Source organism: Vidua chalybeata, chromosome 3 (assembly GCF_026979565.1).
Source record: "Vidua chalybeata isolate OUT-0048 chromosome 3, bVidCha1 merged haplotype, whole genome shotgun sequence".
Taxonomy (NCBI): domain Eukaryota; kingdom Metazoa; phylum Chordata; class Aves; order Passeriformes; family Viduidae; genus Vidua; species Vidua chalybeata.
In genome coordinates, this window is record NC_071532.1 from 104,458,890 (window position 1) to 104,513,336 (window position 54,447).

Here is a 54,447-nt window from a genome sequence, read left to right on the forward strand (position 1 = left end):
AAATGGGGTGGATGAATGATGCAGTGGATAAAAATCTGGCCTAGGAACTAAACCCCAATACAGAAAGTGAGTTACTAAAACTTGAACCTGTCTCTTCAATGGGCATGACACTTTAAGGGAAGTCAGGAATGGGATATACATCAAGAAGATTTGTAAAAACAAAAAAGATAGTGATGTTCAGTGGAAACGTGAAGAGGAATGACACAGAGTGCAGATGACACACATATGCATGATCACAAAGAAGTCACCAAGCCATTACTGGGCTAGCAAAATATCAACAAAATTTTTCTTCAAAAAAGTGTGTTTCTAAAAGGATTGGAAAACTTAAGCTCAAATCTTTTGGAGGAGGAACTGGCCATTGTTGAATAAGATCAACTTGTATCACTTTACAAAATTGTGCAATGTTTTCATCAGCACATTTCAGCTGAAATGGAATGCAAAAAAAAGAAAGGAAAGCTGCCTCCCTGCTGGACCCCAAAACTGTAACTTTCTGAGTCTGTGTTTAAACAAAAATTGAAGTTTTGGAAGATGAACCTGGTGGAACACCACTGGTGAAACTGCTGGATTAATGGGTCCTGAGTGGGAAGAGTTACATCAGCTTACTGCTGACAGGCATGTAGGAAGGCTTGGATGACTCGATGTGCTGAAATGAAGGGGATGACCTAAGGATTAAGGATTAGCTTTAAGCTTTTAACTTGACAGTAATGTTCATAGTACGTGTGTGTGTTTGCATGGATGTTTGCACATATAGACAGAAGTGTCTGAGAGAGAGATGTTGTGGGGTTTGTACTGCTGGCATATGGGCTATGTGTGAGAGATGTGTGTTCCTTTAGATTTGGCTGGTTTTGTGCTCTTCAGCTTTAAAATAAAATGCTTTTGCATTACTGTCCATATTGTGTGCAAATAGTTATAAGCCAGTCATTTCCATAGAGAAAAACAAAGGCTTATTAAATAAACAAATACAGTAACAACAGAGAAAGAATATTATGAAGAGACAAACAGCCTGCTAAAAATGGGAAATATCTGTGCAAAGTGTCATGCAACACAGAGGTAAGAGCTTTTTTTTTATCCAGCTTCTCTTTGAGAACATTCAAAGTTAGTAATCTTGAAATAAATTAAATTAACACCTATGCTGAACTTTGGAGACAGTGATACCACCTTTCTATTTTTCTTCCTTTTTAGCAGAATAAAATTATGCAGTCTCAATGGGATTCTGAAGTGTAAAGGAGTTTGCATATACCTAGGAAATGGGGAGTTTCTGGCTAAATGAAGAAGTTTGATCTAGTGGCCTTAGTGTAGGGGCCTAATAGAGTCTTGTAACTGGCTTAGGATCTTCGCTTCCAGCCAGGAGAGCCGTTGATTTAAAACTTAAGAGTATTACAGGTATTAGGAGAAAAGAAACAAATAACTTTTCAGAGTGACTGGTTGGCACAGTGTGGGGCTGTTTATGAGACTAGTGAAAAATAACATGTTAGCAGCCAAAGAGATTTCTGAGGGTTCCAGTGCAAAAACCTTCACAGATGAAGCCAACCAAGAGAACTACAATTACCACTGCTTTCAGAACAGTGGTAGAGCTGAATACAAAGACATCCATAAAATACTTTCTACAGAAAACAGTTCTGAATAAAAGCAGTATCAAGTTTTTTAGAAATAAAGTTCTGTAGTCACTAAAAATACTACAGCAAAATAACAAGTTAACAAGTATGTTAACAATTTTCCTCTAATTGGCACCAACATCGGAATAGATCTTAACTGTAGAGGTAGTGGTAGCAGGGAAAACATGGGAAAAGAAAAGTATGGTATGGAGGCTGTTTCCTTTCCATCCTTAGTCAAAGCTGCACAGAAACCAGAGCAGAATATTACCCCTGTAAGAATAACCAGATTGCCCAGAAACCCAGGAGTCACCAGCCTCTTTCAGTAGCATAATAGCAGTGGCAGGCAGCACTTAAAAAGTTGTAGGTCTGATACTTTTCCCCATGCATAGCCTTAATTAAGACCACCTTTCCTCATCCCAGTGGCCTCCTCTAAGTATCTAACCATGCCATCTGTCTGGAAGATGCAATGAATATTTTCATTCTTCATGATCTCTCTGCTGGTTCACTCCATGCTTCAGACCAAGTCTCAGGTCCCCCAGGCACCTATGCTGCATATGGCTTTTGGCTCACTCTTAGAGGAAACTTGGACACTTGAACAGAGAGTTGTTCCAAGTCCTATTTCCTATATACTATATAATGTTTGAGCTAGTTTGTATCGCTTGTTCAGAGACTAAAACTTGCTCCTTGAGTCCCAAAGGCAGTGTAGATTAATACATTTATCCATAAATTCAAGATTGTTTTAAACATGTCCCCTTGAATTCATTTGCTGGGAAATCAATATGAGGCTATAACTTGTGGTAGGTCTCTGCTTACAGCAAATACCTGGCAAATGCTTCACAACCAATGCATGGTGTAGGCATTTGACCTTTGTTACTTCCCCAGGTTTTTGATGGATCTGCTGCTCATGTACTAGATCCTCTCACTCTGACAATGCTCAGCTTAGCAGAGGACCCTTCTTCAGCCACTCTGAGAAGATATGCATGGTACTCTTCTGACAGCTGCCACAATCATGCTGTCAGAATATGAATGGCAATAATCATAACATCAGTTCCTGCATGTTGGGAAAGCCTCTATGGTTTGGTACAGCACAGGTACTCACATGAAAAGCATAGAAGAGGAAAGATGCAGAACCAACTGAGAAGGCTTCAGTTGCTAGAATGCTTCAGGGAATTTTAGGATGCCTCATGGTTTCAATCAGAATGAGGATGTGTTTACATGCAGGGATACCATGAAACTTTTCTGTCTATGTATAATGATATATTACAATAATGCTGCAGCAAATTGCTCATAAACCATTTACCAAAAGGTAGGTACAGAGTTAGAGATGGCAACCTAAAGTCATATCAATTTAGTCATAAGAGAATCACAAAGTAACTCAAGTTGTATGGGACTTTGGGAGGTCTCTACCACCTACTTCTCTAAACAGAGGCAAGCTTTAAATCAGATTGTGCTGCTCAAGAATTTGCCTAGTTGGGTCTTGCAAACATCAACACAAATTTTTATTCTGTAAGGCCCCAGATTCCCTTAATGCCTTGAATGGATAATGAAACGAGGGAAAGAGTGATGAGATGTATGTGTATATTTCCATGTCTAAGGCCTGGGATCAGAACCTAGAATTCTTGGCCCTGACAGACTTTCTCTGTGATACTAAGTAATACTGGGTAAAAAATTGTAAAGAAGCTCTGGTTAATGTTGTACAGACAAGCTTCAGTCTGATCTGGCTCAAATTTTTTAGTGATTAATTTTCTTGTCTGCATGTTTTTTCAATGATATTTTTGTGTAGATTTTAATAGATAATAATATAGCTTTGTCCTACAGGATCCCAGAGTGCTTCTCAAGTTATACACCTAACTATAGTAGGCCAAAGCCTACTCCTGCTGAGGCCAACAGACATTTTGCTATTGATTTCATCTGGGCCAGGATTTGGCTGTGTAGAAATGGAATACGAGCAGTTCTGTATTGTCCGCATGGCCTTTAATAAATTCTGGTTTCCCACCTGGGCAATAAATCTGCCAGCAGAAGAGTAGTACAAATTTTGGTGTCACTTACCGAACAACTAAATATTTTAATATAAATTTTGAAAGGTATCAGTAGGCCATAATGGCAGTTGCTCTAAAAGTATCAATAGCACAATTTAGAGCCAGAGGTGGAAGATGGTGTGTGTGGATGTGGATAAGTGTGTAGAATCTCTGGATATGCAGCAAACTATGCATGTACTTTTAAATCACTTAATAAAAAATCAGCTCTAGTTGGTTGCATAATCTAAAATTCTGGAACATTTTTGCTGTCCTACGTCTGCAAAAGTTTTTCATTTAGGAACACACACGTTTCTTGTCAATGTTATTTCTACAATCACTTAGAGCAGGGCATATTGTTCTCTCAATTTCTTGTTAAAATGTTGCACGTAATTAAACTTTTACAACCAGTTCTGCTCTATGTCTGATACCTGCTGTAAATTATAAAGAAAAACCCCTCTGGCATTTATGAGAATTCAGCTGATGAAGACTATAGAGAAAAACAAAAGAAAGAAGCAGTGTCACTGAGCCCTAGATAGTTGCTGATTCTCTGTTATCTCCCACACAATTTGATTTAATGAAAGAATATTTCCCGTTATATAAACTAGACTGAAAAGAAAACAAAATAGAACTAATAATATTACAAATAATTATATTGCAAACATTTCATAAGTTGCAGCACAATTCGAATAATTGTGGTTTTGTCTATATTTCTGTGGCTTACTACATGGGAAATAAGACTAAAGTTTTCTAGATTCTGAAAGAAAACAGCAACAACAATGAAACAACAGGAAAAGGAATGGAAATTAAAGTGACACCTGGTTGTATGTGCTTGTGTGATGCACACACACAAACATAAACAACCTCTTCCTGTGGCAAAATATTGCCCGAATTTCAAAAGGGTGCTTGAGATGACCTTCTGGTGTGGAGATTTACAAAACAGATAAGTTCCAGTAAGATCAATTTTGAGAGCAGTGTTCTGCTTCCAGGTCCTCCCCAGACCAACTGTGGGATGACTGCAAGATGGCACATCGATTACAGGATTGAGAGCTGTAAACCAGTTGGCGGCAATGCTGCTATGAGACTTGGAAATCTCCTCTAACCTCTAACCACAGTTTAGTGTGCAAACTATTGTGCTTGCTCTTGGGAAGCTTCACTCTTGCCAATGAGAGCCAGTATTTATACTATTTGGCATATTTATTATTCAATTAACCCATTCCTTATAAGTAAATCCTTTTTTAGCATTTAAAATCCTTCCAAGAACAATGGATGATGGACAGAAATAAGTAGACATGAGGTGGAAAACAAAAGAAAACAAAACTTTAAATCACTCTTCTCCCATAACTATTATAATTTATTCTATTGTCCTTTGTTTCACAGGGTTGTTTGTCATGACGAAGGGAAGCAACAATCAGTCAGTGTCCTAGAAATCTGGTTGTGTTTAAACATTTGTGAAATTCAGGGAAATGAATTGTGCAATCTGACATCCAATAAAGATCAGGTGACCAATAGGCTTCAGTTTCCTTGTGAATGAAGGTGAAAGGGCTCTGCAGCCAACACTTTTTTTACTGGGATGCTCAGTAGAACGTGTAAACAGGGGTTTTTATACCTTTGGTTCCCATGGACAGGGCAACATATGCAGATTAGTTCTATTAAGAATCAAAACATATTTTATAGTTCACAGGAGACTATTCTATCTCTTATTCTGAGAATTTTTGCTGCAATTGTGATGGCTGAAAGCTCTGAAGAGAAAATGGATTTACTTTACTTTCTAAGAGATAACCACTTGCTGACAGCTAGATAGGTGTGTGTATAATACCATGCCTGTGAATTCTGATTCCTGGGTTAAAGATAAGAATCTGATAAGAATCATTATCTGATAAAAATCATTACTGGTGAAGTTTCTCAGGTAATAATATTATCTATCAATAGGGATATCAAAATCTGGGTGCTCCATTGCTTCATGTATGTACTCTATCACACCATGGAATGAAAACAGATTCTCTGTTTTCCCATTAATGAAAAAGCAAGAACCATACTACAGAGTGAACTGATTGTATCAAAACAGACATGTGCACAAACTTTCTAGTGTTGTTTGTGAAAAAGTTTATTCTCAAGGAGGCAACATTATTTCAGCCTGAGCATGCATTTCTCTAGGACTGTCTATATAGTACACCACTGCAGCTGAACATATTTTCTACTTAAAAACAGTCTTATTTTGTGAGGAACTTCTTCAACATCTTAAATTCATTTTTTAAACTGAGAATTCATTTAAATGGTCTAGGCTTCTGCCTAAGAGGAGAAAACTTTTTGGCTCCCATCATACACAGTAATATCCATGAAACTTTGACACTTGACTAAACTCATAATAAGTAAAACATAGACAATTTAAAGTGAAACCAGAAATATCATGGGGAAACAGGTGAGAAAACCCTATATTTCTGAAATATAAATTAGCCAGTAGAAAGAAAACTAATATAAAAATCTTGGTATAGTTGTCGGAAAACTGACACAGGCATAAATTAACTTTTATTAAAAAAACCCTTTGTATTATTATCTGCAATTTTCCAGGAGTCAGATTTCTATGTATTTTCATATTTCTATGTTAATTTTCAATTTTTGATGCCATTTTCAGAATTTGCAATTTTTTAAATTCATGTTTTTATACATGCTCTTTTCCTTACTTATCTATGAAGGTATCTCTGTTCTGGGAATTAGATGTGCTTCCAAGTCTTCCTTCAACTGGCTTATGAATGTGACCTTTATCTTAAAACCTGTTTATTCTATGTATTCCATAGCTTTTGTGACTATTTACAATATGCATTGCACATTATTAACTTGATCCAACATATTGTGAAATTACAGAAAAGACTTCCTTCCCATTGACCTTGAAAATTGTTGGATTAAGTCTTATGCTCCAAGTAAAAGTAGTTGTAATGAATGACACAAAAATGTAATAAAGAACTCATTTATTGGCTTATTAAGCTTATTAAAATAACCTAGTGTAGATTATCAAGTTTTCATTTACAAATTCAGATTCAAACATATATACCTGAAGCTCCAGAATACTGATTGCTGTTATATTTAAATACATTTTGGTAGAAACTTGTTACTTCTACATGCCCATTCAGGTGTTCATGAGCTGCTGAATATTTTCCATAATCTCCTGAGGACTCACTTGTTCAGTGTCAAGTTGTTCATTATGAAGTGTTGCATTTCTTTCCAGTTCTTGGAGCCTTTCTAAATATCTTGCTGAATCAGTATGTGTGTCATTTCCACTTTATTCCTGAGTGCCTGTCTGCTTTTTTGGGGCATTTGGTAAATGGATTGCCTGTCACATGGGCACCTGTATTCTAAGCTCTCCTTGATGAACAGCTACATAGGGCTTTATGCTCTCAGCTGTTATTTGTTCAAGCCAGTGAAGAAGCTCTGAGAGGTATTGCAGGAAAGCAGAGTAATTTTCTATAGTTAGATCAATTAACCTTTTGGCTTCACTGATTAGCTTTTCCTGGGACTGACTAAGCTGCCCATAGATCTCCCGGAGTTTTTCTTTGAGTTGCTTGTTATGTTCATCGATTTTCCTCTTAGCAGCTGCAGACCAATATCGGACTTTTTCCTGAGCAGCAGATGAGAGTTCCATGATTTTCTGTTTTCCTTTTCCTTCAATATCAGTTATAAGGTCATAATATTCCTGACTGTAGATTTCCACCAATTCTCTTACTTGGTCTGTCAGGCGTGTAGCAATGCCAGCAAGATCTCCAACACACTGGTTGTGCCAATCTATGAGAAGATCTATGATATTCTTCACCCATCCCAGTACTTTGTCTTCCACCTCATAGTATTTCACTGACAATCCAAGTGTAGTTGGATCAAAATATTCCTCCCGCAATGACTTTACGTAGAGGAGCAGCTGGTGCAGCTTTTTTGAAAGGTCCTGGAATGTCTTTTGGCTAAAGTCTTTGAACTGAGAAATGTATTTTTTAACAACTTTTGTCAAGGATCTCAGCTTCTGGGCAAAGTCTGAAGCCATTGCATCTCTGTACAGCTGCTGTGTTTCAACTTTGATGTCTTCAAAAGTCTTGGATTGCAAGCTTCTAACCATTTCTTCCACCTTCTGAAAAACTTGTTGCACTGCTTGTTTCAGTTGCTTCAGCCTTCCTGCAAAGTCAGCTTTCTGAAGAGTAGCAAATGTCTGCCTGATTTTGTTCTGCAAATCTTTCAGCATTTCTTTAATTTGATCAAGTACATTACGGCCTCTAAGAATTGTTTCAGAAGCAGGAAGTCTGACTTCCAGCTCATTGATAGCTGCAATCAAGGCATCAAAGTACTCCTGAAGTTTTGAAAGGCATACATCAGCAGCTTTTGCTACCTTCTCTGTAGTCAAGAGGTATATTTCTGTACCACTGTACTTTTCAGACAACCCAGGGACCTGAAATTTTGTGGTTTTCAGGAATTCAGTGGCTGAGTCAATTACGTGTTTTATTTTCTGGTGGTACACTTCTATTATGTCAATTAAAAGATTCAAAAGTTCGGCTTTTATTCTTTGATAGTCAAACTGTTCAGCCTGATCTGCTGCTCTTCTATAAAGCCGTTTAGCTTTGAACTTCAGCTCCTGATACTTGTCAGAGGCCTCATTGGCCGCTGTGCGAAGCTGAGCATCTATTTCATCTATTTGATTTGTAGCAAAAGTGTATGCTTTTTCAGCATTATTCTGCATTATATTCTTCATCTTTAAGGTGGCAGCACTAATTTCCAGTCCCATATGCTCCTTATGGTACCGATTAACATACCTATAGACTGCATTTGTCATTTTAGGCACTCTTTCTTTCAGACCCAACAACAAGTCTTTGGCAGCATCCTCGTTCCAGTTGAATTTCATTAGAATCTGGTCAGGTTCTTTGAGGGATATCTCACCTTTTAGTATGTCAATGTCATTCTGGGGAGCAGACTGAAAATACAAAACAGGGTAAGAAAATTCCAATATTATTTATGAGCATATTTTAACATTCTCATTATTGCATCTTTAATTTTATCATTTATTAAGACAAGCACTCTCCATTTTTTTGTCCACTGTCTATTTGCTGTCTGTTTGCTCTCATCTTGAAAGTTATTTTGGAAGAAATTATCTTGTACCAAGCTACTTCAAGCTTCTTCAAAGCGCAAGACTAGAACATTACTTAGTTTGGTCTTTAATATCTGACTGCAAATAAGATTTTTCCTTTCTTTGTATTAAATGCCTATCATATCTCATAAGGCAGGTGAATTACTTAGAAAAATGAGCCTTCTACTCACTCCTGAAATCAATTAAAGTGAATTCAAAAAGCATCTTTTTCATATGAAAATATTAGAGGATTTAATTTTGTAATCATTTAAATAAATGAGGTAATTTAGACAGTTACTCAGAGTACATAATAAATCCTCAAATGAGAATATATTTACATGTATAGTTTTTCCTTTTTTATAATATATAGTCAATTATGATTTGCTTCTGATCCCTAAATTAGTACATAGTTTTGGAAGGTAAGATTTTAATTCAGAAATTATTGTAGTATGCCAATAATAAGAGCATGTATTGTAACATATGAATGGATTAAAAAAGACACTTCACAGATGGTCTGAACTCTTCTAGTCACCTTATTCTTATAATGGTCACTTATGTAGTAATTCTAAGTAGCCTGACAGCTATCTAGTAAACCTGATGGGTAGCTTATCTAAAACTGACTTTGTACATTCTTCCCTTTCAGTGGGTGTGCCTTCTTGACCATAGGAGATGGAAAAAAATAACTGTGTGAAGGAGTTGAAAACACCTCTTTACACAGATATTATTTTTAGTACTGGAAAGGCAAGTGTAGGAAATAAAACCTTTAATTACTAATAATATAGTTTTTATTTGGTCGTTATAGCTCAACATAAAAACACACACAAAATTTAAAAGGGAACTTTTCCTCTGACCACATCAAACATTTTTGCTTTTTACTGCTCATATCAAGCTTACCTGAGTTTGGTAGTAAACTCTGGCAAGGAAAGTTTCATCGTCCCCTTCCATGACATAAGCAAGGGTCCCAGCTGAGGGTGAAGATATTGAGCCGGATGATTTCCTTTCATTCTCTTGGTAACGCACATGAACATCTGTGAAAGTTGGGCTGATGATGTCTAGTGATAAAGTGTCCTCCAGGGCTCTGCAACCACAGTAAATACACAGCTATGAAGTAATGCAGAAAGCACAAGCCCAATGCTGTATGTCTGAACATAGTACCACCTATCATTTCATATATATATATATATATAAGTAAACAATGCCTTTATGATGAAAAGAAAATGTCAGGTTTATTATCTACATTTCTTAGAATTTAGCCTGACACATTCAAAACTTCATGTCACTCCAATTTTCCTGTTTTAGATAAAACTATATTGAGCTCTGACATGAATTTTCATTAAATTAGGGCAGGTAAACAAAACCTGTAGCTGTACCATGGTCAGCTTTTTACAGATTTCTACAAACTGACTGTAATTTTTCCACCAACACAAGTATAGGCTATACTGTTTATCTGCATTTATATTTGCCTTCACTGATTCTGTCCCTTGGATATATCAACACAACACTTGTAGATCGAAACAGGCAGTAAGAGAGCCAAGTCTAATCCCTGGTGTGAGCACTTGTGAATAAAAATTACTCTGTACTGGCTTGTGGTGACAGAGGGATCCACTGGGAAGAAACCCAACTATGTTGATGGTTAGATCTAGAACTGCTTTGATTATAAAATACTGTGTTTATGTCTCAGTGGTTTTCTGACTTGGGGCTGGTGAGAAAAGGTTTTCTAGAAACCCTGAGGGAACAGCTTTCAAGTTACCTTGAGGGGGAAAAGGACACAGCCAATAATGGCAAGGTAGATATACATACAGGTTCTTACTAATTACTGCAAAGCACCCTGGGACATCAGACATCAAAGCAACAACACATCATTTGCAATTATGTATATTATAAATTATATTATTAGAGCAAATCTTTACCGAAATCCTGAAATAGTTAGATTCTCCTGATAGTTTGCACTCATGTCACGATGTGAAAAGCTGCCAGTTGTCTTCACAACAAGCACGTCTTCTTTATATTCGTAGTTTGAAACAACTGTGAAAAAAATTTCAAATGTGTGTATTACCAACAAAAAATACAAACTACATATCCAGTTGTATGTTAGATGGCCAGTTGTGGAGTATTTCACTAATATGTCAAATTATGCTTCAAGAAACTGAATGCCCATAATGTCCCAAATAAAAAGACATGAAAACATTTGTTTGACTGGGGAATTTTAAAATTCACCTTATATCTCAACATGGATATAACACACATATATATATATATACTCATTAGCATTCAGGGTGACTGACTGGGACTCTGATAGTAATTTGTGAAAAAATGCCACTGCTGATAAAAGAAGTGTCATCTTACATCAATGCTAAATAGCCAGAAACACTTTCATATGCAAAACCCTGGTGAAAAAAAATCTGGAAAAGCCTAGTCTACAATAATTTTTTCCCTCAAAATCATGGCATATAGAATTTTAATGTCTTACCATTCAGGTCATATTCCAGGAATTGCAATGTTGAGCTGCAGGTAGAGTCAATGGAATGTTCAAAAGAGTCCTTCTTATTTGTCAAGTCTGTTCTCCAGGTGACATTGTACAAAGGGGAAACAACTTTGAAAGATCCAGTCAAGGCACCAAATGATGGGATGTAAATTCCAGCAGGCAAGGATATTTTCAGAGGGGGGATCTCAACTTTCTGTTCAGGAATGGTAATTGTAGGCATTTCAAAATCTGCAATTTTATTAGCTACTTCATCTAGATCTACAGAGAAACTGCCAAATGAAACACTCTTTGGTAAAGTGAATTGAGACATAGTTATTTGGTATTCAGGTATTGTCACCTCAAAAAATGGCATTTTATATTCTTCTAATGTAATATAATTTGCTCCTACATCCACTTTGGGGAATCTTAGTTTTGGCAGTGTGGGTAAATGGACATCAAATGGCATTGTGCTTAGTGTCTGAGGAATTTTCATGTTGCGCAAGTCAACGGTGTATGCTGGGACTTGGAGAGTGGTGAAAGGAAGGCTGAACTCTGGAGTGCTGAGGACAGGGCTTGGAGCCTTTAGGTGTAACCCAGGAATAGTGACAGTGAAGCCATCAGTCAGCTTATTCACAGGTATGGGGAAAAAGTAACCATCCTCACTCTTGGTGTACACGAGGGATACCGAGCCATTCATGTACTGTTTCCTGTCAGCACTGGTAGTGACGTCCATCTTCAAAATATCCCATAAGCTCTTCTCAGAAATGGGACACTTGATGACTTTGAGGAAGTCCATGTATCCTTCCAAAGATGCAGAAATAACAAATTTTGCCTCAGAGTTTTCATTTGATAACTGCATATCATGACTGAGAGATAGTGAGTGAATTTGGCCTTCACCCTTCCAGCCAGCTTTCTGGTTTGCAGGACTGATTTTCACTACAACAGCCTCATTAACTGACGCCATGCCCAGGTAGGGATTTGGCTGAATGGCTTGAATCTGAAGCTCTGCTGCTACATCCCAAGGAGCCATCTCTAAGGTTGCTTTGCATCTCTGAGTCCCTGTTGTTGTGAAACGAGATGTATATCGTGCATAATTCTTCCCATTGTGCTCCCAGACTGCATAAATACGACGGGCAGATGCTTCAACTGCAAGTAATTCTTTGATTTCAATGATCCAGAGTCCATCTGCTTTAGAGTGGGCCTCGAATCTGAGGGATGATCGAGCTCCATTAGCATTTAAATAGGCATTTGCCTCATGGTCTAAACTCCCAGAAAATGCATTTCCAGTGTAAAATACTCCATCAATATCCCCAGTTGTAGAAGACTCTACTGATATGTAATATGTAAGGGTCTCTAAAGCAAATTTGTGAGCAATTTCTCCCTTAGCACTGGTACCATATTTGGGAGTATTAAAATCATACATTAATTTTATCCCTGAGGAAAGAGTGGGTTTAGATTTTGTATTTCCAGAAAGTTCTTGGCTGAAATTCATTTTTAAAACTGGTGTGTCAACTTCTATATTTGTTGCCACGGAAGCTTCCATGATCCTCTTTAAGAGAGTGATAGTGCTATCATGGTTTCCACCTAGATATTTGTTATTACTCAGTGACAATGCTGTGGCCAGCTTCAACCCCCTTTTTCTTGTCAAACTTGTTGAACCATCCAGCTTAAATTGCAGAGCCTCAATGACAGAAGAGGATGAGACACTGAGATGTCCAACAATATCTGATTGATTGAACAGCCCAGCATTTGCAGTTAAAGTGATTACACTGGATTTGAATGAGAAGTCATAAGTAATGTTGCCCATGGCAGGAACTAAGATGTTGTTTGCTGAGCTGTTGATTCTGAATCTAGGAAGCTTTAGAGTGCGTAGATCCTGGGGGATATGAAGGACTGGAAGCTCAAAAGAAGGTACGACTAGTGTGTAAGATGGAACTGAAAAGCCAATTATTGGGACTGTGAATCCTCTTGTGCTTATTTCTTTTGGAAGCGTGAAACCAAAGGCTGGCATCTCAGCAGTGAAAGGAGAAACTTCAATATTCACAACTGGAATGGTGTATCCTGGAATTGTGAGGGTCCGTGGTATTTTGTTCAGTGATGTTTGTATTTTGTATTTGTCCAGTTTTGTTTTGGCTTCATTATATGACTTTGTAAGAAAATCTAAAGCTGCATTTCTCCCTTTCTCAAAATGCTTGTTGAATAAAAGGATGTTCTTATTAAGTACTTCATGCACTTTTGCTAAAGGAAGTGGGATTGCATGCATGTCTTTGTTTTTCTCATACTGAGCATTAAAATTTAAATCAAAGGATTGCCTTGTTGTCTTCAATAATTCCTTCAGGCCTACTTGTTCCCACAGAGAATAATCCTTCAGCTGAGGAGTTCTGATTCCAGTGTAGGGAATCTGAATCTGAGGAATGCTTAGAGGAATGTTTAGGAAGTCCAGGTTGGCATCTCCATTCATTTCGATATGAGCTTCAATTCTGTCATCATTGCTGCCAGCAGACATATTATGGGAATATCTGTACTGATTGAATCTGCCAGTAGCTTGCCAGTTGACCTGCTGTACAGAAGAACTGACGGCAAACCCATAGTTATTCAGGAAGTCAATTTTGCCAGTTAGTTTCATTGGGAAGCTGATTTTCACATTTCCATCATTGTTTGTTGCAAGACGAATTTCAGAAGGGTTTGCAAAGAAGGAAAGCTCATTATTTACAGTTCCAGTAATCCGTCCATGGAGCCGAGCATTGTGAGACCCTGTTAATTCTACTTTCATTCCTAGAAGCTCTCCTGTGCCTTGCACATTCAGAAGGCTACGTCCCACACGCTGTGACTCAACTTCAGACTGAATCTGAAGCACTGCAGACACTAAGGAATGACATTCATATTTCATAGCTTGGTTGACTTTCAGGTACTTATCATTTATTCTGTTGTTGGCAGAAAATGTAATACTGGGGCCCTCAATCTTGAAAGTGGCATGTGAATCATGAGTGCCTTCATCGGAGAAATGAGGTGAAGCCCATTTCCAGTTTCCTTTACCAGCAGAGGTAAATGATATGTATCCTGCTTCTACTTCTGTTGTCATGTTATTGATCAGATCAGCCTGGCTGGAGAAATCAGCTTGTGGAATATTCAGTCTGTGAGAATATGCAATTCCACTCTGCATCCAAATTTTTCTTTGCAGCTTGACTATGAAGTTATTCTGTAGTTCTACTGAATTTTTCTTTGTATTTAAGTTTGCTCTAGTTTCAGCTTCACCTTCTACTGAGGTCCCTAAAAATACCACTTCATTGGTGTGATCAACTTTAAGGAACCTATGGTTGACTTTCATGGCATTTTTAAGGTTCAGCTGCTTCATGTCAGGGGCCAGGAGACGTGAATCTGCAATAACACTAAAAACTAGGAAGTCTAATTTGGATGTTGTTTGAGCTGAAATGGAAGTAACAAATTCTGGACTGTTTGCAGATGTTGTGGTATTACGAAGCTCAGCTTGTGTAGACAGTGTGAAGAATGGAGAGGTGACTCTGAAAGCACCAGACAACTTGCCAAATGTAGGGACAGTCACAGTATGTGGGATACGTGGGAGCTGGAACTCTGGTATCTTCATGTTAGGAATCCGGAGCTCATTTAGATTTAGCTTTGGAATCAATAATTCTGGTATTTGAAACTGAGGCATGTGTATTTCTGGGAAAGAAATGTCAGAAAAAGGCATATCTCTCATCTTCAGATCTTTCAAATAGACATCGATAGATGGGAACTGAAATTCTGCAGACATGAATTTGTCTATTGTTCTCACAATCAGAAGCTTAACTTCAATCAAGTCAATTGTGAAGGAAGGAATTTGAAAGGTATTTAGAATTTTAAATTCTGGGGTAGTAAATTTCATTGGGATTTTCATGTCCTTTAGTCTCTTAATATTGATCTCATAGGAGGGGATACGGAGATCAGTCAGTGGGACAATGAATTCTGGTGTTCGGAATGTTGCTTCCCGAAGACTTCGGAGGCTAACCTCAAAGGCAGGTATAGTGACTATAACTGCCCTGATTTCAGGGACTTTAAATCCAGTTTCAACAAACTGTTTTACATTTTCAGCCCAATTTTTTAGATCATACTCTTCAGCCAATGCAGTGATTTTTTTGGAAGCTGTGTTCCATTGGTCAGAGACGTATAGGACAACAGAATTGTAGAATTGGCTTATCTTCTGAAGACACCACTGGAGTTCCTGAGAAATATCCATTTCAGAAATCCTCTCTCGCAGGTCTTCCAGATGTTCATTTACCTTGGCTTTGAGATTAGCAAATGTTGTTGAATCTATGAGCTCCCCGAGCCAGTTAATTACTGCAGCAAACTTCGTGTCCTTTAGTTGTTCCATGTATTTTGAAATCACAGATCTAAAATCTTTTATATACTGTTTCAGTGCTTCTGCTTTCTGTGGAAGTTCTAGATTTCTGAGTTCCTCATTTATTTTTTGAGTCACTTCTCGAATTTTGTTATTTGTGTCATCTACAAATTGGTCATAATCAAAAGCCTTGAGCTTTTTAATAACCATATCAAGGAGCTTGTTGACTTGCTTTATCATCTTTTCATAATCAAAGGTTTGCACTTTCTTGACAGCATCATCAACAAAAGTAACAACTTTATCAAACCATGACTTCACATCAGCATTTTGCAGGTAGATGGTCAGTTTCTGGACAGTTTCTTTTATTCTGTAGGTTTTAAGCAGTTCTATCATTCTGTCAATTAAAAAATATATCTGCTTATCAATTTCATATTTTAAAATCAATTTGTGCATATGACCACGGAAAGCGCTGATCTTCTCAGATAATTCATATTCCTCTATCCAATTTAGAATAAAGTCTTTGATTTGTTCAATAATTCCATTAATTTTTTTGATTGGCAAAGATCGCTTAAATTTTTCTAAACATTCTTTAGCATCAAACGCTTTAATTTGTCGTTTCAAATTTTCCGCAATGCTTCTGACATCAATATTCTGAATCTGAATCTTGAGTAATTCTAGGTTTTCCTGTATTTTAGCTGTAATCCCGTACTCATCATCAATACTTTTAATCCAAGACAAAGTGCTGCTTCCGATTTTGTTAAGATCATATTGTTGGAAAAAAAACCGCAATTTTTCAATGATGTTGATTACAGTTGTTCTTACCTGATATTTGTTATCTAGAGCTGCCATTGTTTCAACTATTTGATCAAGAAGCTGTGCAATAAGTGCTTTAATGTCGTACTGCTCATAACTGTCTTTGATGTATTGCTCAACTTCTATCAGATAGATCTGTAGCTGAGACAGTATTTGTTGAAGATTGTCCAGGGCTTTTTCCAGCATCATTTGGAGATCATCAGATGTTATTCTGTAGTCCTTTGTGAAGGCAACAAAATTATTTTTCATGCTGCTAACTTTGCCTTTGATATCTAATTTGTCCATGTATTCGTTAATGTCCTCTGGCAGTTTGTTCAAAGTTGCCTTGTATTTTTTCATGTGTTTTTCTATGTCTATGTTCTTCAGATAACTTTGTATGGCCTGCAGAGTGGATAGAATGGTGCCTCTGAGTTTTTCAAAGTAAACTGGCAAATTTTCCAAGAAGGGTAGGCTAATAACATGCATATCTTTATTTTTGTCATACTTCACAAAGCCAGAAATGCTGAATTCTTGAGGCTCCGATATGCTGTTCCTGAGACCCAATACATCAATTAAATTAACTTCTTCAGATGTTAGTGGTAGTATGACTGATGTGTCCATTACAGAGAGATCTGCTAAAGCTCTTCCATTAAGTTCCACAGCGATCTTTTCTGCATTATTGTAAGCGCTGAAATCTTGTGAATATACATTATTGTTTAGCTGACTTTTCAATTTCCAAGTGCTTAACTGCTCTGATGGAGTAAAAAGCATATGAACTTTGTTGTCAAGTAGGGTAGTGTACCTTCCTCTAGACTTCAAGCTATGGCTGGTAGAGCCTCTGTAATCATGGGAGAAAGTGAAAGCAAGAGGCTCTGCTTTAAACAGCAATTTGCTGTACAAGTCTCCTGTGTGTTCACCCACAGCAACCAGCTTTCCATTAGCATTGGTGTGTACATCAGCTGTGATAACAAATGGGGCCATAGTGGAACGCACAGCATTGCTGAAACGGAGAGGTTTGGAATCACAGTTTGTGTTCATGGTAACTGAGGAAGAAAGTCCTGCCACATCCAGATGAACTCTGTGACTCACTGCTGCGCCTTGAACGTTTGCCACGGTGTCTGTTTTCAAGTCTGCAGTTAGACCAGCACATGTAAGGGTGTAGGTGTGCCTTATTTCATCTGCTTCATGGGCTCCTCTGACATTGCCACCCAAGTTCATTTTCAGAGGCTCGAGAAAGAGCTCTGCTTTGTTGGAAACTTCCGTTTTAGTGTATTTAAGATTATTGCTCAGTTTAGCTGTTAGTGAGCTAGGCTCCAGTTGAAGGTCAAAAACATGTTTATGGAACTTGTCAAAGCTGAAGCTGTTGTCTAATTTTGAAACAAACATTAAGGATAAGCCTGGAATATTCAAATCATTTGTGTACTCCAACTTAATCTCTTTGAATGATCCCTGCAAATTATTTGAAAACTTGAGTCCTTCTCTATTAACTCTGAAGTTTAAAACATGTTTGTTGTCCATACCCAGAACTGTACTCTGATATTCACTGCCCAGCGTTATTTCTGTCAGGCTCACTCTTCCACCTACATTGAATTTTGCATTGTTCTTCCCATAGCGCCCAGAAGAGGACAGTGACATGGAGCCTCCAGCAGTGTCGAGCTTGGCATTCATTTCACTCTGCATTGCCAAGGGACTGAACTGCATGTTGGTGGTTGCACTGCTGGCTAGACCATATCGATTGACATTGAGTGATGACTTATGTGCAGCTCGATTCTTCTGATCAGTCAGGGAGATATCAGTGTTCAAAACAAGGTCCTGGGAATTGAGTGAACTTGCAAACACGGCAGAATACTGGATTTGCTTGTAAGTGGCTTGGTATTCGGATCGAAGTGCTGCCATCTTCTTTGACAAAATGATTTCAAGCTTATTGACACCTGCAGTATGTTGATACCTCCCATTGGTTTCAGATGACAATTTCAGTTGGCTGTTTTCACATTTCAGTGAAGCTGTGTTCTTTAATAGCCCATTTTGTACATCAGAAACTGAAGTAATGGAAAATGAACCATCACTGTATCTGCCAGATATCTGATTGGTAGCCTGAAGGTAAGAAGAATCCAACTTCAGATTTGATTTTCCTTCTAAAACCCGTCGCTTTTCATTGTATGTGGTAGACAAAGTGTAAATGCTTCTTGCAAACACCGAAGCCACTTCCAGCTGCCCTTCTATTTTGACATTATTGGTATTCATGTTATTTATCTTTTCAGAAACAATATCACTGGAAAATGAAAGCTGAGTACCCAGAGTACTTGATGCTGTAAGTGATAAGGTGTAGTTTGTAAGTGGAATAGGTTCATAACTCTTTCTGCCAGATAGCTTAAAAACTGATGTCAAGACTCTGTGCTTCAGGTGATTTTCATATGCACAGATGAATCCATTTCTGTTATATGATGCTTCTCCAGAACCTTAAATAGGAAAAAAGAGACAAAAGGTAAGTGTGTCCATAACTTTTCATCTTTGAGAACTTGTCTGATGCCACTGAACTTCTATGCCACTGCTTGAATTGTAATTACTGTTATGACATTTTGTTTTAAAGGCCTAAGTGCTTTGGTAAATATTGAATATTTCAGTAAAAATGGCTACTATTTTGATATTTGAAGCTAAAGTTTTGAACTACAAATAAATTAAATTTTTACACTAGACTACTAAATATAATAATGTGAAACGACATAAAATTATGTCATTATTTAAACTTAAATTAAGAAGATGGACTCAAGAATAGCCCATATCTAACATTCCTAGATTTTAGTGTTTTTTTATCATGCCTCAGTTATGGTAAGGAGTTTAGAAGAAAATGAAATCAGGTTGTCCTTTTGCTGTTTGAGAACCCAAATTGCAATTTTAGGGGAACTAACTTAAAGATACTGTATTATAGCAATATATGGACATAAAAAAAGATACGACAATTTTATATGCATATATACACATATTAATAGACTGAGAAATAAATTGTGGGCATACCTACACATACATTTGCACACCTGATTTTCAAAACAGTTGATTTACCAGCTGCACAAGTGTTTGTAGAATCATGCTTTCAGTTTTGAAGGACATTTTCTTCAGTGAGGAACGCCCAGGAAAACATGGACTGTAAAAGTCTTTACTGAATTAAACTGACTTCACCTTCAGTGTCTGAATAAACAGACACACCTAATATCTTTAAAATCAAAGGGAAAGTGATTTGAGATCGCATAATACCTGTCTTTAAATAAGTGCAGGCAAACGAATGTACTGTATCTGATATAATAAGGGACACAAAATAATTAAAGCAAGTTTGCAAACATTGCAGTATTAGCAAACATTCTTGCCTTTCACACTGTAGGAAAGCAGCTCAAAAACTGAATCAGCATTTGTGTTATAGGTAGCTTTTACGCTGGTTGATCTTTCTGTGGTGCTGTTAGTCACGGTGTAGGCGGCTGTCCAGTTGTAATAGTTGCTGAACACATTAGCAGAGACCTCTAACTTGCCCAGCAAAGGCACACGGAAAGGATAGGATTTTGGAACAGTAAATGATGGGATTCTGTATTCTTGAGATGGCACACTTATTCCCATGGACTCCACTACCAGAGGAGGTGTTTTAACAGTCTTCGGCATCCATATCTCATCAGATGATTTTCCCGCAAATGGCAGCGGAATGTCAATTACAAAACTGTTTTTATTTAGGTTGTATCTGACCCGGCCTTCACTGGAAAATAAAGATAACTCTGTTAGAAACTAAGTTCATAATGCATATACAGGAGTTTTCATGATTTCCTCCTCTGCCCAAGATACTGAGCTTACTTAAATGCTTATATCAATGTCCTGACTTTAGTTTTAGAGAGAAATTTAATGATCAAACATTAATGTCAACATTTTCAAGCACTCATTCATCAGAATTTATTGAAAGTATTTTTGGTATCATGGAACTGTTTCAATGTTTCTACCTCTTATTTCCTCTTATTATATAAACAAAGGGACTTGTAGGTAAAGTAAAAAAAAAATCCTCCAAAATCACTGGCACACTTGTGGGATGCTGAGTGCCAGAAAAAGGCAATTAAGTTTTTTCAAAAAGTTTTCTATTCTTATAGAAATGCATGAAATCATATTAGCATCAAGAATTTATCTATCTTTCCCATTATAAGCATTTCAAAAGTTTCATCTAAATATTCAGCTTTTTTTTATTCTGAATAAAAGGAAATAAAAATCTAAGCATGCGACCAGGACCTAGGACTGGAAAATAGATCATTGGCTGAAAAAGTATAATTGGAAAAAGGCAAAACAGAAGGAAACTTGGCCTTAATTTCTGAATGAACAATAAGCTGGCAAAGATACTTTTCTTGTTTCCCTAACTGGTCTTTCATATTGCACAATCTTGAATTTTTACACTTAGAGCTACATCCTAAGATGAAAATTAAGCAAACGCTTTTGAAATTTGTTCCTTTACATCAGAAGATTTAAAAAGCTATATAAAAGAACAGTAGAAAACCCTGTTATTATTATTAGCACAGATGATAACATCCTAGGAGAAAAAAACCAGTTTCTTCCTTGCTTATACTTAGCTCTGGAGCACAATGGCAGCAATGGAGACATGCATCATTAACACATCATATCTTATTAGCACAATGAAAGATAATACATGGAAAAACAGATCTAAGAGATACAAAATTGAAGACTCTTCTCCATTTGTTTTTGGAATCCAATCTTACACGAGCCTCTGCTGTCCTTTGCATTCATTTCAGCATTTCATTTCTACAAAATTTAACAGAAGGGTAATGACATTCATACAAGTCCTGTCAAACTCTATTAGGTAGAAGAGATGGGACCAAACTAGTGCCAGCATCCAGTCCATATGTGTACAACTTCCCTCTGAGCATGTCAGGCATGGGAGGACATCTCGTTGCTCTACCACTATGCGTAGGGGAATGGGAAGAACTGTCCAACAGGACTGCACAGGAAAATGTAGAGCTATGAGGGTTATGCTGAAGTGTCAGCAGGGATGCAGGATACAAATCTATGAGAAACATGGCTTCAGTAGTTCTGTGGCTTAAAGACTGCTGAATGCTGTATTTTTATTCAGTATGCCTTGTAAGATAATACAACACTTTGGGATCTATTCACATATTACATGAAGTCAAATCTCTATTAAATATGTGCATCAGTTTCTCCATATAATTTAATTTCTCTGACCTTGAAGTTCTTTGTTATGATTCCAATTTTATACTAATGATTACAGCAATTCCATGCTGTTTTATAAAATCAAAGTAAAATAAAGTAACACTAAAATGTGAACAAATACCTATTTTCAATTTCCTGTTTCACTATCCTAATTTCATTCCCTACCTTTTCAGGAAAAGTTCTTCAGGAATGGTGATAACAGGCAGGTTAAATTTCTGAATGTTCAGTTCCTGCAGTGCACTTAGTTTGTCTTGCAGAGTCTGGGCATAAGGGACATCTTTTGATGTCTTTTGCAGCCAGGTGTTGGTTGCCTGCAATGACGAGAAAAGTTTTTCAAAGTTGATATAAAGTTTTAGGACTTCTCAGTGAATGTATCTGAAAGTTATTTGAACTACCCAAATACTGGGGTCTAGGTATCTGCTAAGGTGACTCATTCTATCAAAGCTGGAAATACACAGCTTATTCAATCTGATGAGTGATTTTACAAGTAGCTCTTATTTTGCCTTTCATGGGGGAGGCAAGAATTCCTCAGGGCTATGTACTGGAGCTGTAATATCTGCTGCAGGTTGAAAACCATACCACAATAAATTGTGACACGATATGTCGCAGTGTCATGTCTGTATGAGCCACTTTCCGATCCAGAAGTTCGTTGGTACGCTTCTCTAGAGTTTTTGGGTAGTCTGAAAAGTCAACTGGGAAGGCAGAATAGAGTTTTTTCACAGCAGCACTGGCACCTGAATTCCACTCTAGCTCAACTTTCTCAGCATCTAAAAATCATGAATTTAAAAGAAAAGGGTAAAATCAGTAATATTCTTATTTTGAGAGATACTATGAACTAATGTAAAAAGATGCTTAAATTTACAAGTTGTGCATGTGGATCATGTTTTTGCCCCTACCATATCTGAGAAGAATTCTTTTTGAGATCGAGTTTCCATGAATTGTTGCAGCTGAGCTGATCTGAAGATATGCTTTGCTTGGTGAATAATTAACCAATGCTTCACTTCTAAGTTCGGTTTCCAGGCGAGGAAAAGAAATGGTGCCTCTTAACATTGCCTCTTCCACTCCTGCATATCTGTGAAAGAAAAAATATATGTGAATAAAAATATTTAATTGTAATTTTTCAGGAGCAATCTCAGCATTTAAATCTATAGCAAAGGCATAATAGCTGTTACAAAAAAAATTAGATTGAATCAAACTTGTAAACATGCTTTAATTCAATGAATATTTTTAGCTTCTGCTAGTTACTTTGGAAAATCTGTAGTAGACTATTATAATGCTACTGTGCAGATACACACAGTAATGAGTCTGTGTTAATTTCATAGGAGCGAAAAAGACGGAAATATGTACCTGTCTCGGTAAAGTTGTAACTGAACCAAATTCTAAATGCCTTACTCAAGCTGAATTCTCTACTCAGGATACAGACTGTGGCCATGAATCACATAGAAACAAAACACTTGGCAAAATATATTATGCCAGTGGGCTTCATTTGCCTTTATTCACATCTATTTTATATCTCTGTAACTTTGTTGACTCAAGCAAACTTCTAATGTTATGTCAGTGCAAATGAAAGGGAATCGAGGTCTCTGACATCTGTCCAAAGCTCCCACTGATATCAGAGGCAATTCTACATGAACAGCAAAGACAAAGACTCCCTGGGGCACCATCAAGATCATAGAATTCCATGGAAGATTGAGGTTTATTAAAGAATGTGATCAGCCCATTTCACTATGGGCTTGTGAGGCAGATAATTTTAGAAACCCTGGCAGGCTGAACATTTTTGTTAGCTCCCCTGTAGATGTTCCCGGAAATATTCTCACCAAGAAGCGTGGGAATTTTTACAGGAAGCTCTCAGTTATTTTTGGTTTTGTTTCTTACTGAGTGCCATTAGATTTCTTCATGGGGAGATGTAATAACTTTTTTTAGAGCCAAGCATATCCAGTAAAAGATAATACCTCTCTGAACAAACCTTGCCTTGTTTATATCCTTGGATTATCACACCTGCAATAACAGTAGTACAATGCATTCTTGTAGTCATGTGTGTGCAAACATGGAAGAACTACCTCAAGGAACTTGTAATACATATTATATCTATATATACATATAGTAGGAAAGATCAATCAATGTGTTACGTGTATACATTTGATGCATTCAAAATAAAATACTTTAAAGCTTTTTAAATGAGGTTTCAATGGCATGTTTATCTGTCTCTGTATTTAAGAAATTTCTCAAAAACGAGATAAAATTTTTACATCCAGTGAAACCTTTTCAAAGGTAGCTGTTAAATTCTAAATGTTTTCCTGAGCTACCTTATCTGGCCAGTAAGAGTAACTTCTGTAATCTTCTTGTTGTTGACATCTAAGACAAAGGTGTATGCTTTCTTCCCAGAAATGGATTCATCAGTAATTCTGAAGTTTGTACCAAAGTCAACACCAACATCTGGAATCTGGACATCACTGGTCAGAATCTTTTTGCCTCTGTTGTACCTGAAGGTCAGTGTGGCCTCGTGCTGGTTTACACCTAGAAATATATATAACATACTTTAGTTATTCACAACTATGGAATCTGTTTGGACTTTTCTGAAAAGGTGAACAAAAAAGAATCAGCTGACAATTATATCCCACTAAAGATCTAATACAACTTTTAATGAGTCTGATTAGCAACTGAGTCATCTTTTTTCTTCTCATCTTCTAAACACACCATGGGCTAACCCACCAACCCATCAATATTTTTGTTATTTAAATGACCCCACAGATGTTTTGTATGCTTTCATCCTGTATTTCATAAGAAAAATAGTTTTCTCTTGCTTTTAGCCCCCCTAAACATTTTCTCTTCCTTTCTTCCATTCACCAATATCACACTTTTGTTAGAATCATGCAAAATCAGCCTCTCATGATGAAAATCTTGCACTGGGATTGCATGAAAGGAAATGTAGTTAAATTGTGGGCCTCTTTGGGTGTGAAAATGGTATTTAGCTTACACTGTTAAGAATACTATTAAGATTTATTAATAAAAATGTCTTTTCTATAAAATGACAGTTCAAAAACAAGAAAAACCACACAGGGTTTTTTGTTTTTTTTTTGACTCTTACCTTCTGCCTGGACAGCAAACTTTAAGGTGTCTATCTGGTCATTTCCCTCTCTCTGCAATTCGTAGTTTGCACTTGCTGAGTATTCCTTTACCTTGCCTGTGGACACTAATTCAACCTCAAATCTACAGAAGGAGTAAACAAATGCCTTGTGAGTGACTTTTTTATTCATTACCACAAACAGAAAAATTCATACAGTTCTCAACAGCTCTCTTTCTGAGCTGCTGCTGCCAGTAAGTTTTGAAAGATTTTTAAAGGTAAGCTTGATATGAGAGACTACTGGAGACTAAGAGGGAAGGAGGTTAGCACAAAATAAACATAGTTGAAGTTGACATGACTTACCTAGATTCTCCAGTCAAGGGAAAATATGGAACTGCCTCTGCATCAGCGGAATTAGGGTACAATACTTTGGTGCAGAAATTTAGACCAGGAATGAAAGGTTTACAAGAAGTTGAGGTTTCTTGGTTCTCTATCAGAGTTGGAATCTCTTCAGTTTTGGCTGGAGACACCAAATGCAGTGTATTGCTAGAACAGAAAAGTCAGTAATTTATTCCCAGGACAGGTGCTCAGACATCCTGTTAACACAGCTACTTCTGGATAAAACTCGCTTATTAATGTAAGGGCTAACTGAAATAACATCTGGCTCTAAATGATGTAAGTATTATTATTGATAATTATAATTTAGTATATTGAGCCATTTGCTCTCTCTACAATTAATATTAGTTCATTTAAATTCAATTAAAAATATGTATTGCTATTATAATAATTCTATGTGAAAGAAAACAAAATAATGGAAATTTTAAGTCTTGTATAAAATTTCAAAAATAGTGACAAATAATCTGTAAGCCATGACTACAAGTCATCCCTTATCTGGCATATTTGCTTGTCTTACAAAAGAAGGTATCCCAGTTTTACAATGTCTGGGATTTTTCTGAATTGAAAATTTCTCCATGCCTCTCCTAGCTGTTCAATTCCACCACAATAAAAATGAGGAAGCGAAGGAAGAACATAGCCTTGAAAGTTCTCATTCAGTTCTCATTACCTGATACTGAGGAGTTTTACTGGACTCTTTGGAGCAGGAATGCTGAATTTCAATTGTCCAGCTTTTACACTAACATGTGCTTCTATTCCAGATTCATGGAACATATTAGAATTCATCTCCACACCACTTCCAGCAAATTCAGGTATGTTTATTCCCAGGTGTGTCACAAACTCAATGGCTACTGAAGGTCTAGCAATGAGATCTGCTTGCATCTATTGAATAAAAACAAGATGGGGTATTTATTTGCCCAACACATTTCTTGCTGGTTATGTAAAAAAATCCATACCACTCCTGTTAATACAGAGGTAAGTTTTATAGAATTGACTTTGCTATTCAAAAAATCTGATTCCCAAATCACATAATCAAATGGCCCATATAAGTGGTAACTGTAATATAAAAAACCAGCAAGATGATAACATCAAGGATCCCTACCTACTTTAATATAAAAATACTCATGCTTCAGAAAGATTTTATATGTGGAGCTACTTGCATGTATTTTTAAATCTGAAGACAAGAGCCAGTTCTCCATTGTAAGAAAAAAGTTAGCAGATTTCAAAGACAATGAGCAAACTGTTTGACAAAAAAGAAATGGATCCAAGATTTGAATTTCTCTAAACACACACCAGCTTATTGTCAAGCTTTTGCTTTGGCCATTAAGAAAGAAGGGACAGAATGCAAAATTCTGGAAAAGATTCCAAGCAAACTAAAGGGCAACAAGTACTACATTTGAGGATTTATTTTTTATTTTTATTTAGATCTTGTATACGATAGAAAATTAAAAGTTTAGATTAAGTGAAACTACTAATAAATTCTTATGTATTCTTATGTATTATATAATATTGACTAGGTTAGAGCAAGGTAGTTATTAGAACTGTAAAAAGGAATAGAAAAATTTATTTTCTTTTAATTTTAAGTGGAAAATTAATTTTGTGTCACATGCTTTCTCCTTGCTACAGTTTTAAGATGTTTCCTCTCAGGTGAAAAAATATTTTACTTTTCTCAATTTTTAATATTTCTTCTAATCGCTAATCAAATTTTTTCTCTTTGCATTGGCCACAACAAAATGTTTTGCTAATTTTTTGGCTTAAACAGCAAATTCACATACTGTATCTTTTCTACTGTTGTCTTTTGAGTGCAGGGGGAGAGAAAGAAACAGATCCAAAACTTTTATTTTTGAAAGAGTGGTTGAAATACTTTTAATTCATAAATTTTATTATGTCTCATTTGTAATTTATTATATGCATTACTTCTTAACCTAATTTAAATGTCGTCTGCAAATTAACCAAAGACCACTAATGAGTTAAGGCTTTTTAATATAGAGAACATTTTGCAATCTTTAAAATATGTCTAGTGTTACAGTTTTATCTATAAATGAAAATGTAGATTATTAGGAGGAGAAAAAATATAGACAACTACTTGGACTTACACTCTTTTGATGAAGCTTTGCAGCTACTCTTGCCCCAGGTGTTGCTATTCCAGACAAGGCAAACTTCAGTTGCAAACCTGCTCCAGTTGGAAGGTCAAACTCATTGTCCATGAATATGTAGTGGACAAATAGATCCCTGTCAACACCTTTTGAGATGGCTTGTGCAATCTGGAAATCAAACAAGGAAATGAACACTAACAAACCCACACTTTGGAATACGCATATTTTTGTACTTTTCAAACTGATCAGGGAATGATTGCAACTCTATAATCCAAAAGTTATTTTCATATGGAGTAAGAATCTAATTTCCACAGATTCACTGCTTCAAAAAATATACTAAAGACTGTCAGCAAAATCTGAACTTTAAATGAATACCAGATTTTTTACCAGCCTTGATACACCCAGGTTATCAACCTTAACATACACATACAAAGGTGAATTGGTTTAGATGCCATGCAATATTCTGGTTTCCCCAAACTCAATGGCAAAGCATTATTTTACTTCAATGAAAGAAGGATATTACCTAACATTCCTAAAATATACTACATCTTTTCATTTTAACATGACAAGGATGACATTTTTAATATTAACACATATTTACATAATTAAAAATTTAGTCATGTAATTTAATAGCCAGTACCAGAGTTTTGGAAATTGTTCCAGTAGATATCTCAATAATACAAAATGATCTGAACTCTCCCTTTTTCCTTCCCCTCACCAATCCTCCAGGAGGATGCCACTTGTTTATTGAGGAGTCTTCATAGAGTTCTCAGAGTCCTTCAACATAAGCCTGGATATTTTATTTTAAGTAATTTTATTTTCATTCTGGTATCAAATATTTTTACAATCTAAATCTTAAAAAAATCTGTTTGGAAAACAGAAAAGTTGGTAATGCACACTGCTGCATCAGAAACGTACCATTTCGGGAACAGTCTGAAGAGTTTTAACACTCTTTAAAATCAAGCTTCCCAGCAGTTTAAAATCATTGAGTTTCATGTACCCAAGCTCTTCTCCCAGGATCCTTAGATATGCTCTTCCTTCTGGAGCTTCTTTGCTGCCCAATTCTTTTATCAGTTTTTCAAGGTTAAGTATTATTCCTTTCATGATATCCTGAAAATTCCGTCAGAAAGCAAGAAAACAGATTTATAAGAAGTGTGTAAGGTCATATATCTAGAACAGGTACTTCGTGAATGTCAGCTATTCTGCACATGCACTTACAGATTTCTCTCCACACAAAGACCCCTCCAAATACAATTAAGAAAACATGTTGCTAAATAACATTAAGGATTTCTGTTTATCTCACCATAGAGGAGAAGGAACACATTGAGTAAAGCACTAAGTGCTGCAATTACTGTGTTAAAATAGGAATGATGTGCTGAACAAAGAATGTTTATAAATTGTACCTGATCCTGCTTGCCATCCTGTGAATAACCAAAATAGTCAAAAAGTGCCTTGGAAACCTTCTCTGGCACTTTGCCATCAACCCAGTACAAGGCCTTGGTTGCAGTGTCTGGGAAAAATCCATTCTCTCCAAACAACGCTTCCAGTGTTGGTTCAAATCCCTTTCCATCCAAGCCAAGCTGAAAAGAACAGAAAGGACAAAGCATAACTGAGACAGTTGCTTCCTTTTCTTTGGAACTTTACAACAAACAGACTTTCTGTGGAGGAAAAAATGCATTTATAGTATATCCTAGAAGCCCATGACTCTTAATGGAAGATATGGAACACTATATCTTATAATTCATTTTATCTCTGTAAAAAAGCCTATGCATAGATTATATCTCACTTAAAATCTACTATGAGTACTTCAGTATGCCAGTGATGATTCATTAGCACAAAGTCAATTTGTTACAGATGTTCATTTTACCCTGAGCCTTTTAATAACTTCATCAGGGTCGTCCATCCAGTTAGTGGCAAGTGACATCACATAATGAATGGCTTGCTCTAAAGCCCATTGAGACCAAATCAAAGTCCCCTTGTAGTGATCACTAGATTTCTCCCAAGGCTTGTAAAAAAAATGTATTATTCACAGAAAGTTGTTATAAGAAAACAGAAATGAGAAAGAAAGCAGCTGAATACTAGCAAATGTTTTTGATAATTGTTGTACCTCAAAGACATCACTTGGGTCAAATCCATAGGCATGCAGGGTGGTTTTCAGCATGGTCTCTTTAGGAATATAACTATTTGGATTAAATATCACGTTTCCTTCTACTTTGGCAGAGATGGGGTCAATTCCAGGTACAGAAACTCTTTTTGAAATCTGATAATTTTGTGAGAATTTTCTGAAATCTTTGGCTGTCGGGAGCTGATTTCCTTTCAGAGCTTCTTCAACTTGGCTTTTTAGACTAGGGAAGAGGATAGCAATTAAAAATGATTAGTATATATTCCAAACACTCATTTAGTCCTAGGATTTTTTATGCCTTTTACAGACATTCATATATCTGTGCTGATTGCTAATGGATAGGTCTCTGCACATATTTAACAGTAAATATAAGACTTAAGGGAAAGACCATAATCTGGCACTGTCCCGACAAAGCCAGTTTACTCAGCTGATGTGCTTGTTCAAATAAATAGAAAAACCAGTCAACAACTCCACTGCTAGGTAACTACTACTGCAACTATGGTCAAAATGTTTTTTTTTCCAATGAGACCAATATACACCTAAATTTCACTTACTCTTCGATGCCCAGTTCTTCAGAGTCCAGGATGTTGGCAATGTGTGAGGCAACAAAGTTTTTCACCTGCTCACTCTTCTCCTTTGTGAGGACTCTCAAAATCTTTGCAAGATCACCTGGGGAAGGATTTTTCATCACTAGGAGATAGGACGCTAGACGTTTGTCTGTCGGTGCATCCAGTTCCTGGAATGCTTTGAGAAGTGCTGAACGGTCCTATACAAATAGAGAAAGGTTTGCATTGATGAACTGGCTCATGGATGATATTGCTAAACCTTTTCAGGAATATATAGGGTGAAATAATCACAGAATATTCTTAATTGGAAGGGACCCATAAGGATCACTGAATCCAAGTCTTTAGTGACTGCATACCTATTTTTGTACCTTATTTCTACAGTCTATCACAGCAGTTTCTTTGAAGATATTTTGCTAAACTTAAAACATCATAGAAGTTACGGCTTTATTAAAACTGATTCTCATAGAATCAGAGGATCACAGAATCATTTGAATTGGAAGGGACTTTTAAAAACCATCTAGTTCCAGTTCCTCTGCCATGGGTAGGGACACATTTCACTAGACCAGGCTGCTCAAAGCCCCCTCTAACCTGGCCTTGGACACTTCCAGAGATGGGGCACCCACAGCTTCTCTGAGCCAGAGCCTCACCACCCCCACAGTAAAGAATTTGTTTCTAATGTCTAATCTAAAATTACTCTCTTTTAATTTGAACCCATTCCCCCTTTTTCTCTCACTAAATGATCTTGTAAATAGTCTTTCTAATCCTTTATTTTCTTATATTTTTAATTTATTTTCCTCTTTTTTTGTTTGCCTCTTTTTAAAAATCTTTTATTTTTTTTCTTGTAGATCCAGGTTACACTTTTACTTAAGAATTCTGATTTTTGATTGTTGGGAATCATATGTGCAGAAAATTTGTCAAAATTTGGAAAAAAGATCATTTAATTTAGGAAAAGAAGATGCTCAAAATCTAGTGCTGCAGGAAATTTAAAAACAGTTTAAAACTAAGTAATAATTAAAAAATTTAAATGTATTAAACTAAATCTGAGGATATGAGTTTCAGGTGTTTCCAGTCTCCCAGACTTTTTAAGCCTTGTCTGGAAGTGAGAGCATATATTTTAGAGAAGAAAATTTTCAGTATTGAAACTATCTCACCATACTGAGCAGAAATGCTCTGTACAATGATACCTATTCTGCAAGGGATGCTGTCATGTCACTGCATTGTAAACACACATCTACCCAGTGCTGTTAACAATGACAACAAAATGCCAGTATAAAATAGGGACATTACTTTTTCTTAGTTAAATACATTTAAGTCTGAGGTAATTCATTAGTTAACACCACCTTTAAATAAGCAGAGCTCCATTTAAAACACTAAAAGGAACAGATCTGAACTTCCCATTTAAACTGAGACTAACTATACAAAGAAACTGCATCTCAGAAGAGCAACACCCACTAAGTCAGGAGGTTTCCCAGCTGTGTGTATGGAAACTTACTAAAGGGATTCTGAAAAGCTGAAGCCAGATAAAAGGGAGATAGCAGAATTAAAACAATGGGAATAGCTTTGCATATTCAGTAACTCCTGTGAACTGCCAAGGTCAACTGAGAACAGTTTATCCTGGTTCTTGGGACCAATTTACCTCTTCAGTAATTGTCATTTTCCTGAATGCCTGGATGGCTGCTTTCTGAACTGAAAGTGATGCAGCTTCATTTCTGATACACGTCTTCAGAGAAGATTTCACACCGGGTTTAGCTTTCTCCATTACTGCACCCATGTTTCCAATAGCCTGGCAGTGATGAAAACACAGAAAGATGATAAAAACTTCCTCTCCGCCAAGAGAAATAGAGTAATATATGTGATAATATAATATAATATAATATAATATAATATAATATAATATAAGTATTATATTAATAGCCTGCATAAGGAAAGAAGGAAATAAAAATACCCGAAGTGTGAGGTATGTGAGTTCATCTTCCCCAGAACAATCAGTGCCAAGCAGTGATAGCATGAAGTCTGCAACATCTGCTATTTCCTCTGTCACAATCTTCTTCTCGTTGTAGAACCTAAAGAAAGCGATAAACACATCAGAAACAGAAGAGGAAATGGGGAAATGTCTATATTTTATTCCTAAAGAGCAAATACATGAAAATAAAAATATCCTCCAATAGTGAACACTCTTAGGGTTTACTCTAAGCACTGCAATTTTATAGACTTGCATGCTATCATTACTTACTTAGTAACAGAATGACTCAGTCCATAAAATGAAGCTCTACTTGGCTGATACTGGGCCATGTTAAGAATTTCCCGTATTCTTTGTGGGGTTGGAGAAGGCAACAGTCCCAGGGTGTATGTGACCATGTCTGCCATGAGTGGATTCACATTTCCAGTTCTCAGGATTTGAAGGATTGCACTGTAGCACTCTGGAGTCCCACACTGGGCCAGGGCCTGGACAGTGATTGAACTGAAAGGAGAAGAGATGACTTTTATTAATTAATTCCCTGTTTGCAGTTATAGCTGCATGTTGACTGTTTGAAACAAACATATGGCAGGTTCATTAAGACGTTTTAATATAAATGATGTAAGCTTATGTGTGTCTGGAAGCAAATTATGCAAATTCTTACCAAAAAGAAGTTTCTTGGTTTTAGAAGTTATACTAATAACCCAATTAAATTAGAACGGTATGATCATTACATGGATGTATCTTTTTTTTTCCCTTCACAACAGACTTTGCCACAACTTTAAGTATTATCATCTAATATATTGACTCAGACAGAGGCTCTAGTTCCTTTACAGATGGAGAACATAAAGTATATGTAACCTGGCTTAAGTCCAGCTCAGACAAAGAATAAGGGTGTGGAGTGGAGGGCAGGGTCAGACCAAACAATAGCACTCTTCCATGTCTGCTGAAGTCTCACACTCAAAACTGTGTTCTTTGCTGTAAGTCACACTTGGGGGTTTGGAATTATAGCCATTGTCCTTGAACAAAGCTGCATGAAAGATATTTGGCTATAAAAACGCATCCAAAGGATTGTGTCAGGTGCACACAGTTAGCTTGACTCTCCCTTCCTTATTTCCCTCTCTATATAGTTCTCAGAACACTTATCTTTCTGAAAAACACTCATTACATCCAATACACCTCTAATTTAAAACTGTTTGCAGCAAATAATCAACTATAGCACACATTGATGTGTGGTGTTCTTGCACTGTGAAGTGCTGAAACATACCTTGAGGTTTCCATCATCTTTGGAACAAGAGGGCCAAGAGTGCTGTTATGTAAACTCCTCAGCCCAGAAACAAATCTGTAAAAGAGTCTTGCTCTCTGCTGGTTTTCCTGGGAGGCTGTAAGTTTCTGCATTTCCTGCAGGGTTTTCAGAACAGCATCGCCCTGCCTGGGCAGTTTGGCATCTGTACTTTCCAGTGCAAGTCCCTTCTCTTCCAGTGCATCTAGAAATTGGAAAAAAATTTCATTCTTTATGTCTTTATGAGGGAGCTGTGTTAATTTTTATCTTCTGTCATACATTCAGTATAAATACAAAGACTGTACATTATTTAATATGATAACTGTTGAAGTTTAACAGCTGAACAGTTTATGAAAATAACGGTGTGGAATTTAATATAATTGTCCCAAAAGTTGAATGTTTGTATACATTCTTTTGTATTTTCATGAAGATTATTTCTTAACACCTCTCATATTAACATCATTTGCTTTTTCAACTTTTAATAAATATATGTTATATTATTGGGATTATATGTTATTGGGACTGGGATTAATAGCTGCAGGTCAGAAAAGTATGTTTCAGAACAAAATATATAGTAATAATAGATTATTTACATTTGGCACTGAAGCTAAAAGATGCATAAGAAATTATGGGTAGCTGAAAAGGGTTCATTAAACTAATTTCCAATAAGAATAAAATTACTTTTTAAGCAAATTATATGCTTTTAATTTTTAAAGAATAATTTTAAAATTAAAATGAAAATACAAAGATTAGGGATGTTTTTAAACTTCTCAGGTTTTCCCATTTTATACTCAAACTTTTCCTTACTAAGTTGCTAAAATTTCATTTAAAATGACGAATTTGTTTGGTCCCCTCATCTTTAATTAATTCACTATAAAAAGAATTTGCGAAAAAATTGTCCCTGTATTTATATTTTGTCTCTGTATTTATAATATTGAGAACTGCAACTATACCTCCATCAAAATTTTTGTTAGTGATCTTTGGAGTATCTTCAAGCTTCAGAGTCTGGTTAACCTCTGTCATGACACCATAGCGATTTCTAGGAAAGAAAGAAATAATCAGTGCTTTAGTTAAGTCCAAGTGCCTTTACAAGGTCTTGACAGGCCTCCTGCCTTCTTAAAAACAAAATATCCATTTAGGGATGAAGTCAGGGCAGAATGTGATTCACCACCATTTAGAATGGATATTTATAAATATAGGGTAATGATAAATAGTGAACCACCTACTTGTATGAGGAAGGCAGAAACAGGTGTTTTTCACTGCAGACAGCATCTCTTATGTGCCTTTTCTTTGCATCAATATTGTAATGACAGAACTGAGTGCTCTTCAGAAGGGCAGATAAAGGGGTGTTCTGTAAAATAAATAGTTTGGCGGTCAGCTTACTGAGTAGAACAGGAAACAATCACAGTTTTAAAGGCTGACACAGTTTTACTGTAGGATTTACAGTTACATATTGGAAATGAAGGTGCATAACTGGAATCATTCATACACAAAGACAAAATTGTGCCAGTAACAATCTTTGGACTTAAGTCTGTTCTCAGGCAAAAATCCCACTGAAATGGTCCCTCAGGCCTTATTGAGGTGCTTGGGTTAGTAGTTACTTCATGATTGATCCCCTGCTGCCTACAACGAAGGCTCCCTCATTAAACCAATTTGTAATTTTTGGAATAGTTCAGTCCCCTTGTAACAACTGTGACGTTTTCTTTAATTTCAGTCTCATGACACAAATTTTAAAGATTTCTACAAAAAGCTGTAGAAGTGGCAGAAATTATAAAATGTGTTTTCAGCATTAAATGAAACCATTTTTTTTAGTTAAAACACACAAAAGCACAGATGCCATCATATCAGAAAGAAATCTGACAATATTCATGCAAGCAGCTTCATCTGATCATTGTGGATTAACAGGCAGACTGAACATTTTGTCAAATCACTTATTTCAGGGCATCTAGAGCTCTATCCTCTTGGACCTCACATATACTTTAGATTTTTGGAGGTCTACGTATTTTAGATAAAATTGGAATTTTGAAAATTTTGACCCACAAAATAAAAAATTTGGCTATGCTTTGATAGGTTATTGAATAATCAATAACACCAACTCAATATATGAAAAGCTCTCCTTTAAAATAGAGAAGAACATGAAAGGAATTACACTCTTGCTCTGTATCTATTTTTCTCTATTGACAGCCAATAATACTGCCGTCTGATCTAAGGGAAGGGTGCAGGAAGGTGCTATGTTTTCAAAAAATAAATATAAAAGTAGTCATGATAGTGGTTGTTTATCATTTTAGTGCTGGTGTGAAAAATGTTACATTATATAACTTTTAATGGCATACTTACTAGTCCTTTTACAATGGCAATGGGGCTGACATGATCTCTGATGGGACTGAAGTTGTCACAGCCTTTCAGGTACCTGGTAATTGAAATATCTTCTGCGACATTCCCTTTTCTGGATTTGAATTCAACTTCACTGTCACACTTTCCGTACACAGTATCCTGGAAAGAAGAAAGAAGTCAGTGCCTTTGCTGGTGCTGTCAGACATTTTCTGATCTACCTGAAAGGCATCCTTTCTGATCTGAATGTCCAGGCCTTTTGAAAATGATGTTCAGGAATAACTCTGTCTAGGTGAGCTTTTTTCCATTGGTTAACACAATTAAGTTAACTTTCAAAAGACCTACCATTGGAATTGTTTTTATGTTTTCCACTGTTTCTGTTGGCACAAGGAGAGCTGAGATGATACCTCTCTTGAGATTCAGTACATTGAGAGCCTCATCCTTCTCTGGATACAGCTTGACTTTTGTTCCATCCTGAATGATGAATTTTAGTTCATTCCTGCCCCCCAGAAAAACAACATTAGTATGAAATCATATTAAAGCCACACAGTAAAGAACATGTTATCAATAGCCTACTGGGCTAAAGATAAAGCATCATGTTTATCTTGGTCTATCATTATTTACTATTCACTGCTGTTACTAACAGAAAGTACTACTATTAAACCAGAAAAATTCTAACCAAGGACATTTTGGTTTCACCAGATTACATTATCTAAGGGCAAGCAAATACCAAGAGCAATGTCTGAAAGTTGGAATTGCATAAATTTGGAGAGGAGATAAATTTTTACAATGAGATAATTATTAACCACTGTAAAAAACTATAAAATGATGGGAAGGATTCACTACTAGTCTGAGTCTTTAAAGAAAACCATAACTGTTTTCTGTAAAACATATTTTAACACTGTCTCTAGTTGGTTTTAGATCTATAGACAAGATGATTTTAGATCTAGTAAGACAAGAGGACTACTGAGGCACTGAAAGAAGCATGAAGGTGCATGACTAAAAATATGCACTGACAAGCAATAGAGACTAGATGGGTGTAGGGAGTAGAAGAAATTAGTTACAAAAGCAAATACGTAGGGAAAAGATTAGCTACACAGGCTGTTAGAGATTGAGGTTGGAAATCTGGACATCAGTCTCAAATGCCTTTCTATTGTACAGTCTGTTAGCAAAGGAAAATTATCTTAAACCAGCTAAGTGCAGCCATTTAAGAATGTGCTTACAAGAAGGAATAATAATTACATTTGCAATAATCTTTTGAGGGACTACCCAATAACTTCCTGATGTAGATTACAGAAATGAAGAAACCATTCCAGGTGAAAATGTTGCATGTAAAATTCCCTTCCCTACTGGCAATTGAGAACTATGGTAACCCTAAATTTTATCAGGGATAGTTTTGCTGTGGAACCGGCTTACAAATCTGCCATGTTATCAGTAAATATGTCCCATGTCTAAAAAAACATATTCAGGGTTGACTGTTTACACTGTCCCAAGTATTGAAGATAATTGACATTGCTTACTTTGACATGGCACTTGCAAAGTCCTCAGAGTTCTTGGACTTTTTCAGAATAGCCCTTCCCTCGGTGTCAGCACCAAATGTCTCCCTCAGGGAGCAATGCATTGTCCTCAGGATGAAGCGGCATAGCTGGGGTACCTCCAGTTCAACCTGAAAACACAAATATTATATGTTATTCTTTTTAGCATTATCACATTTCCAGGATCACCCTGCTACTGCTTTGAAATTTCCTTGGGTTTTGTAAAGTGTCAGGATCACCTTGCTACCAGCTGTTGGGAAAGACTCCAAAGTGCTCTAAATAGCTTAAGGTAATTCCATGGAGGAGATAATGGGCAAGTATTTGCTTGGCTAATAGCATGGATCATACTAAATGAGCAAGTTAGTTTCTGAGAATTTGGAGTATTAGAACTGTATGAAAACTTAAGTCATTACACCGATCAATACATTTAGACTCTACTAGAACAGTATGTGCTAAATAAAACTATTTTTCACAGTTACTCCATTTCAGGAAAAAAACCCTCAGAACCAACATCATGTTGAGAAAGTTTTGGGCAAGATAAGGTGACGTTGGTTAGATAAATGGCCTATGGGACCTTTTACACCTACAGGCCTGGTATTGCCTTGAGTTACCATCAGCAGGCTCTCATGTAATCTTCATGGCATCAATTAGTTATTTTAATTCAACTTATAGAATATTTAATGGACATTGGTAGACTGAGCCTGGGAGCTAGGGAAAATGGAAGTACCAGGTCTTGCCCCTTTCTCATGTAAAAGTACAGCCAGACTGGGATTGAAATGCATGGGCACAGAGGTATGAAGGACTTCTGCCATCCTCAGTGCCTCTGCCTAGAACAGGGGAGGTTTAGTCTACATGATTCTCAATATGTGCCTTTCAAAAGGATGATCTTGTCTGGAAAATCACTGAAGGATACTCCACAGCTGCCAGCTCCCATGTTGTTAAGTACACAATCCCCAGCTGGGTGCATTTACTCCTCTTTGCCTACCTTGCAAGTGATCTTTGAACCGCTTCGGGAATCTGCTGTTCCTGTGATCCCACTTGATGTCTCTGCTTCATATGAGTAAACATATTTTCTGAGGGGTTTAAATCTGGTTGCATCCTCTGCAAATGGGAAAGTGAGAGTGGTTTTATGACCTAGGTAGGATATACATATGCAATCCTTACAGTGTGTGCTTAATGTTGTATAACTAAAATGAATGCAAGAAAAAGGAAGCCTGAAGACCCATGCTCCCACTATTTCCTTTTACAGAATATCTTTCAGACAGAGAAGTGATGCCTTCATGTCAGTTGGATACTTTCTGAAGCATAAGACAAAATTTCAAGGAGCAGCATAAGTTTTGGGGTCCACTGCTCAGATGGGATCTGACACTGTGACCCCACCTGTCCTTCAAATCACCCCCAAAAAGCAAATGAGAAAGACAGAAGAAAACTTGAACTGTGAAACTGTTAAGAACCCTATGGCTTCTTAACTGAGCCAATCAAATTGTAATTTTCAAATTGGTAATAAAAAAATTCCTTTCAGCTTAGATTTTTTCATCATAATGCAAATGTAAGGAGCTGCTTTACCAGTCACATGACTGAGACTGAAAGCAAAAAAAACATAGAAATAGACAACACACCAAAACTACCATTCCTCAATACAATTTCACCTGAATTTATGGATGATCTTTCTGTCCCAAACTCTCTGAAATATGATGTATTTTAATTCACTCATTAGATCAGAAAATTTTACTAGGGTAGATTATTTTTAATGGACATAATCTTTAGTTATATAAAGAACATCCAGAAGAAGGGAAAAACATTAAATAATGACTAGGACTATCGCAGGAAGGAGTATTTCCAGACATGTTTCTCTTTCTATCAAAGGAAACCCCAAAACCTAATAGGCTTTCTCAAAAGAATGAATTCCACCTCTATTTAACCTCTCCCTGTTGCCCTCAGACTCAACCATCTGTAATTTTAAAGCCTGTAAGCAGCAATGAACATGGTAATAGAAATATAAAGAAAGAAACAGTCTCTATGTCAAATACAGGAGTATATGATGTTTCTTTGATGTCTGGAACGAGTAACATAAGCCAAACAATATCTTCAATCACAATTCACTCCTACTAAAACTGCAGGTATTGTTTCAAACTAAAGATGATGATCAGGCACTTTAAGTCTCTGGAGCAATCCAGGTCAATCTGAAGCCAAAATTACTGTTCCCTTGGTTTAGACTGAGCAACTCACTGGAACTGATTCTGTTGTGATCCTGAATGAAAGGCAATTTCCTAAATTGCCTCTCTGTGGTTAGTTGTTACTGCCTGACCATATACAGTCCTGATCTACTTTTATAGAAAAACCAAAGATAGGTAATGCTGGTGTAAACCCAAATACCCATCATCAAATCTGTATGATTTTGCCTGCCTGTGTCTGCAGGAATGTGGCTCAATCTTCTTTTATCAAATGTTTGTCGCATCAGAAGCCAATGGAAATGTTAACATTGCCCTTTATGTCACACCATTTCATACACAGGGAGGACAAAAAATTAATTCTTCTATAAATCTTGTTTCCTCACTGAACTATCACTTTTATTAGCTTTACATATTTTAGTTGAGATTATTTTCATGTAATTGCTAAACAGAGTTATTGCAATAATAACTAACTGTCATACAGTAATCAGCATCTTAAAAACATTTGAGAACTTAATTAAATGATCTATTTAACTCTAGAATTAGCTGCTATTAAGGGATTCATCACTAATCCTGTCACTTTTGACTATCCTAGTCTCTAACTGTACTCAGAAAAATTTGCAACACTGGTAGCTACATTGCTAGAGTGAAAATTATTGCTTTATATACTGCTTTTAAACAGAAATCAATGAAAAAGGAATAGAGAAATTATAAGCTTAGAAATACACATGACAAATAAGTATCAAAAAATAAACAAGAAACTGGCAATGAAGCCCAGCAGTCATTGAGGTGGTTCAGCCATCTGAAGTAAACCAAATTGCCTGGAGATGGTGCTAAAGCACCCAACAAAGGAAAAAAGACCTGAAGACTAAGAAAAACTCATTCAGTAACTCATTCAGTACTTTGACCCTGTGGTGGAACATTATGTATCTAACCGAGCAGTCAGCACCAGTCAGAGTTCATGACAAAGACAGAGCATAAAGTCAGCATTTCCTGACTCTTGGCTTGTTTAAAGAAATTGCTGTCCTTGCTGACAGAGTTGATGATTTATTCTACAGGTATTTAGTTAGAAATCTAAGTGCAATTATGTGGGCTTAGCAGCAGCTGTGAAGGGCAAATAAAATGTGAGATCCAGTCCACACTGAAGTGTAGTGTACTTAACCTCACTGTTAAAGCTTCACATTTGGTAACCAGGGATTTCTAGATTAAGGAATTTGCATCTGACAATTAAGAAATAAATAAAAAACCCCCAACCAAACACCAAACTCACAAACCCAACAGAAAATAGTTTCTTAATGGGAACTTTAGGAAAGTTCAGAAACTTAACCTCAGCTTGTCCAGTCTTAGAAAAGTCCATATTAGAAAAGTTTTAAAATTATTTGAACCAAGCCTAATGGATAATTGAATACTTAAAATAAATGGCAAGGAGGACTTAAGAATATTACCATCACTTTCATTTAAGTTATTTCAGAAGAAAATATTAGGAAAACTCAGGCTTTGAAAGATGTTTTCAGTTAAAATAGTGACATAAGTAAACAAAAGGAAATGCAAAAAAAACACTTACTTGAACATCCTGGATTTGCACTTTCAGGTGATTCTTCTTCTGTAGAAAACCCAAACAAACAACATTAAAAATTGGAAAAGCTGTTTACAAAAATGTTTGTAAAACAAGATGGATGAAATGTACCATATAACACATTTTACTTTAAAATTTTAGTCAATTTGACCACACAAAAATGCTGCAAAATGGATGAATGGCTATACTCTGTTTTTTGTATGTTTAAAATAGGACAACTTTGAAGGTTAATACAAAAATTATCTGCCAATAAATCTTTTCTGAATATTGAGAGTTTCTTCCTTGGAGGAAAAGAACGCTGGTTGGAAGCCTATTCAAGTTTCAAATTAAGAAAAATTATTTGCTCCAATCAGTTTTAGATATATTCTTATTCCTTAGACATTACTCTGTTTAAATTAAATTAAATTAAAATAAACATAATCTACTAATTTTTTTGCATTTATTGGATGCTCTGTCATTCTTTGGGATATCACACATGAAGGCCAGCACTTTCCATGATGTTCTCTGCACACTTTCCAAGTTTTCACTCTGGAAATTCTAAGTAGACCACTCTATAGAAATAGAGTGTAACATTAATCACAGTAACAATAGTGTCAGAAATACTACTATTGCTATTAAAATAAAATTAATAATATCATTAATAACAATTAGAAACAAGGTTTATTGTATAGCAATACATTTATTAACATCAGTCAGAAAGAGAATATTAGTTCAATAAAGATGTACATATGATGAATTAGATCTTCGTATAAAACCAGACCTGCATAGTTACCTCCAGACTCATTTTTCTCCTTAAGCTCCTTGAAGCCTTAGATAACACTATAGACCTGTATTCTAAAAAGCCACTTCTTGGGAAGCAAGGATAGCTCACGATCCATAGCATCATATTGATCTCAGCTGTCTTTTCTGATCTTAGGAAAAAATCCCTCTACTGGCCCACTTCTTTTACTAATGACTGTGTCCCTTCAATACAAAATTGCATTTAAATTGCCTGCCAAATACAATTTGCTTTACTGCTCTCTCTCTTCACATTTGATGCAAAATAGGTTAGCAACAGCTGGGCCAAGTCTGCATGGTATCTTCAAGCTATAGTAGCTCCATGAGGATTTAAAAAGACAATGCTACAGAAAAACAGTGAATGCCTTACAAGTTGCAAAATACATTAAATCTGTTCAAAACCCATCAGGGAACATTAATGACTTTTCTATGCTGGGATCCTCCTATGACTGCCCATTCCTATGAAGGGAAGAAATTATATCTTTGCCACACGCAACCTTTCTAATTCTATAAGCCATGGTCTTTTTGATTTTTTTTCAATATTGTTGTTTTAATGGGCTCATAAATAAAGCAGTAAAGAGCACTGACATAAAAGAGAATACTTACGTGTGAGAACACCACTGCTGAGCAGCAGGGAGAGCAGCAAGAGCTGCACAGGGCCCATGGTGAGCCCCGGTCCCTCTTGCTGCTCTTTCTTTATCTCTTTTGTCTTCCCTCTTCAAGTCTTCCCTGCTGCCTCAGGGAGAGTGAGCCTTCTGACTTGGACTTCCATTTATATAGTCTGTAGCAAGCAGCTGAGTCAAACAGTTTAGAAAGCTCAGAGCAAATTGCCAAAGGTCCAAAGGTGAGAGTCCCAGATCCTCACTGCGCTCCACACCATCCCTGCTTTGATTACTGATAGTCACAGAGACATTTAGGTTGGAAAAAACCTCTAAGATCATTGAACTAACCTCCAGTAAACTCGGGATTCTCCAGTTAGTCAGGACTGTTCATAAATGATTGACAGTGGCTCAGTGAGCACTCCTGCTAGCTCCTCATCCTTCCTCCTCTGAGAATAAAAAACTATCATTTTGTGAACCCTGTGATTTCATGATGAATCCAAACACTCCTAAAATACAGGGCTATCTAAGTGCCTCTTCGTCCTTGCCTGCCCCTTTTGAAGAGTTTAAAGCCCTCCACTATGGCTGTCTAGTAATCCAAGTCATCCCACCATGCTCCCATGATGGCCAATACATCATAGAATCCTGCTGCACAACGGCTTCCAGCTCCTCCTGTTTGATACCCATGCCGTGTGCATTGGTGTAGATGCATGCGAGTTGTGCTTCTGGTCCTGCTACCTTTTGAGGGGAGAAGCTCTAATTCCTATGTGATGATTCTCAGGTGCACCCACTCTTTATAACATATCAATAACTCCTGTGTTTTTGCTGCCACAAAAGCGGGTCCCCATGCCCTACCTCCCCTGTGGTGGCAGATTAAGGGACTGTGGTACGACACGGTCCCTCAAACACTGGCATGTTGCCCCCAGGTTTATCTGAAGGCACAAGACTGAGCTGGAGATAAGTCACTTCCATTTCACTGTTTTTTTCCTTAAGCAGAATTTTTAGAGCCAAATCCCCCAGCTAGAGTCTCTAACAACGCATTAGAATAAATGTACCACATCTACGTAAGTGATTACAATGAATAAATTAGAGATGGAAGAAGTTATCATTGCATCGTGTTTTAGTACAGATGTTGAGAAGCTCAAGAATATGAGTACTTGACAAAATGAGAATATTGTGCAACTACTGGCAGGAGATTGAAAGTTTTTTTTTTTCTTTGAAACAAAATCTGTCATATGCCTTTTAAAAAATATTTTACTTTGACTTAAAATATTCAGGTAAAACCAGTCGTGCCTATTTTGAAAGTAAGTTCTGCATAATTCTTTTGTTTCCTTATTTTTAGGTTCAATATTTGTTTGGTAATAACAGCAAAAATATGAAAACTAGATGATAAATTTTATCTGAATGAAGAAGATAAACCTATGAAGAACATAAACTTGATTAAATGCAAACAAATCCCTCTTTTTAGCATTATGTGTGCTGGCAAAAAATACAGGGTTTATGTAATGAAAAATTCTATTAGTTTGAATTCTTTCTCTATTCATATTTATCAAAGCTAACTGCAGTAAAAAAATTGATTTTGGAAATATTTAAGAACATTTTGTCCAGTAAATTTAATTTATCATATATCTGATCAAATGGAAATGTTTTGACATTCACATATTTAAATATTTTTCCTTAGTTTGTTGAATCAAAAATCAAATTTTGGCTTAGCTAAGCAGTAATTTCTATAACCCTGCAATGTTACTATTTTACCATACATCATGGTAGTTATCTTTAAAGTCTCATATTTCTACATACCCTTTCTCTCTTGGACTTAATAGCTGGATTACATTTCCCAGGGTGCACTGAGATCATGTAACCCTTAACATTAGCTCAGCCAAATGGTAACCACTGATGTAGGATGGCCTGTATTTTCCAATAAGGGAGGCATCTTTCCTGTAATCAGGATTTTGTCTGATGACATTAACAAAAGCATGTCATTTCATAGACATTTCCTGCAAAAATTCCTTTCATGGATTCATTGGTGACACCAGAAAGAAAGCATTTCTTTGATTTTACTGGTTTCTGTCCTTGGCTTATATCAATCACAGATACAATAAATACAGATTTTAATTTTTTTACTTCCAAAAAGCAACATTTTTTGTTTACTTTTGTGTCCACAGCTTCCCCAATATATGCTGTGATGTGTAAAGAAGACTTTTTCTTATAGTATGATTGTACCAAAAAGAGTGCACAAAGATAGCATTTTGCTCATAGCATTTGATTCATTTCTGCATGCCAACATGACAGCTTTGACTATTTCCTAAAATCTATTTACTTGCTCACTGTAGCATTGCAGATAAACAGAGCTCTGGAGTGCCCAGCATTCAGAGTTAGCTATTTCCTTATTTTGCCTGTGTCTCCTCACTGCCTTCACGTGGTTATTCAGGCTGAAGTTGAGCCTGACTGTATTAATATCATGTTGAATGGCTATAAAAAGGTAACAAAAGTTATGACTCAGCCCATAAGCATGCAGGTAATGAGTGTACCAATCTGCTGTAACAGTTTTATACTGCTGTATTACCTAGTATCCTGGTTTTGGCTGGGATAGAGTTAATTTTCTTCTTTAGTAGCTGGTGCAGTGCCATGGTTTGGATTTAGCATGAGAATAATGTTAAAAACTCACTGCAGTTTTGCTTGCTGCTAAGTAGTGCTTACCCAAAGTCAAGATCTTTTCAGTTTTCATGCTCTGCCAGTGAGGAGGTTCACAAGAACCTGTGAGGGAGCGTGGCCAGGACAGCTGTCCCAAAGTGGCCAAAGGGATATTCCATACCAAGGAACGTCATGCCTGGTGCATAAGCTGGGGGGAGTTGGCTGGGATCTGCCAATTGTTGCTCAGGGATGGGCTGGGCATTGGTCAGTGTGTGGGGAGAAATTGTACTGGGCATTACTTGTTTCCCTTGGGTTTTATTTCTCTCCTATTCCTTGCAATACTTCTGGGCCACAAAGCCCATTGTTTGTGTATTCCTCAGAGATACTGTCCATGCATTGAATCAATGGTCTTAGGAAATGTAGGAAAAAGGACAATACTTCTGATATGCTGAATTAATTTTATACAGAGAGATAATTTGTGGGTGCATATTATGGATGTGCAAAATCTCGTACATACTGTAGAAGCCTTAGCAATTGTGGAATTGCTAAATGTATAGAATTGAACAAAAAACCCATTTAACATTCAAACTTTAATCAAGCTTATTAAACTGATTTGGGTTTAAATTTTGTTTCTAAACAATGTTGTTCATTAACACTTTATTTTTTGAAAGCTCTTAGTTGTAGTTCTCCTGACATTCAGAATCTAGATTTGTTTTTAAAAGAACAATTTATCTTATGAAACTCTGTCTTCAGACTTCACCTTTTTCCACAACTGCACAGAGAAATCTGCATCAAATCACTCATCTGAATTCACTCCTTCCTACACATGTATCTTCTAGAGAGGAGCTACTTTTTTGTGCCTGTTTTGGCAATGGCAATAATAGTTTTGTTAATACTGATATAATTAGAGAAATTCCATTAACCTTTAATTATATATTCTATAGTGTATATATAAAAATATTTTGTATCTATTATGTGTGTGCATATATTATATATGGCATAATATATTACAGAATGTAGTATGTTTTTCTGCTTGGTGATACTGAGAGTTTCTTTGTCTCTCGGGAGACTGCTCAGATGCTTTGACAGTACATTTAGGAGAGGTTTTTGCATAGTCTTAGGATAAGACTTTTTTAAAATTAACTCACTGAAACACTTTATTAAGTTTTTTATCTCATTTTCATTCAATGACTTTTGCAAGAAAACAAAACAGACAGTTTATAGAAGCACTTATGGTTAGTACTAAGTTACTTATATTCCTTATATTCCTTCCTACTTATATTCCAAAGAATCATTTTGTCTTTCCTTCTGTCCCTCTCTCTTCTCTTTTTCTTTTTTCTCTCCTTCCTTCTTGACTGTCATTTTTCTTCCTTCTTTCTTCTTTTCTCTTCTAAGAAATATACCCACTATTTGGCATGCACATTTATTTTTATTTCATTCAGGTCAAAGCCCAGCACTTCTGTAATTTGGGAAAGATTGGTCTTAGCCTGCTACTGTGTTTCTCAGTTCACAGTGTCATCTGTTCAGGTCTTAGCATGTCCCTCATCAGAGAAAAATGCTTGTATTTTCTGGTGAAACACCTATGGTGCTAACTATAACCCAGTGGCAATTGGAGGAAACTGTGTCTCCCAAAGGAGGTGTTGGAGGTGCACAAACATACCCTCTGTTTGTCTAAGAAATGCTGCCAGAAGCCTGCTGAGGCATCAAGAGTTGAAAAATATTTGGCATAAGCCATCTCCTCCAGAATTTCTCTCCTTGTAGGTAGTGGAAAATGTTTCCTTTTTACATATTTATTTAGTTCTTTTGAGTATATTCTCGGGCAAAGGGGTCTGACTCCTTTTAGCACTAACAAGAAAATGTACTGAATCCTTTGAACCTTTTATTCATATTCTCCCTTCAAAGTATTAAACCTCCTCAGTTCCTTCATTTTGTTTTGTCATTAGGCAAAGAAATTTGCTTTTCAAAACTGTGGTAGGCTGGTTCTTTAAAAGCCATTTTGAATTTTCCCAAGACATTCCTACAAAGATGTTGCAAACCTCTGATTTATTCTCTCTCATCAACAAGGTGACATCATGAAATGCTTGATGTATTTCTAAACCAGCATTTTTTCCCCTGTTCCTTTCTTATTTGACATTATATTCAAATGCTTGCTTTTTTAGCTCACCACTGGAAAACTGATCATATATTGTCTCTTTTAATATTAATAATACTGTTTCTGGAGCAGATGTTCAATGCATCTGCAAAAAAGGTAAGGCTAAGAAAGAACCCATTTACTCTCAGAATGACAATCTGGGGATTTCCTGTAAAAATTACATGCTGCTGTTCCAGCAACTTCCATTGAGCCAGTGGCATTTTGTCATCCTTTCTGTCCAGGTTGTAATGTTACAGTATTGCCTGCCCTGCCAAGACATTATATTCATTACAGAAGTGGTTCAGTCAGCCATGGTTTTTGAGAGCTCCAGCTTGAAACTCTGTGCACCTTTTTGCTTCATCTCTCCCATGGTTTCAGCTCTCCATCATTTTCATACTGCTGGAGCTCATGCTGTCTCCACAGTCTTTCATGTACACAGAATGCCATCCCTGCCTGCAAAATTCCAACTGCTTTCCCAAAATTAATTCACACCACCACTGTACTTTCCATGATGATTTTCCTAATCTCTGCATCTGGCTACTTGTCAGAGCCTCAATTTTCTTTTTCCTGGCTTACAAGCTGAATCCATCAAAACAGAAACAGTTTTTTTAGGTTTTGGTTTTTTAAAAAAATTATTATTGTTATTCTTTTCAAATATTTATCTGTCACCTGTCAATTTTCTTCAGAATACCATGTTCCTCAAAGAATCACACTGTTAAAATAGCCTTCTGCACTTCAAATAAATGGAAGCTTTGAATGTAAGAATTATTCTTCATGGTAATTGTGCCTTGCTGTTTTTCTTTTTGCTGGCTTCTACTGCTCACAAATACACTGAGGAGTAATGTTTAAATACTTTCCAGTTGTTTTGGGAGCTCATTTTTTCCATCACTCTGAGCACTTAATTTTTCTTTCTGCTTTTGAGGGCTGTTCAGTAATCATTCATAGCCAAAGATTCTGACAGGTCGCTTTCCATCTCTCTGAGCTGATCCATCAATTTGATCCATCAGTTTCAACTGATTGATATTGTGCAACACAGCTTTCTACACAATATTATTTGGAATTTTACTAGATCATTCCCTATTCTTTTTAGGATACTGTTCTTCTTGGAGAGGGCAAAAAAATTCCATCGTCACATTAGCAATAGGGAATGAAATCACAAGCAGACTAACTTGCCTTACAGAGCACAGGAAGCTTTCTGCTAATGTTAGATAATTAATACTGCAGAAGATGCCCCCTGTGACACACCAGGTGCTCAAAGGCCACAAGGAAGTCTCTGTGAACTGAACTCACACATGACAGCTAAGGAAATAGATCTACCCAGTGTCTCATCAGAGGAGGAGAAAGAGGTATCTATACATAATTTTTCCCTTTACTAAGTACAGATGAGATACAAGAAAGAAAAAAAAAAAGGAATCAGTGCTTTTGCATGATGTTACCAGAAACGAAAACAAAACACGTGAAGCCACAAGAGTGACGACAGCAGATACGGCTGTCAGGTGGGGACTGAACTTTAATCTCTATATTGACCAGGTTATAATTCTCATTCCTGGATGATGAACTGCACCTGTTGGGCTTGAGGCTCTGAAAAGTTAGAAAGAAGGAGGACATGTTCTGCACCTGATTGGTACTGACATCAAAGGTTTTTCACTTTCTGGTCACCTTTGAAAATGTAACCTTAATAACCAGTGGGTTCAGTTCCCTTCCCTGGGTAAAAATGTTTTCAAAATTAGAAACATTATTATAGTGGTTGTGATTTTAAATTCTAGGACAGGCCAAGAGTCACAGAGATTTGAGAAAAACCCCTGCCTTTTATCTTTAAACATAGATTGTATAATTTAAGTATCTTCATTTACCCATACACCTGAGTATTTTGCTGATTAAACAGCACAGATCTACTGATGATATCCAACATTCTTCATTTTTAGAAGGCATCTGAGAGGAAAGGACCTTTTACCCTCTGTCTGAGTTCTTTTCTAAACTCAATATACCAACCTAGATTAACATACAACTAACAGGAAAGAAAACAATATTTTTAATATCTTTTAATATATTTTAAAACTAAGGTAATACACATTATTGCATGAAATAATTGTATCCTTACGTGTATGGGACAATATATGGGACAATACTGTGGTGCATAAAAATACTACATATTTCCCTATCACAGGAACAAGACATCTAAAATATGCTGTCAAAACTAAAACTTTTGCAATGTATTTTAATATATTTTTGTAAGAAAAGCATTTGCTGTACTTCATGAATTTTTTATTTATTTTATTTTATTTTATTTTACTTCTTTGATTTTGTGTTTCTATGATTCTGTTATTATCAGTTTGGATTTCAAAAAAAAATTATCAGTCTTTTAACTAGGATGAGACTTTTTTTGTTGTTATTTTATTTCTGAAGAAGGAAATGTGTCTCCTAAAAGCCATATTAGTAAGAGTTATATGTTTGCAAAGGAAGTTCAGCTTTGATGAATTATAACATTGGTGGAATATAAATCATCATGAGAGAGGTGTATTTATTCAATATAGTAACTTGTCTCTATTATTTCACACAGCAAATGGGAATCCTACTGTAAACATCTTACATGTGAATGGTGATTTCCTATACAGATACTCACTTCCATACATTGATTAATACAGACTTCTGACTAAATCAAGGGGGTTCCAAATCTAAAGGGTTGGCTAAAAATTATTTCCAATATTACTACATTTTTTCAGTAAAATCAGTTATTTTTTAATTCCACCACACAGTCAGAAAGAATGGTGCTGGAAATAAGCATGCTACCCCTTGTTGGCCCTGCCTACACATTTGATGATGTCCCAGGGGCTAGACTGACATCGTAACAGGATTCTGTATAGAGCTTCTGTTTTGGGGTCTGCAGGTTTGAAAATCAGTCCATGACATCTGTGGACAACATGCCTCTCAGAATAATAGGGAGTTGCAGACAGTTGCCACTTAAGCTAAAACTCCTTAATTCAAAGATTTCAGTGCAGATGGAGCATTTTCTCTTATGTTTGTGCATGACTGTCCAATTGTCTCTGCTATCAACAATGTAGTGATCCATTATGCTGATCACTCAAATGAAACCAAACCTCATTTAACACTAAGATAAGGTATAAGCTTTGAAGATAGGTTAAGGTTTATCTTTCAATAACAGCTGGAGCTCAGAAAAAATAAAAAGGGAATATCCTGTTGTTCCAATAGTATTCAGTTCAGATGTTATTTAGTAACAGAAAGAAAACTTTCAGAAGTTAATTTTTTTTAAGTTCTTTGCAAACATGCTTAGTCAAGGTAAGTAAATTATCTAACTATTTATTTTGTTGGCAAGGGTGAAGATTCTTAGATTTTTTGGCATATACTTCCAACATATCAGCATGCCAATTATGGCACATTTTAATGAAAAAGGAAGAGACACATAACACTAGGAGTCGCTTTATCTGCAAGAATAAATTGGTCATTGAATGAACTACATTGAATTGGTCAAGAATGAACTCCATCATGACCATAATGGAGTTATGTTCATCTATCTGTTATGAGGACAGGGCTCTATTCTGAAGCTGCCTCTTTGTTGTCGTCTGATGTTCTCAGCAGCTATTTCTCTGTTGACTGCTCCACATTTTGCTTTCTATTCCTTGACCTTTCAACATTTTTCGCCTTGTATCCAGTACCTCTGTTTAATTTTTCTTTGCCACAATTTCATCTAAAGAATTTTATTTTCTAATGTTGCTCTTTCATTTCTTCTTCCTATTTTCTGTTTCAGCATATTACCCATATCACACACTATCTCATTGTTACCTTTACTTCCAGAATTTTTCTAAGTCTTGCATTAGTGCTATACTGCTGAAATCTCATTTCCCTGTTCACTAAGCCCTTGTAATCCATTATCGTCTCTGGAATTTCTCTGCTAGGACAACGTAGCAGATTCTTATCATACACCACTTCAGCTCCTTAAAGTGCTCACTTTTGTGGTACTAAACCGTGCATAACCTCAGAGTGCTTTACTGGGGGGCTTCCTGAAACATCCCTCTGCCCATTTCCTAAACTCATGATGCAACATTTGTGCCCTGTTTCCTAGTGTAGAGTAGACTTCAGGCCTACAATATTCAAATGTTAAATTCAGGTAAGATGAATTCTACTGTAACAATAAGGGTTTGGTGGGCAGAGAACATGCATATAGTTGTGAGCACTTCAGGATTGTGGTCAATGTGTAGAGGTGGGCAAAAGAAAAGTAACATAATGAAGGAAAAGAATGGAGAACAGTGTTAAAATATTATATCAGTACTGTAGTAATGCAAGCAATGATATGTTCTCAACAGCAATAATAAAAATAAGAGAAAGCAAACAGAGCTATTATTCAGATCCAGTAGTTCCAGTTCAATGAACATGTGGTGGAAGCTAAGAAGGATCAGAGAAATACAAGTCAGAGCCACACCATCTCTTATCTGAGAGAGACTGAAGAGGCTCTAATTGTGTGCTTTCAAGAGGAGATAAGAACTAAGATAAAGGCACACAAACCAATTAGAAATACAGAGAAAGATGAAAATGAGGGTCTACTCTTCTTGCAGTACTAGAAGATATTTGGAGGGTGCCTGTGTGTGAAATCCATTCCTAACACAGTGCCAGCCAAATGTATTTTTACCTCCGTGGCTATCAAGGACACTTGTATGGTAGCTGGAAATAATATATGGATTTTACAGGAGATTTGCAGCCATCTCAGCTAGCAACTGAAGCTCAAACAAGACAATTCACCGTGGATGATAGTATGCTAGATGCAAAGGCCTTTAATCTTGCATTTAATGAACTTGAAAGTTGGCAATATATCTGAATGTAAACCTAATCTAACTAAACAAAACCAAAGAATAAGTATGACCCACAGGCAGCTTTTGAGATCTCTGGTTTAGATGTATTTATCAATGTATCTCCCGGTTTTGTTACCTCCTGGAAGTCCTATTCTGGTTGGACTGGAAGTAGTGTTTTTCAAAGACATAAAAGAAGACTTCTCTTGACTGAGCTGGTGATCTGAATACAACCTAAAGATACTGAAGCAGGCAGATACAACAATGCAAGAATACAGGAAGGATGTAATTTATGTATTTGTAAACTTCAACTCCTTAAATAATTTCATATCCTAGAGGATCTTCTCTGGTTTCCAGCTACCACATCAAAAGTTTAAGAACCAGTTGTTGATAAAAGAGATGCCATTATTGAGGAACACAAAGAAACTCAGATAGCATTAGGTACTCATCTGATTAAACATTTAGATCTCCACGGGCTATAATGCAAATGTAAATATTTTTATTACCTGCAGTCATCTACATCATAGATAACAGTTTTGAAATAGTCCAAATTGTCATGCTTAAGCATGTGAACTAAGAATTTCCCTTCAGAGGAAGGTAATTCTATAGCTTCTTCTGAAAGTTTCCAGCATACCTCTCTGAATCACCTTACATTGCTGGGGAAAGAGTGTAGCTGTTTCTGTAAGTCTACTTTATATTCTATAAAAATCCATCTTTCAGTCTAAATAGTAATTCATAAGTCCTGATTCTAGTGGGGCTGGGAAATAAATTTAAAAAATTTACCTATATCCTCACATAGAATTTTTCTCTTAACAGGCTTACATAGGTAGACATTTGTTTTTCTGTACCTCAAGTGGAATAATTCCTGATGCACTCAAAAGTAGAGAATGTAGATTGAATGAGAACGTAGAGCGAAGTTACTTGTTGATGGATTGCAGAGTTTAAAGGAGGTAAATATGAGAATGTAAAGCTTCTCCAACTCTTTGAAATAGAAGTTGTGCTTAAAATTTCAAGTTAGCATTTTTATTATTCAGTTTCATGGGATTATATCAAGCCTAATGTTGAATTTCAGTTAACTGAGATTTATGTTGGGAAAGTGCTTTAAATTCTCCCACAATTTTACACTTTGGTAAAAATATTATTCTGAGGTGAATTTACATATGGGCTTACCAGCTCTTAGGACAGCCTGGTGCTGGAAATTCTCAGCCTTTAATTACTGCTGATGGACATCCAATTCAGCCAAAGCATGAAGTAGGATTAGATTGAAACACCAAATGGACAGCAGTCAGTCTACAAACAGGATATTTTTATGGGATTTTCCCCCTGTTTCTTTAAAGTTTGGGTCCATAGAGAGAAGGTGATGATGGCTAGGAAAGAGTAGGTCCAGAAAGCTAGAAGGTGTATTATCTTTGGATGACTACTTGGATGAAGCTACACATTTGGAAAAGTAGAATATAGGAGGAAAAATGTCTGAGGAGTGGAAAGATGATGTTCAAGTAGGGATGGAACACAGAATTTAGGAGAGTGAATGTTATGCTCAAATATTCACACACCTAAAGATGCCCAGAAATGCAGATAGTAACTTGCATGAAGAGAAATTCAGACACCCCGTGCTACAGAAAGACTGCTTTGACAAACAGATTTTCTGTAGTGGAGAATATGAAAGACACAAACAGAAAATGTCTGGTAAAAACCAGAAATTAAACTAGTTACAGGGGAAAAGGGTGATGAGGACAGTTGGGTTTGTTTGTACTTAAAAAATGAGCTCACACATAAAATGGGCCAAGGATAATTTTCTGGGTCAGAGTTGAAGGCACAGTCCATGCCCATCAAGTGGGCTCTCATAGCACAGTCCATGTCCATCGAGTTAAATCCTCTCATTGACATGAGATGCTCACATGCAAAATGTGTACTGCAAATAATTCCTGACAGGAGAAAAGTCTGAAATAGTGCCTGGGCACTAAACCCTGCTATTGACTCTGCCATTTAGCTGTGAGAAAAAGTAAGGCTCAATTGATATTGTTTTGTTTAGTTTCCTAGTGTAGGTGTAGCCTGGGAGATTAGAGTCCAAGGAGACATGAAGATAATATACAGAGAACTGCAATGGAATGCCATGACCTAAGGACCAAAGAAAAGCAGGGAGAAGAAATGCTAGGATTCCTCTCAAATCTAGGAGAGGTTGGAACTAAAAATCTGGGAAGCAGCTTACCTAGAATTAGTCAATATGTCATCAAATAATCACATTTTGTCATCAAAGTGTAGGCAGTGAACAAAAGTATGCAATGCTAGACAAAAGTAAGGATACAAGATATGAATCTGAGGAAACCTGGAAAACTTTCTATTAGTGTTTAGATAATGAAGTGGAAAGCAATGATTTTGCTGGTTTCATATTGAGCTGGTCTACTTAGCTTAGTTTAGGGAAAAGAGTCAAGAAAACGTTATTTCCAGTGATTCTTCTAGTGCAATTGCAGAGATTTTAATTTCAAAGGAGGAGAATGAAGACTTGAAAAGGGAAGGAAAATAGGTAGATTATTAATTTCTAGGAATCAGAGAAATGTTCAGCCAACAATGAGCATTTATGAAAAGAGAATATTGTTAGGGGAAAAATATCAGATTAAGAGACTGATTTGCAGCACACGGAAGTAGAATGTAATTTCTTTAGAGCAATACTACTCCAGAATTTCCATATTAAAAAAGAGGACAAAACTTGAAATTAAGAACTCCCAGCCTAACTGAATAAATCATATCAGAAATGTCAGAAAATACTGTTAAAATAAACAGAACGTTAACAATGACTAAGAAAAGGAGAAGCAAAAATTTCTGTCCTGGAAGATTGATGGAGTTGTGTCAAAACTCCACAGGGAATGTATGAATGTTGCAAGGAAAAAACAGAAAGCAAA

General features: G+C 36.4%; 1 protein-coding gene across 1 annotated transcript; it reads right to left on the minus strand.

Annotated features, from left to right (window-relative positions):
- Nucleotides 1-6,562: 6,562 nt before the first annotated feature.
- Nucleotides 6,563-42,084, minus strand: APOB (apolipoprotein B). The gene is given in 31 exon segments (XM_053938624.1): nt 6,563-6,811; nt 6,814-6,946; nt 6,948-8,558; nt 9,606-9,789; nt 10,622-10,736; nt 11,182-18,762; nt 19,666-20,042; nt 21,677-21,822; nt 22,091-22,278; nt 22,408-22,583; nt 23,818-24,028; nt 24,600-24,721; nt 24,939-25,121; nt 25,639-25,850; nt 27,065-27,232; nt 27,983-28,174; nt 28,468-28,644; nt 29,172-29,409; nt 29,741-29,952; nt 31,389-31,535; nt 31,698-31,815; nt 31,986-32,213; nt 32,977-33,196; nt 33,945-34,030; nt 34,218-34,342; nt 35,329-35,484; nt 35,668-35,821; nt 36,843-36,988; nt 37,843-37,958; nt 40,593-40,631; nt 41,988-42,084. Coding segments are annotated over 31 exon segments (13,893 nt in total). The 5' UTR covers nt 42,046-42,084; the 3' UTR covers nt 6,563-6,737.
- Nucleotides 42,085-54,447: the final 12,363 nt, after the last annotated feature.